The sequence below is a fragment of the Neovison vison genome, chromosome 5 (assembly GCF_020171115.1).
Source record: "Neovison vison isolate M4711 chromosome 5, ASM_NN_V1, whole genome shotgun sequence".
NCBI classification, from domain to species: Eukaryota; Metazoa; Chordata; class Mammalia; order Carnivora; family Mustelidae; genus Neogale; species Neogale vison.
This window is the reverse complement of record NC_058095.1, coordinates 79,256,398-79,328,486: the sequence shown is the minus strand read 5'-3', so window position 1 is coordinate 79,328,486 and position 72,089 is coordinate 79,256,398. Positions and strand designations below refer to the sequence as shown.

Below are 72,089 nucleotides of genomic sequence, written 5' to 3'. Positions count from 1 at the left end.
GAGGATTGGAGAATCTCACAACTCCCATTGTGGGAAAACCTCCATGGCCTTGTGATCCCCCCACCTTCATGAATGGGCCATCCAGGACAGAAACTCCAACCTGAGCGATCGTCTGATCCTCGCCCTGACTTCAGATGCACGATATCTCGATTCAGCTCTGCAGAGTGTTCCTGTTGTGCTCTCGCCCCGAAACCTATGCCTAGCTTGTGTTCTCATACTTCCATCCTCAGACACTTGGCCCACAAGCACTCAGGTTGGCAATTGCAGAGCCACAATGCAGCACTCTTCCTGTGCTCCAGAATATAAACGTTGCCCTATACGGCTACCAATAAATCCCAAATGAGGACCAACCTTCACACAACTTTACTGTACCCCAAGTATACAGTCTACCCTGAGCACTAATGCCCTGTCTGACACAGCCTGAGCCCAGACCTCCCGACCAACACCCAGACATCTGGATGCACACTGAGCACATCAGACCCGCCATAGCCTTAGGTTGTCATATCTTCCCAACCTCGTTTTTCAGGCTTCAGAACCTAGACCTTAACTCCAATCAAGGACTATGGGTGAACGTGATGCAGAAATCAGAACTACTGCTTCCCCATGGCCAGAAACCTTGTGGTTGGCATGCGGTCCAACATTCAGGGTGGTTGAAACCATTGTGGCCCATGAGCCCCGCCCAGGCTTGAGGGCCGCGTTGATCACAAACACTCACTGTGAGGGCGCCTGGGTGGCTCAGTGGGTTAAGCCGCTGCCTTCCGCTCGGGTCATGATCTCAGGGTCCTGGGATCGAGTCCCACGTCGGGCTCTCTGCTCAGCAGGGAGCCTGCTTCCCTCTATCTCTCTCTCTGCCTGCCTCTACATCTACTTGTGATTTCTCTCAGTCAAATAAATAAATAAAATCTTTAAAGAAAAAACACGCACTGTGATCCTCAGTGTGAGCTCTGTCCTCAAGTAAGGCCTCTCAGTGGCTGGACCAAGAGATGGCATATTGGGCTTGCCATGCCGCTAGGCCCCAATTTTTAACCGTAGTTCAGGTTGTCCATTCGCCCCTCCCCAGGGCTCTGCTATAAAGTCCCTCTTTTGATGGGACACCTGAGGTAACTAAACTGAAAGGACTCCTCCCATCCCACAGATTGACCCAATACAATTGGGATCAGGCCAGATCCACAGAGAGGAAGACTCGTCCATGGCCCATGAGGTTTCCCTGATATTCCACGTTCATCATTGACACAAAATCCAGAGACAAAAGCCTGAATAAGTGCCTCACACTTGCTCTTTCTTCACATCCCAAAGGGTTCTCCTCATGGTCTGTAGATTGGGCCTGTCTTACCTACATCCCCAAACCTAAGCCGAGTTTGTGTTTTCAGGCTTCTGTCCCCACAGTCCTGGCCCACACACCCTCCACACTGGGGCCCCTGGAGCCACACATCCGGTCTGTGCCTGCCCACTCCACGGCACTTCTGCCACTTCCATTGTCCATAATCCTACAAATTAGGAGAAGCCTTCATAGTTCCTGAGACCATCCCAATAGTGAAGGCCGCCCGGACAAACAGGGCAGTCTGACACCGCCGGAGCAACTACCTCCACACATACCATAGGCAGATGTCGCCAGAGAGGAAGATTGAACCTGACAGGCCCCTAGGCCCTAATTGGATCCATTGCTGTGGTTTCCAGGTATCTCTCCTCAGACGCCTGGTTTCCAATACCAGCACATGGGGGGTTCCTGAGGCATCAGTTAGAACAAATCTTGTCTCCACATGGAAAACTTGCTTTTTGGAGATGTCTCAAAATCTCAGGTTAGGAGAATCGTTCAGGGCCCGAGTGCCACCGCCCCATTCCAAGGTCTCCATGGACACAAATCCACATTAGGACCCATCCGCAGAAGATTCCATTTCAACTCAGCCCCCTTGGTTGCGCCCACAGAGACAGAAGATCAAACCTTTCTTGTCACTAGGAGACGACTGCAATGCGAGGCAGGCCGCCAAGGTATCCATCCTTAGGACTCTGCTCTGGCATCGTTCCATATGGGATGTCCTGGAGCCATCCAACAGGTCTCAAATATCCTGCAGAAGGAATCCTTGAGTTTTGGAGCATCTCACAACTCCCATTGTGGGAAAACCTCAATGGCTTTGTGATGCCCCCCCCCCTTTATGAAGATGAAATCATGGACAGGAACTCCAACCTCAGCCAAGTTCTGATCCTTGCCCTGACTTTGGATGCACGAGATCTCGATTCAGCTCTGCAGACTGTGACTGCCTTGCCCTCGCCCTAAAACCTAAGTCTTGTTGTGTTCTCAGACTTCCGTCCTCACACTCCTGGCCCCCAAGCCCTCATGTTTGGCAATTCCGGACCTACAATGCAGCACTCTGCCTACCCTCCAGAAGAAAAATGTTGCCCTATGGAGCTTCCCACTCACCTCAAATGAGGATATACCTACACGGCACTCTACTGTACCTAAATTACATAGTCTAACCTGGGCACTAATACACTGTCTGACACAGCCTGAGCCCGGACTTCTTGAACAACACCCAGACAGCTGACCACACACTGAGCACATCGGACCTGCCAAGGCCTTAGCTCATCATCTCTTCCCAACCTAGCTTTTCAGGCTTCAGAACTTAGACCTTAACTCCAAACCCTGCCAAGCGGTGAACGTGATGCAGAAAGCAGAACTCCTCCTTTCCCATGGCAAGAAACCATGTGGCTGGCATGATGTCCAACGTTCAGTGGAGGAGAAACCAGTGTTCACCATGAGGCGCCACCCATGCTTGAGTGTGGCAAGGGCATAAACACGCATTGTGACCCTCAGCGTGAGTCCTGTCCTCTAGTAAGTCCTCTCAGTGGCTGGACCATTAGACATCATAATGGGCTTGCCATGCCCCTAGGCCCCAATTTTTAATCAGATTTCTGGTTCTCCAGTCGCCCCTCCCCAGGGCTCTGCTTTGGAATACCTCTTTTGGTGGGAAACCTGAAGTAAGAAAACAAAACGGACTCCTCCCATCCCACATAATGAACCCAAACTCGTGAGATAGGGCCAAATCCCCAGAGGAAGACTCGTCCATGTCCCATGAGTTCACCCGGACATTCCACGGCCATCGGTTACACAATATCCAGAGACAAAAGCCTGAGCAAGTACCTCACACTTGCCCTTTGTTCATATCCTGAAGTGTTCTCCTCACGGTCTGTAGAGCAGTCCGGCCATACCTATGACCCGAAACCTACGTCCAGTTTGTGTTTTCAGACATCTGTCCCCACAGCCCTGGCCCACACAACCTACAGGCTCAGGCCCTTGGAGCCAAACCTGAGGACTGTACCTGCCCTCTCCAATGGAATTCTGCCCATTCCATTGGCCACAACCCTACACATAGGATAAACCTCCAAAGTCCCCGAGGCCATCCCAATAGTGGTGGCTGTCCAGGACAAATAGGGGCAATCTGAGCCCATCTGTGCACTTACCTGCACTCAGACCTGTAGACAGATGTCTCCAGAGGTAAATTGGAACAAACAGACCCCTAGGTCCTAATCCGTTTCATTGCTTTGTTTTCCAGGCCCCTCTCCTCAGAGGCCTGGATTCCAATACCAGCATATGGCTGTTTCTTGAGGCACCCATCAGGACAAATGTCGTCTCCACATGGAAAACATGCACGTTGGAGCTGTGTCAAACCCTCTGGTTAGGAGAACCCTTCAGGGTCCGAGTGCCACCGCCTCATTTCAAGGTCTCTATGGACACAAATGCACATTAGGACCCATTCGCAGGAGAGTCCATTTCAACTCAGCCCCCTTGGTTGCTCCCCCAGATCCATCAGATCTAACCTGTCTTGACACTAGGAGACAATTGGAATGAGAGGCGGGCTGCCCATTCATCCATCTTTAGAACCCTGCTCGGAATCATTCCGTATGGGAAGTCCTAGAGCCGACCAACAGATCTCAATGGTCCTGCAGAAGAATCTTTGTGGTTTGGAGCATCTCACAACTCCTATCGTGGGAACATCTCCATGGCCTCGTGATCCCACCCCCTTCATGAAGGGGCCATCAGGGACAGAAACTCCAACCTGAGTGTTCGTCTGATCCTCGCTCTGACTTCAGGTGCATGAGATCTCGATTCAGCTCTGCAGAGTGTGCCTGCCATGCCCTCGCCCAGAAACCTAAGCCTAATTTGTGTTCTCAGACTTCCGTCCTAACACTCGTGGCCCACAGGTCCTCCAGTCTGGCAATTCCAGAACTACAATGCAGCACTGTGCCTGCCCTCAAGGAGAAAAACATTGCCCTCTGCAGCTACCCAGAAACCCCAAATGAGGATCAACCTGCACGCCACTTGACTGTACGCCAATTATACAGGCTGCCTTGGGCACCAATGACCTTTCTGACACAGCCTGAGCCTGGACCTTTCGACCCACACCCAGCCAGCTGGCTGCACCCTGAGCATATCAGACCCGCCATGGCCTTAGGTCGTCATCTCTTCCCAACCTCGGTTTTCAGGCTTCAGAACCTAGACCTTATCTCCAATCACTGCTCAGGGATGGATATGATGCAGAAATCAAAACTCCTTCCCCATGGCAAGGAACCTTGTGGTTGGCATGTTGTCCAACGTTCAGTGTATTTGAAACCAGTGTTGCCCATGAGGCGCCGCCCATGCTTGAGGGCTGTGATTGTCACAAATATGCATTGTGACCCTCAGCGTAGGCCAGTCCTTAAGTAAGGCCTCTCAGTGGCTGGACCTAGAGACGGCATATTGGGCTTGTCATGCTGCTAGGCCCCAATTTTTAACCACAGTTCGGGTCGTCCATTCGCCCCTCCCCAGGGCTCTGCTTTGGAATCCCTCTTTTGCTGGGACACCTGAGGTAACAAAACTGAAATGACTCCTCCCATCCCACAGATTGACCCAAAACAATTGGCATCGGGCCAAATCCACAGAGACGAAGACTTGTCCATGGCTCATGAGGCCTCCCCGACATTCCACGGCCATCTTTGATACAAAATACAGAGACAAAAGCCTGAATAAGTGCCTCACACTCGCTCTTTCTTCATATCCCAAAGAGTTCTCATGGTCTGTAGGTCGGGCCTGCCATACCTCCGTCCCCAAACCTAAGCCAAGTTTGTGTTTTCAGACTTCTGTCCCCACAGTCCTGGCCAACACACCCTCCAGGCTGGGGCCCCTGGAGCCACACATCAGGACTGTGCCTGCCCCCTCCACGGGAATTCTGCCCATTCCATTGTCCACAATCGTACAAATTAGGAGAAAACTCCGAAGTCCCTGAGGCCATCCCAATAGTGTAGGCTGCCCGGGACAAACAGGGGCGGTCTCATACCGGCTGAGCATCTACCTCCACTCATACCGTAGATGCATGTACCAGAGAAGAAGATTGAAGCGGACAGACCCCTAGGCCCTAATTGGATCTATTGCTTTGGTTTCCAGGTATCTCCTCAGAGGCCTGGTTTCCAATATCAGCATATGGGGGTTTCCTGAGGCTTGGTTGCTTGAGTGCTGCATGGGCACAAACACTCATTGGGACCCTCAGCGTGGAACCTGTCCTCAAGTAAGGCCTTTTAGAGGCTGGACCAAGAGATGCCATATTGGTCTTGCCACCCCCTAGGCCCCAATCTTTAACCAGAAGTCGGGTGGTCCAGTCGCCCCTCACCAGGGCTGTGCTCTGGAATCCCTCTTTTGATAGGGCACCTGAGGTAACAAAACAGAAATGACTCATCCCATCCCACAGATTGACCCAAAACTCTTGTGAATGGGCAAAATATACAGAGAGGGACTCGTCCATGGCCCATGAAGCCTCCCCGATATTCCACGGCCATCGTTGACACAAAATCCAGGGACAAAAGCCTGAGCAAACGCCTCACACTCGCCATTTTTTCATATCCCGAAGAGTTCTCCTCACGGTCTGTAGATTGGGTTTGCCATATCTACATCCCCAAACCTAAGCCAAGTTTGTGTTTTCATACTTCTGTCCTGACAGCCCTGACCCACACCCCCTTCATGCTTGGGCTCTTGGAGCCACACCTCAAAACTGTGCCTTCCCTTTCCAATGGAATTCTTCTCATTCCATTGGCCACAACCTTGGAAATTAAGAGAAACCTCCAAAGTCACCCAAGAAATCCCAATAGTGTAGGCCACCCAGGACAAACAGAGGAGATATGACAACAGCTGAGCAACTACCACTACTCAGACCCGTAGACAGATGTGCAAATAGAAAAGACTGAACCGTACAGGCCCCTAAGGACATCCCACTACTGTAAGTCACCCTGGACAAACAGGAACATTCTGACACAAGCTGAGTAACTACATCCATGGAGACACACAGACAGATGTCCGCAGAGACAGAAGATTGAACTGGACAGGCGCCTAGGCTTAATCTGAACTCTTCTTTTATTTCCAGGTGTCACTCCTCAGAGTCCTGGTTTCGAAGAACAGCATATGGGGCTTTACTCAGGCACCAAACAGAACTTCTTTCATCTCCACATGGGGAGCTTTCTTATTGGAGCTGTAACATACCCTTCAGGTAGGCAAATTCTCTAGGGCCCCTGAAACACCAGCACATTCTAAGGTCTCCATGAACACAAACCCACATAACAACACATCCTCAGGAGAGAACATTTCAACTCATCACCCTGGGTAGCTTTTCTCAGAGCCAGCAGATCAAACATGTCTTGTCGCAAATAGTCAATGGGAATCCAAGGTATGCTGTACAGGCATCCATCCTTCCAACCCTGCTCTCCAGTCCTTCCATATGGGACGTCCTTTTAGCCATCCAAAAGGACTCAGCTGTCCTGCAGAAGGAAACATTGTGGTTTGGAGCAACTCACAAACTCAGAGTGGGAAAAATGCCTTGGCCTCATGAAGCCCCCGCTTTATGAAGGGGCCATCACGCACACAATCTCCAGCATCATCCAATGTCTGATCATCACCCTGAATCCAGATGCAGGAGATCCCGCTTCTGCCTCTGCAGAGTGGGCCTGCTGTGTCCTTGGCTCCAAACCTCATCCTAACTTGTGTTTTCAGACTTCTGTCCTCACAATCTAGGCCCACAAGCCCTCCCAATTGGGAATTCTGGGGCCACAACGAAGCACTCTACCTGTCCCCCAGAAGAAAAATATTGTCTATACCATTGCCCAGAAACCCCAAATGAGGATCAAACTGGTTGGCCCTCGGTAACACTCCAATTGCATAGGCTACCCCAAGCACTAATGCTCTGTCTTACATAGCCTGAGTCCAGACCTTCCAACAGACACCGAGACAGCTGGCTGCACACCCAGCACATTGGACCCGCCATGGCCTTAGGCCATTATCCCTTCCCAACCTGGGTTTTCAGGCTTCGGAATCTAGAACTTATATCCATTCCCTGCACAGGGGGAAACTGACGCACATGTCAGAACTCCTCCTTCCACATGGCAAGTAACCTTGCTGTTGGAAGTGAGTCAAACCTTCATTGTAGAAGAAACCTGCATGCCCTACGAGGCCACACCATTGCTTAAGGGTTGCCTTGGGCACAAACACGCATTGTGACCCTCAGCGTGAGTCCCTTATTCAAGTAACGCCTCTCAGTGGCTGGACCAAGAGCCCGCATATGGGGCTTGCCATGCCCATAGGTACCCAAGCTTAACCAGATGTCGGGTATTCCAGTTGTCAGTACGCACTGCTTTGCTCTAGAATCCCTCTACGGAGGGGACACCTGTGGCAGAAAACAGTACTCTTCCCTTCCCACAGAATGAACCCAAACTCTTGGGAGCTGGGTCAATCCCCAGAGAGGGAGACTCTTCGATGCCCCATGAGGCAACCCCTACATTAAATGGCCATTGTGGACACAACACCCAGAGACAAAAACCTAAGCGACCGCCTTCCACTCTCCCTCCTTTCATATCCAGAGGAGCTCCCCTCACGGACTGTAGATCACTCCTGCCATAACCTCAGTTGCAAACCTGAGCCGAGTTTGTGTTTTCGGACATCTGTCCCCACAGCCCTGGCAAACACAGCCTCCAGGCTGGAGCCTCTGGAGCCATACCAGAGGACTGTGCCTGCTCTCTCCTAGGAAACAGTGCCCATTCCATTGGCCACATCCCTACAGAATAGGAGAAACCTCAAGGTCCCCCCGGACATCCCACTATTGTAAGCCTCCCTGGACACACAGGGGCATTCTGACAAAAGCTGAGCAACTACCTCCATGCAGGCATGCAGTCAGATGTCCACAGAGACATAAGATTGAGCCAGACAGGCCCCTAGGCCCTAATCTGAACTCTTGCTTTGGTTTCCAAGTGTAACTCCTCAGAGGCCTGGGTTCGAAGACCAGCATATGGGGCTATCGTGAGGCACCGAACAGAATACCTCTCATCTCCACATGGGAAGATTCCTTGTTGGAGCTGTGTCAAACTCTTCAGGTTGGAGATTCCTGCAGAGTCCTTGAGCCACCGCCACATTACAAGGTCTCCATGGCCATCATCCAACATTATGACCCATCCTTAGGAGAGTCCATTTCAACTCAGCCCATTGGGTAGCTCGCCCAAGAGCCTGCAGATTGAGCCTGCCTTGTCCAGACCAAATAGTGGGAAGGTGAGGTGGCATTTCCAGGCATCCATGCTTAGACCGCTGCTCTCGAGTCTTTCCATATGGGGCATCCTGGAACCATCCAATAGGACTCGACTGTCCTGCAGAAGGAAACCTTGAGGTTTGGAGTAGCTCACAACTCCCATCGTAGGAAAACTTCCCTGGCCTCACGAAGCCCCCACCCCCTTCAGGAAGGGGCCATCATGGACAGAAACTCAAGACTGAGGTAATTTCTCATACTCACCATGACCTCAGATGCAGGAGATCTCGATTCAGCCTCTGCAGAGTGGGCCTGCCGTGCCCTCGGCCCCAAACCTAACGCTAGCTTCTGCTTTTTGACTTCCTTCCGCACACTCCTGGCAAACAAGCCCTCCAGACTGGGAATTCCGGAACCACAATGCAGCCCTCTGCCTGCCCACCAGAATAAAAATGTTGCCCTATGGGGCTCTCCAGAAACCCTAAATGAGGATCAACCTCCTCGGGCCTTGAATGCACCCCAATTGGATAGGCTGCCCTAAGCACTAATGCTCTGTCTGACACAGCCTGAGACCAGACGTCCCGACAGACAAGGAGACAGATGGCTGCACATCCAGCACATTGGACACGCCATGGCCTTGGACCGACATCTATTCCCAACCTGAGTTTTCAGACATCTGAACCTAGACATTATATCAAATCCCCGCACAGGTGAGTACCTGAAGCACCAATCAGAACTCCTCCTTTTCCATGGCTGTAAATCTTGCTGTTGGCATGGAGTCACACCTTCAGGGTGAGTCAAATCTTCATAGCTCCTGAACCCACATCCAACCTTGAGTGCCCACATGGGCACGAAATCGCATTGTGACCCTTAGCATGAGCCCCATGTCGAAGCAAGGCCTCTCAGGGCCTGGACCAAGAGTCCGTATATGGGACTTGCCAAGCCCCTATGTTCCCAATCCTCACCAGAGTTAGAGTTTACCAGTTACCCGTACGTGGGACTCTGCAATGGAATCCCTCTCTTGGAGAGACACCTGAGACAGACAGAAGGACTCCACCCTTCCCACAAAATGACCCCAAACACTTGGGAGCTGGGCCAAATCCCCAGAGAGGGAAACTCGTCCATAGTGCCTGAGGCCACCCCTACAATCCATGGCTATTCTGGACACAACATACAGAGACAAAAGCATGAGGGACTGCCTTTCACTCGCCCTTCTTTCATAAGTCGAGGACCTCTCCTCTTGATCTGTAGATCCAGCCTGCCATACCCTTGGCACAACACCTAAGCCGAGTTTGTGTTTTCAGACTTCTGTGCCCAAAGCTTGGACCCACACAACCTCCAGGCTAGGGCCTCTGGAGCCACACCTAAAGACTGTGCCTGTTCACTCCAAGGAAACTGTGCCCAATCCATTGACCACAACCCTACAGGACAGAAAAATCCTCCAAGGCCCCTGAGGCCATCCTGATAGTGTAGGCTGCCCTGAACTAAGAGGGGCACTCTGACACCAGCTGAGCAACTATCTCCACTTAGATACTCAGTGTCCCCAGAGACAGAAGATTGAAACAGACAGACCCTTAGGCCCTAATCTGAACACTAGATTTGTTTCCAGGTGTCCCTCCTCAGAGGACTGGTTTCGAAGACCAGCATATGGGGCTTTTCTGAGGCACCAAACTGAAACTCTCTCATCTCCACATGGGGATCTTTCTTATTGGAGCTGTATCAAACCCTTCAGGTAGGTGAATTCCGGAGGGTCCCTGAACCACCATCACATTCCAAGGTCTCCATGGACACAGACCCACATTATCACGCATCCACAGGAGAGTCCATTTCAACTCAGCCACCTGGGTAGCTTGCCCCAGAGCCAGCAGATCAAACATGTCTTGTCGCTAATGGCCAATGGGAATGCGAGGCATGCTGTACAGGGATTCATCCTTCAAACCCTGCTCTCCAGTCTTTCCATATGGGACGTCCTGGAACTATCCAATAGGACTCGACTGTCCTGCAGAAGGAAACATTGTGGTTTGGAGAAACCTCCAAACTCAGCATGGGAAAAATTCCTTAGACTCATGAGGCCCCTGCTACATGAAGGTGTCATCATGGACACAAACTCCAGCCTCAGACAATGTCTGATCTTTGCCCTGACTTCATATGCAGAAGATTTCAATTCAGCCTCTGCAGAGTGGGCCTGCCGTGTCCTTGGCTCCAAACCTCACCCTAGCTTGTGTTTTCAGATTTCCGTCCTCACACTCCTGGCCCACAAGCCCTACTGATTGGGGATTCTGGGACCACAACAAAGTACTCTGACGCCCACCCCCAAGAAGAAAAATATTGTCTATGGCATTGCCCAGAAACCCCAAATGAAAATCAACCTGCTCTGCCCTCAGCAACACCCAAATTGCATAGGCTACCCTAAGCACTAATGCTCTGTCTTACATAGCCTGAGTCCAGACATTCCGACAGCCACCGAGACAGCTGGCCACACACCCAGCACCTTGGACCCACCATGGTCTTAGCGCATTCATCCCTTCCCATTGACCTGCATGTATTCCTGGAGGTATTTCTGAGGCTATGTCAGACTGTGCATTTTTTCCAGAGTGGCCTATGAAATTGGGGTGGGCTTTGGGGCCTTGCGGCTCTCTCCTAATCTGGTGGGTTTGGGAGACTGAGACGGGCTGAGATTCCTTGGGAGAGCAGGCCCAGTGATGTGGTGTGGTCCTGGAGGCCCCATCCTGGAGGGCATATGGGTCAGGACTTTGGGTCCAAGGTCTTCAGACACAAACTCGGGTGAAAGTTTCGGGCAAGGTAATGGCAGACTCGATCTGCAGACCCTGAGGGCAGCTCCTCAGGATTTGAAATTCGGACAGCTGGGAGGCAGGAGCACAGGTTTTTCTGTCTGATTTGTTTGTCTAAGATGGCCACGAAATGGAGGGGTGGCCTTATGGGTCCATGTGAGATTCTACCTCTCTGGGAATTCTGCCAAACACCCAAGAGTTTGGTTTCTTTCTGGGGGATTGAGGGAGCGCGGTTTTCTGTGTCAGGGGTCCTGTCCAAACAGGCATTCCAGAGATGGGTTCTGGGTCCAGGAGCCTGGATCACCCCAACAAGGCTTAGGATTTGGGCCTAGGGGCATGAGAGGCCCCCTCTGTGTTCTCGGTACAGCTCCTGAGGTGGCTTGTTGGAAATGGGTCCCAGACTGAGGGTTATATTGCCTGTTTGTATCCAGATGCCCATGTTGAGTGGGCATGGTCTTATGGGCCATGCACTTGGATCCCACTCTTAACGTTGGACAGCCATCTCAAAATTCACTTTTCTTGCCCTGGAGAAGGAGGTGTACTTTTTTGTGCTTCAGTGTCCCCCATGGGCAGGAATTTGAACTAAGTTCTGGGACAGGTACCTGAACACCCAGGTTGCTTCAAGATGAGGTCCTCGGGCCAAGGCAGGACCCACTTGCAGAAAATTGGGCCCGCTGTCTGGGTGACTGACAGGAGGTCGGGCTCGAGCTGTGTCAGACAGAGAATTCGTGCAGAGTGCGGCCTATGATATTGGGGTGCTGTTCAGAGCTGTGCAACTGAATCCTCATGTGGGTTTCTGAGCAGACCCTTAGGGCACTTCTTCTTTATGGTGAGCAGGCAGATGGCTTTACTGTGGCTCCAGAATAACCAAGATGGAGGGCTTGCAGGCGAGGAGTGTGAGGACAGGAGTCTGAAAACACAAGCTATGGTTAAGCTCAATGCCGAGCACATATCCGTTCCAATGTACAGCAGTTGTTTTGAGATCTCCAGCACCTGGGTGAGTGTCAGATGTCTGCTCACGCTGGAGTTTGTATCCTTGATGGTCAACGAATTGTGGGGTAGCCTCAAGATTTCTTGGATGTTTTCCCAAGCAGGACCTTGTGAGCTGCTCCAAACAGCAAGGTGTCCTACTGCAGATTAGGGGAAGTCCGCTTAGAGGGTTCCAGGATCCTCCATATGGAAAGATTCGATAGCAGAGCTCTCTGAATGGAGGCCTCGGAAGCCTTCCTTGCATTACCATTGCACGCGAGGAACATGGAAGGCTTGATCTGCTGGCTCTGTTTCCAAGTTCCAAGTGATCTAAGTTGACCGATGTTCTCAGTCTAACGAGTCACAATGCTGCTTGGTGTCCAGGGAGACCTTAGAATGTGGTGGTGGGTCTGTGGCCATGCAGATTCTCCTACCTGAGGGTTAGACCCAGTTCCCAGGAGCCAGGTTCCTTCTTGGGACAGGAGGGGTTCTCTTGTTTGGCTTAGGGACAACATGTCGGATCACATGTTGAATTTCCAGAATAGGCCTCTGGGCACAGAGGCCTGAATACCTAGGCTAGGTTTCTGATGAGGTTGTAGGGGCATGTCAAGTTCAACCTTCGGACTCAGGGCCTTTGACCTGCGTGTCTTCCTGGAGGTACATGCTGAGGCTGTGTCAGACTGCATTTTTTCCAGAGTGGCCTATGAAATTGGGGTGGGCTCAGGGGCCTTGCAGGTTTCTCCTAATCTGGAAGGTTTAGGCAACTGTAACGGGCACAGTTTCCTTGGTGATAGCAGCACAGTCCTATAGTGTGGCTCCAGAGACCCAATCCTGTTGGGAATGTGATCCATTATTTTTGGAGAGAAATCTGCAAACACAAATTCAGGTTAGGGTTAGTGGCATAGTGGTCGCAGGCCTAATGCGTAGACCAGGAAGGCAACTCGTCAGGAGCTGTAATTGAGGTGATGGGAAGGCGGTAGCACAGACTTTTCTATCAGGATTGTGTGTCCAGGATGGCCTCGGAATGCAGGTGTGTTCTCATGGGACCATGGACACTTATCCAAGCTAAGTATCCTGGCGGATCCCCATAGTTTGATGGCATTTTCGGGGAAGGGAAGAATGCACTTTTTCATCTTAGGGCCGCCCCTATACAGGGAATCCAGAGATGGTCTCTGGGTCTGGGAGCCTGGAAAACCCACCAAGTGTTAGGATTTTTGCCTAGGGGTGTAACGGAATGGCAATGCAGGATCCTGGTGGTGTAACTGAGAGGGCTTGTTTGAAAGCATGAAGGCGGGCCTGGTGAGTCTGCTCAAGAACTTCCCATGAAGATCAATCTCCTCGGCCCTCGAGGGAACCCGGATTTATACTTTGCCCTGGCTACTAGTGCTGTGTCTGACAATGCCTGAGCCCTGACTTCGTGTCAGTGACCCAAAGTGCGGGATCCATATCCAGCATGTGAGACCAGCCATGGCCCAAGGCCGTTATCTCTACTCATCCTTGGTATTCAGGCAACTGCCCCAGACCTTTGCAGAAATCCCTACCAATGCGGGAACCTGAAGCACAATAGAGAACTCCTCGTTCCATATGGCAGGAATCCTGACTGTTGGGATAGGTGTCAAACCATCAGAAAGGGAACCAGCTGCATGGTCAAGGAGATCACACCTAATCCTGAGGGCTGCCCTGAACACAAAGAGGCATTGTGACCCTACTCGGAGAATGTTTTCAAACAGACACTCTCAGTTGCAACTCCAGGATCCGGCATTGCATGACTGGTACGCACCTTGGCCCAAATAGTAATTCTTGGTGGGATTTTTCATGCGCCCATCCCAGAGTCCGTCACTGGAATCCCTGTTTTGGGGCACCCCTAAGATGGAAAACAGCACTCTTTGCTTCCCTTAGAAAGCAACCAAACTATTGAGAGCCGCCAGGATCCTTCAGAGAAAAAATCTCCCATGGATGCATGAAACAACATCTGAATTCTGAGGCCATCACGGATACAAAATCCAGGTACAATACCCTGTGCTACTGCCTTCGAGTCACCTGATTTACCGTTCCTGACGTTGCAATACAGGTCTATGCATTGGGCCTGCGATCACCTCACCACTAACACTAACCCGAGTTTATATTTGCACACTTCTCTCCCAAAACCATGGCTCACATGCCCTTCAGGATGGGGTCTCTGGAGTCACACCACATGACTGTGCCTGTCATCCCCAAGAAAACTGTGCCCGTCACAGTTGCCCAAATCCTCCAGATTAGGATAAACCTACAAGGCCCGTGAGGCTACCCCAATATTGGAGTAGCTCTGGACACAATTGGGCAGTCTAAAACATCCGATCATCTCCATTCAGGCAGACACCAAAGTCAATGGTCCTTAGTCAGATGATTGTACCTGACATGCAGTTAGGACCTCATTGGAAGCCTAGATTAGCTTTTCAGGCATCTGTCCACAGAGGACTCTTCTGGAATACCAACTTATGATACAACATATGGTCCCTGAGCCCCACAACAGAACATCTCCTTTCCCCAGATGAAAGCCGCGCTCAGGACCTTTGTCAAACCCTCAGGGTATATGAATCCTGCACAGCCCCTTAGCCACCCAACATTCTAAGATTTCCCTGGTAACAAACCAGCATTGTGACACATCTTCATGAGACTCCATGTCAACTCATGGCCTTGGTACTTCACCCCAGAGCCACAAGAACGAACCTGCCATGTTCCTCAGATGCAATGATCAATGGATGTGTTTTTTCCAGGCATCCATGCCAAAGAGTTCTGCTATCCAGACTTTCCACATAAGGGAACCTGCAGCAAACAAATCAGACTCCACCTGTCCAGTAGAAGGACACCTTACTGTTTGGAGCATCTCACAAGCCTCATCGGGGAAAATCCTTCATGGCCTCTTGATGCCACCCCTCCATTTGTCGGTCATCATAGAAACAAAGCCCAGCATGAGCAAACATCTGACATCCGCCCTTACTCAGGTTCTGGATATCTCGAATAAGGCGCTGCACACTGGAACCGCCTTCCGCTTGGCCCTGAATTGAACCATAGCTTGTGTTTAATATGCCATCCTCACCCGACTGGTCTGCAAGCCCTCTTGATAGGGAATTCTGGAGCCAAATGCAGAGTCTGAAACACCCTGATCACCTTCTTCCAGAAAGATGCCGAGTCGATGGTCCTGAGTCAGAAGATTCAACCTGACATGTCCCTACAACCTCATTGGAACCCTATATTATGTTTTCAGGTATCTGGCCTGAAAGGCCTGTTCTGGAATACCAATATGATACAACATATGGTCCCTGAGCCCCACAATGAAACATCTCCTGACACAAACGGAATACGTGCTCTTGGGCCTGTGTCAAACCCTCAGGGTAGGGGGGACAAGATGGCGGGGTACTAGGAAGAGGCGTCTTTTCAGCTGGTACCCCAAAGTGAGATGATTACCTACCAAAGAACTCCGATCACCCATGAAATCAGCCTGAGATTAGAATTATACATGTCTGGATCTCTACAGGGGCAGAAGACGCCAGTGAGCAGGTAAAGCGGAATGGGAACGGCGGACTGATAACAGAAGATAAACAAAAGGAGGAGAGAGCCACCGGAGGCGACCGGTGGGAAAGTAATACCCCAATACGAGCGAGAGTGCCCTGCGTCTGGGGACCAGCATTAACTTGGAGACTGGTTGAAAGCACTCCAAAAGAGCAAAGGATTGCGGGGGGAAATTGTGAGAATCGGGGAGGCTAGGGTCAGGGGCTTAAGTCCCCGGTCCCAGACGGCCTCCCCGGCGCAGAGGCAGAGAGAGTGCGGCGGAGAAACTAGATCCTGGTCCCTAAGCCGCCAGCGCGCCCCAGAGCCCGTGGGTTCTGGCTCCTGTGAGGGGATGGGAGCTGCGCCGGTCTGCAGAACGCGCGCAAGCACTACCACAAAGCTGGAGATGCGCGCGCACGTCCATCGAGCTATCTTGGGTCACTAAGGCCCGGGGGCGCTTCTTGACCTGCGCCATTGTTTCAAAGTCTAAGCCCCGCGCCCGCGAAGCTCTTCCCCGGACAGAGGCGCGCAAAAGCCCAGCCTGCGGCTTACAGACCAGCGCCCCGTTCTCAGTGCCCCAGACGGGCGCCCGACCCACAGCCGCCTATGAAAAGAGGTGGGCGCAAGCCAGGCACTCCCAGCCCGGGCCGGCGGCAAAATCTCAGTGTGCGATCGCTGCTTGGAACCTCTCTGGCGGTCAGGAGCTCCCAGACAGCCGCCACTGTCTTGGCTTTGGGGACTAGCAAAAGATCCTGCGCCCCCAGGGTCTGCAAATTGGAAACTGCATTGACAGAGTCCAAGGGGGAATTTATTCAGCTTCTGCACCCAGACTGAGGCTTCTCTCTGAGACGGAGATCAGGAAGTGTTCCAGGGTGCACCTGGACTGCACCAGAGTTGATACATCCAGCTACATCTGTTCAGTCTTCTCCCACCAAAATGACTAGGAGGAGGAATGCCCAACAGAAGAAAAATACAGAGGATGGACCTTCTGCAACAGAGCTAACAGCTATCAACATAGACAATACGTCGGAAAGAGAATTCAGGTTAACAATTATCCAGGCAATAACTAGGTTGGAGAAAGCCATGGATGACCAAACAGAATTGATTAGGGCCGAACTGAAAGCAACCAGACAGGATGTTCACAATGTTAGGGCGGAGCTTAAAGCTACCAGGGAGGAGGTCCACAATGATCTCAATGAGTTCCAATCTAATCTAAACTCTCTCAAAGCTAGGGTAACTGAGATAGAAGATAGAATTAGTGATCTGGAAGACAAACAGATAGAGAGAAAGGATCAGGAGGAAGCCTGGAACAAACAGCTTAGATCCCACGAAAGCAGAATCAGGGAAATAAATGATGCCATGAAGCGTTCCAACGTCAGAATTATTGGAATTCCTGAAGGGGAGGAGAAAGAAAAAAGTCTAGAAGATATCGTGGAACAAGTCCTTCATGAAAATATTCCGAATCTCGCGAATGAAACCAGCGTTCATGTACTAGAGGCTGAACGGTCTCCACCCAAGATTATACACTCCAAAAAAAACATCACGACACCTGATAGTCAAATTGAGAAATTATTATTGAAGGTATAATCTCTTGAAAGCCGCCAGGGCAAAGAGGCTCCTTACTTACAGAGGGAATCCCATCAGAATAACGTCAGACCTGTCCACAGAGACCTGGCAAGCCAGAAGAGGCTGGCAAGATATATTCAGGGCACTAAATGAGAAGAACATGCAGCCAAGAATACTTTATCCGGCAAGACTGACATTCAAAATGGATGGAGAGATAAAGAGTTTCCAAGACCGGCAAGGCTTAAAAGACTATGCAACCACCAAGCCGACATTGCAGGAAATATTAAGGGGGGTTCTATAAAAGAGGAAAAATGCCAAGAATAGCATTGAACAGAAGTATAGAGACAGTCTACAGAAAGAAAGATTTCAAAGGTAACTCGATGTCAATAAAAACGTATCTATCAATAATCACTGTCAATGTGAATGGCCTAAATGCACCCATAAAATGGCACAGGTTGCAGATTGGATAAAACGACAGGACCCATCCATATGCTGTCTACAAGAGACCCATTTTGAACCTAAAGATACACGCAGACTGAAAGTGAAGGGGTGGAGAAGCATCTTTCATGCCAATGGGACTCAAAAGAAGGCTGGGGTAGCGATTCTCATATCAGATAAATTGGACTTCAAACTAAAGACTGTAGTCAGAGATACAGAAGGACACTACATAATCCTTAAAGGGACTATCCACCAAGATGATCTAACAATTGTAAATATCTATGCTCCCAATATGGGAGCAGCCAATTACTTAAGAAAACTGTTAATCAAGATAAAGAGTCATATTGATATGAATACACTAATCGTAGGAGATCTTAACATGCCTCTCTCAGAATTAGACAGATCATCGAAGCAGAAAATCAATAAAGAAACAAGAGCATTGAATGACACATTGGAAAAGATGGACCTCATAGATATATACAGACCATTCCACCCTAAAACAGCAGAATACTCATTCTTCTCAAGTGCACACGGAACCTTCTCCAGAATAGACCACATACTGGGTCACAAATCAGGACTCAACCGATACCAAAAGACTGAGATGATTCCCTGCATTTTCTCAGATCACAATGCTTTGAAACTGGAGCTCAATCACAAGGAAAAGTTCAGAAGGAACTCTAACACCTGGAAGCTAAAGACCACCTTGCTTAAGAATGCTTGGATCAACCAGGAGATCAAAGAAGAACTGAAACAATTCATGGAAACCAATGAGAATGAAGACACTTCGGTCCAAAACCTATGGGATACAGCAAAGGCGGTCCAAAGGGGAAAATATATAGCCATCCAAGCCTTGCTCAAAAAAATTGAAAAATCCAGAACACACCAGCTGTCTCTACACCTTAAAGAACTGGAGGATCAACAACAAATCAAACCAACTCCACACATAAGAAGGGAAATCATCAAGATTAGAGCTGAGATCAATGAGGGAGAAACCAGAGATACAGTAGAACGTATCAATGAAACTAGAAGCTGGTTTTTTGAAAGAATCAGTAAGATCGATAAGCCACTGGCTACACTAATCCGAAAGAAAAGAGAGAAAGCCCAGATTCATAAAATTATGAATGAAAAGGGAGAGATCACAACTAACGCCAAGGAAGTAGAAACAATCATCAGACGTTATTAGGAACAGTTATATTCCAATAAGCTTAGCAACCTAGATGAAATGGATGCATTCCTGGAAAAATATAAACTACCAAAATTGAACCAGGAAGAAATCAACAACCTGAATAGACCGATATCTAATAACGAGATTGAATCAGTGATCAAAAACCTCCCAAAAAACAAGAGCCCATGACTTGATGGATTCCCTGGGAAATTCTAAAAAACCTTCAAAGAAGAAATAACACCTATTCTCCTGAAGCTGTTTCAAAAAATTGAAGCAGAAGGAAAACTTCCAGACTCTTTCTATGAAGCCAGCATTACCCTGATCCCCAAACCATTCAAGGACCCTACCAAAAAGGAGAATTTCAGACCAATATCACTGATGAATATGGATGCTAAGATTCTCAACATGATCCTAGCCAACAGGATCCAACAGCACATTAAAAAGATTATCCACCATGATCAGGTGGGATTCATCCCTGGGCTACAAGGATGGTTCAACATTCGCAAATCAATCAATGTGATACAACAAATGAATATGAGAAGAGAGAAGAACCACATGGTCCTCTCAATTGTTCCAGAAAAAGCATTTGACACAATCCAACATCCGTTCCTGATTAAAACGCTTCAAAGTATAGGGATAGAGGGAACATTCCTGAACCTCATCAAATCTATCTATGAAAGACCCACAGCAAATATCATCCTCAATGGGAAAAAGCTTGCAGCCTTCCCATTGAGATCAGGAACAAGACAAGGATGCCCACTTTCACCACTCTTGTTCAACATAGTATTAGAAGTCCTAGCAACAGCAATCAGACAACAGAGAGAAATAAAAGGTATCCAAATTGGTAATGAAGAAGTCAAACTCTCTCTCTTCGCAGATGACATGATTCTTTATATGGAAAACCCAAAAGACTCCACCCCCAAACTACTAGAACTCATACAGCAATTGAGCAACGTGGCAGGATACAAAGTCAATGTGCAGAAATCAGTGGCTTTCTTATACACTAACAATGAAAATACAGAAAGGGAAGTTAGAGAATCGATTCCATATACTATAGCACCAAGAACCATAAGATACCTTGGAATAAACCTAACTAAAGAGGTAAAGGATCTGTACTTGAGGAACTATAGAACACTCATTAAAGAAATTGAAGAAGACACAAAAAGATGGAAGACCATTCCATGCTCTTGGATCGGAAGAATAAACATTGTTAAAATGTCTATACTGCCTAGAGCAATCTATACTTTTAATGCCATTCTGATCAAAATTCCACCAGCATTCCTCAAAGAGCTGGAGCAAATAATCCTAAAATTTGTATGGAATCAGAAGAGACCCCGAATCGCTAAGGAAATGTTGAAAAACAAAAATAAAGCTGGCGGCATCACCTTACCTGATTTCAAGCTTTATTACAAAGCTGTGATCACCAAGACAGCATGGTACTGGCATAAAAACAGACACATAGACCAGTGGAACAGAGTAGAGAGCCCTGATATGGACCCTCAACTCTATGGTCAATTAATCTTTGACAAAACAGGAAAAAATATACAGTGGAAAAAAGACAGTCTCTTCAATAAATGGTGCTGGGAAAACTGGACAGCTATATGTAGAAGAATGAAACTCGACCATTCTCTTACACCGTACACAAAGATCAACTCAAAATGGATAAAAGACCTCAACGTGAGACAGGAATCCATCAGAATCTTAGAGGAGAACATAGGCAGTAATCTCTTTGATATCAGCCACAGCAACTTCTTTCAAGATACGTCTCCAAAGGCAAAGGAAACAAAAGCGAAAATAAACTTCTGGGACTTCATCAAAATCAAAAGCTTCTGCACAGCAAATGAAACAGTCAACAAAACAAAGAGGCAACCCACGGAATGGGAGAAGATATTTTCAAATGACAGTAGAGACAAAAGGTTGATATTCAGGATCTATAATGAACTCCTCAAACTCAACCCACACGAAACAGACAAACACATCAAAAAATGGGCAGAAGATATGAACAGACACTTCTCCAATCAAGACATACAAATGGCTATCAAACACATGAAAAAATGCTCATCATCATTAGCCCTCAGGGAGATTCAAATTAAAACCACATTGAAATATCACCTTACACCAGTTAGAATGGCCAAAATTAACAAAACAGGAAACAACATGTGTTGGAGAGGATGTGGAGAAAGGGGAACCCTCTTACACTGTTGGTGGGAATGCAGGTTGGTGCAGCCTCTTTGGAGAACAGTGTGGAGATTCCTCAAGAAATTAAAAATAGAGCTTCCCTACGACCCTGCAATTGCACTCCTGGGTATTTACCACAAAGATAGAGATGTCGTGAAAAGAAGGGCCATCTGTACCCCAATGTTTATAGCAGCAATAGCCACAGTCGCCAAACTATGGAAAGAACCAAGATGCCCTTCAACAGATGAATGGATAAGGAAGATGTGGTCCATATACACTATGGAGTATTATGCCTCCATCAGAAAGGATGAATACCCAACTTTTGTAGCAACATGGACGGGACTGGAAGAGATTATGCTGAGTGAAATAAGTCAAGCAGAGAGAGTCAATTATCATATGGTTTCACTTATTTGTGGAGCATAACAAATAGCATGGAGGACAAGGGGCGTTAGAGAGGAGTAGGGAATTTGGGTAAATTGGAAGGGGAGGTGAACCATGAGAGACTATGGACTCTGCAAAACAGTCTGAGGGGTTTGACGTGGCGGGGGGGTGGGAGGTTGGGGTACCAGGTGGTGGGTATTATAGAGGGCACGGCTTGCATGGAGCACTGGGTGTGGTGAAAAAATATTGAATACTGTTTTTCTGAAAATAAATAAATTGGAAAAAAAAACCCTCAGGGCAGATGAATCCTGCACGCCCACTTAGCCACCAGCATTTCTAAGATCTCCCTGGAACAAACCAGCATTGTTACCCATGTTCATGAGATTCCATGTCAAAATAAGACCTTGGTCCTTCGCCCCATAGCCACCAGAATGAACCTGCCATGTTCCTAAGCTGCAATGGTCAGTGGACGTGTGGTATCCAGGCATCCATATGGGAGTGCTCTGCTACACAAACTTTCCACATGGGGGACCCTGGAGACAACAAACCAGAATGCCCCTGTCCGGTAGAAGGAAACCTTGCTGTTTGGAGCATCTCACATCCCCAGCATGGGAAATCCTCCATGGGTTCTTGACACCCCTCCATTTGTCAGTCAACATAGACACAAACTCCAGCATGAGCAAAAATCTGACATCCGCCCTTACTTACGTGCTGAATTTTCGATTCAGTCACTATAGACAAGAACTGCCTTTCAGTTGACTGAGTTTAACCATAGCTTGGGTTTAAAATTCCATCCTCAACCTCCTGGTCAGCAAACCCTCTTGAGAGGGAATTCTGGAGCTACAACACAACATTCTGTCTTCCCCAGAGAAAGAAGAAGGGCCTGGTGAGACTGCCCAGACTCCACATGAGGATGGATGTGCTCAGCGCTCGAGGGAACCCCGATTTATAGGCTGCCCTGTACACTAGTGCTGTTTTTGACAGAGCCTGAGCCAAGACCTACTGGCAGCCACCCAGAGATCGGGGCCCATATCCAGCATGAGAGACCAGCTATGGCCCAAGTCTGTCATCTCTTCCTATCCTTGGTATTCAGGCATCTGTCCCCAGACTTTGCTGGTTTCCCTGCCAATGGGGAAACCTGAAGTACAAAGGAGAACTCCTTCCCCACGGCATGAATCCTGGCTGTTGGGATGGGTTTTCAACCCTCAGCATTGGAACCAGCTGCATGGCCATGGAGACCACACCCACTCATAAGGGCTGCCATGGGCACAAGCAGGCATTGTGACCTTCAGCCTGAGCATGCTTTCAAACAAACGCTCTCATTTGCACCACCAGGATCCTGCATTGCAGTCCTGGTACACACCTAGGTCCAAATCCTAACCCTTGGTGGGATTTTCCAGGGGCCCAGACACAGAGCCCGTCTCTGGAATCCCTAATTTGGGGCACACTTAAGATGGAAAACAGCACTCTTCCCTTCTCCGACACAGCCACCAAACTATTGGGAGCTACCAGGATTCTTGAGAGGAAAAATCTGCCATGGACCCATGAGACCACACCTGCATTCCGAGGCCATCTTGGACATACAATCCAGATACGAATTGTGTGCTTCCACCTTCGACTCATCTGATTTACAATTCCTGATGAGCTGCCTTCCAGGTTTGCATTTGGCCTGCAATCACCTCGCCATTAACCCTAATCTGAGTTTGTGTTTGCAGACTTCCCTCCTAAAACCATGGCTCACATGACCTCCAGGATCTGGTATCTGAAGGCACAACACAGGACTGTGCCTTCGATTCTCAAGGAAACTGTGCCCATTACTTTTGTCCATTACCTCTAGATTAGGAGAAACCTGCAAGGCCCCTGAGCAAAGCCCAATAATGGAGGCCACTCTGGACGCAAATGCACAGTCTGAAACACCCTGATCAGCTCCATCCAGGTAGACACCCAGGTCAATGGTCCTGAGTCAGTAGATTGAACCTGACATGCCCCGAGGACTTCATTGGCACACTAGATTAGTTTTTCAGGTATCTGTCCTCAGAGGCCTGTTCTGGAATACCAACTTATGATACAACATACAGTCCCTGAGCCACAGAACAGAACATCTCCTCCCCGAGAAGGAAACCGTGCTCTTGGACCTGTGCCAAACCCTCAGGGTAGTTGAACCCTGCATGATCCCTTAGCAACCAGCACATTCTATGATCTCCCTGGTAACAAACCAGCATTGTGACCCATCTTCATGAGACTCCATGTCAACTCAAGGCCTCAATACAATGCCCCAGAGCCACCAGAACGAACCTTCCATGTTCCTCAGCTGCAAAGGTCAATGGAGGGGTGTTTTGAGGCAACCATACGGGGTGCTCTGCTACCAAACTTTCCACATGGAGAAACCAGAGAAAACAAACCAGACTCCCCCTGTCCAGTAGAAAGAAACTTGGCTATTTGGAGCATCTCTCAAGCCCCAGCGTGGTAAATCTTCCATGGTTTCTTGACACCACACCTCCATTTGTGGCTGATCATAGACACAAACTCCAGCGTGAGCAAGCATCTGACATCCGCCCTTACTCAGGTGGTGGATATTTGAAACAGCAGCTGCACACTGGAACTGCCTTTCGTTCGCAATGAATTTAATCATAGCTTTGTATTACTATTCCATCCTCACCTACTGGTCTGCAATATCTATTGAAAGGGAATTCTGGAGCCACAACGCAGTATTCTGCCTTCCACATAGAAGCAAGAAGGACCTGTTATGTCTTCCCAGAAACTGCACATGAGGATCAATCTACTCAGCCCATGAGGCAACACCGATTAATAGTTTTCCATGGCCACTAGTGCTGTGTCTCATGCTGTATATGGTCCCTAGAGGACGAGGCCCATATACAGCATGAGAGATCAGCCATGGCCCTGGGCCATCATCTCTACCCATCCTTGGTATTCAATCATCTGTCCCCAGAACTTTGCTGGAATCCCTGTTAATGCTGGAACCTGAATCACAGTAGAAAACACCTCTTTCCCCATGGAGGGTTTTGGCTGTTGAAATGGGTGTCCAACCCTCAAGGAGGGAGCCAGCTGCATGGACAAGGAGACCACACCCACTCATGAGGGTCACCCTGGGCACAAGCAGGCTTTGCGACCCTCAGCCTGAGCATGCTTTCAAACAAAGCTCTCAGTTGTACCTCCAGGACTGGCATTGGATGCCTGGTAAGCCCCTAGGCCCAAATAATAACCCTTGGTCGGATTTTCCAGGTGCCAAGACCCAGAGCCTGTCTCTGGAATCGCTGTTTTGGGGCACCCCTAAGATGGAAAACAGCACTCTTCCCTTTCCCGAAAAAGCCACAAAACCAGGGGGAGCCACCAGGATCCATAGAGAGGAAAAGTCCCCCATGGACCGATGAGAACACACCTGCATTCCGAAGCCATCCTGGACACACAAGCCAGAGAGAAAAGCCTGTGCTACCGCCTTTGAGTCACCTGATTAACAGTTCCTGACGAACTGCCCTCCATGTCTATACATTGGACCTGCGATCACCTTGCCACTAACCCTAACCCGAGTTTGTATTTGCAGACTTCCCTCCCAAAATCATGGCTCACATGCCCTCCAGGTTGTGGTATCTAGAGCCACACCACGGGAGCGTACCTGTCTTCCCCAAGGATACTGTGCCTGTCACTATTGCACAAATCCTCTAGATTAGGAAATACCTGCAAGGCCCCAGAGCCCACCCCAATACTGGAGTCCGCTCTGGAAGCAAATGCGCAGTCTGAAACACCCTATCACCTACATCTAGGCTAATAGCCAAGTCAATGGTCCTGAGACAGAAGATTGAACCTGACATGCCCCTAGGATTCATAGGAACACTAGATTATATTTTCAGGTATCTGGACTCAGAGGGCTGTTGTAAATATCAACTTATGATACAACATGATCCCTGAGCCACAAAACAGAACATATCCTGACCCCAGAATGAAGCCTTGTTCTTGGACCTGTGTCAAACACTTTGGGTAGATGAATCCTGCAAGGCCCCCTGGAAACCATCACATTCTATGATCTCCCTGACAACAAACCAGCATTGTGACCCATCTTCATGAGACTCCATGACAACTCAAGGCCTTGGTACTTTGCCCCAGAGCCACCAAAACGAAACTTCCATGTTCCTCAGCTGCCATGGTCGATGTAGGTATACTTTCCAGGCATCCAGCAGGAGAGCTCTGATACCAACTGTCTACATGGGGAACCCTGGAGAAAACAAACCAGACTCCCCTGAATGTTAAAAGGAAACATTGCTGTATGGAGTATCTCACAAGCCCGAGAGTGGGTAATCTTCCATGGCCTTTTGAGGCCACCCATCCATTTGTTGGTTATCATAGACACAAACTCCAGCATGAGCAATCAACTGACATTCACACTTACTCAAGTGCTGGGTATTTGAATCAGCTGCTACACACTGGAATTGCCTTTTGCTTGGCACTGAATTTAAAAGTAGCTTGGGTTCACAATTCCGTCCTCACCCTACTGTTCAGTAAGCCCTCTTGATAGGGAATTCTGAAGCCACAACACAACATTATGCCTTCCCCATAGTAATAAATAGGGCCTGGTGAGTCTGTTCAGAAACCCTACATGAGGATAAATCTACTAGACCCTCGAGGGAACCCCGATTTTTAGGTTGCCCTGGCCACTATTGCTGTGTCTGACAGAACCTCATCTCCGACCTCATGTCAGGACACAGAGGTAGGGTCCCATGTCCACAATGTGAGACTGGCCATGGCCCAGGGCTGTCATCTCTACACATTCTTGGGTCAGGCATCTGACCCCAGACTTTTGCTGGAATCCATACCAATGGGGGAACCTGCACAATAGAGAAATCCTCCTTCCCCATGGCAGGAATCCTGGCTGGTGGGATCGGTGTCCAAACCTCAGTGTGGTAGAAAGATGAATGGCCAAGGAGACCCCACCCACTCATGAGGCCCGCCCTGGACACAAGCAGGCATTGTGTCCCCCAACCTGAGCATGCTTTCAAACAAACGCTCTCAGTTGCATCTCCAGGATCCAGCATTGCAGGCCTGGTATGCTCCTAAGCCCAAATCCTAACACCTGGTGGGACTTTTCAGGTGCACAGAACCACAGGGCGTCTCTGGAAACCCTGTTTTGGGCACCCCTAAGATGGAAAATAGCACTCTTCCCTTCACCAAGAAAGCCACAATAGTATAGGAAGCCACTAGGATTCTTGAGAGGAAAAATCTCCCATGCATCCATGAGACCACACCTGCATTCCGTGGCCATCCTGGACACACAAGCCAGATAAAAAAGTCTGTGCTACTGCCTTCAAGGCAACTGATTTACAGGTCCTGACGAGCTGCCCTCCAGGTCTATACATTGTTCCTGCGATCATCGCACTGTTAACTTTAACCCGAGTTTGTGTTTGCAGACTTCTCTCCCAAAACCATGGATCATATGTCCTCCAGGATGGGGGTCTCTGGAACCAAACCATAGGACTGTGCCTGCCATCCCCAATTAAAATGTGTCCATCACAGCTGCCCAAACCCTTGAGATAAGGAGAAACCTGCAAGGCCCCTGAGTCGACCCCAATATTGGAGGCCGCTCTGGACACAAATGTGAAGTCTGAAACATCCTGATCACCTGAACCCAGGCAGACACCCAAGTCAATGGTCCTGAGTCAGAAGAAGAACCTGACATACCCCTATGACCTCATTGGAACCCTAGATTAGGTTTTCAGGCATCTGTCCTCAGAGTCCTGTTCTGGATTACCAACTTATGATACAACATATGGTCCCTTAGCCCCACAAAAGAACATCTCCTGGCCCCAGATGGAAGCCATGCTTTTGGACCTGTGTCAAACCCTCAGGGTAGATGAATCCTACTCGGCCCGTAGCCACCAGCAGATTCTAAGATCTCACCGGTAACAAGCCAGCATTGTGACCCATCATGAGTTTCCATGTCACCTCAAGGCCTTGGTAGTTTGCCCCAGATCCTCCAGAACGAACCTGCCATGTTCCTCAGCTGCAATGGTCAATGGAGGTGTACTTTCCAGGCATCCATGTGGGAGTGCTCTGCTACCCCATCTTTCCACATGGGGGACTCTTGAGCAAAGAAACCAGACTGCCCCTGTCCGGTTGAAGGAAACCATGCTGTTTGGAGCATCTCACAAGCCCAAGTGTGGGAAATCCTCCATGGCAGCTTGTCATCTCCCCTACATTTGTCAGTCATCATAGACACAAACCACCATGAGCAAACATCTGATGTCTGCCCTTACTCTGGAGCTGGATATTCAAATCAGCCGCTGCACACTAGAAATGCCATTTACTTGCCACTGAATTTATCCATAGCTTGGGTTTACAATTCCATCCTCACCCTACTGGTCCGCAAGCCCTCATGATAGGGAATTCTGCAGACACAACGCAGCATTCTGCCTTCCCCATAGAAAGAAGAAGAGCCTGGTGAGTTTGCCCAAAAAACCCACATGAGGATCTATCTACTCGGACCTCAAGGGAACCCCGAATTATAGACAGCCCTGGCCCCTCCTGCTGTGTCTGACAGAGTCTAAGCCCTGCCCTCGTGTCAGCCACCCAGAGATCGGGGCCCATATCCAGCATGTGAGACAGACCAAGGACCAGGCCCGTCATCTCTACCCATCCTTGGTACTCAGGGAACTGTCCCCAGACCTTTCTTGGAATCCCTACCAATGGGGGAACCTGAATCACAATAGAGAAATCCTCCTTCCCCATGGCAGGATTCCTGGAAGTTGGGAAGGGTGTCCAACATTCAGAATGGTGGACTACTGCATGGCCATTGAGACCACGCCCACAATTGAGGGCCACCCTGAGCAAAATCTGGCATAGTGACCCTCACCTGAGCATGCTTTCAAACAAAGCTCTCAGTTGTACCTCCAGGACTGGCATTGGATGCCTGGTAAGCCCCTAGGCCCAAATAATAACCCTTGGTCGGATTTTCCAGGTGCCAAGACCCAGAGCCTGTCTCTGGAATCGCTGTTTTGGGGCACCCCTAAGAAAACAGCACCCTTCCCTTTCCCGAAAAAGCCACAAAACCAGGGGGAGCCACCAGGATCCATAGAGAGGAAAAGTCCCCCACGGACCGATGAGAACACACCTGCATTCCGAGGCCATCCTGGACACTCACTCCAGAGAGAAAAGCCTGTTCTACTGCCTTCCAGTCACCCTAATTACAGTTCCAAACGAGCTGCCCTCCAGGTCTATGCATTGGGCCTTAGATCACCTCACTACTCACTCTAATCCGAATTTGTGTTTGCAGCCTTCTCTAACAAAAATATGGCACACAAGGCCTCCAGGATGGGGTCTCTGGATCCACACCACAGGACTGTCCCTGCCATAACCAAGGAAACTGCCAGTCACAGTTGCCCAAAAACTCTAGATTAGGAGAAACCTGCAAGGGCCCTGAGCCCACTCCTTATTGCTGGCCACTCTGGACGCAAATGCGCAGTCTGAAACACCCTGATCACCTACATCCAGGGAGATAGCCCAGTCAAAGATTGTGAGATAGAAGATTGAACCTGAAATGCCCCTAGGCCCTCAATGGAATCCCATTAGATTTTCAGGTATCTGTCCTCAGGGACCTGTTCTGGAATACCAATTTATGACACATCATGTGGTCCCTGAGCCACATGACAAAACATCTCCTGTCCCCAGGAGGATAGCGTGCTCTTCGACCTGTGCCAAACCCTCAGGGTAGGAGAATCCTGCATGGCACCTTAGCAACCAGCACATTCTAAGTCTCCTTGATTACAAACCAGCATTGTGGCCCATCTGCATGAGATTCCATGTCAACTCAAGGCCTTGGTACTTCGCCCCAGAGCCACCAGAATGAACCTGCCATGTTCCTCAGTTTCAATGGTCAATGGAGGTGTGCTTTCCCGCATCCATGCCAGAGAGCTCTTCTTCACAATCTTTCCACATGGCGGAACCTAGAGCAAACAAACCAGATTTCACCTGCCCAGTAAAAGGAAATGTTACTTTTTGCGGCAGTTCTCAGGTCTCAGTATGTGAACTCCTCCATGGCCTCTGGACTCCACCCCTCTATTGGTTAGTTATCATACACATGAACTCTAGTGTGAGCAAACATGTGACTTCCACCCTTATTCCAGTGCTGGATGTATTGAATAAGTCGCTGCACATTGGAACTGCCTTCTGCTTGGCAATGAATTGAACCATAGCTTGTGTTTACAATTCCATCCTCAACCAACTGGTCCCCAAGCCCTCTTGATAGGGAAATCTGGAGCCACAACACAGCATTCTGCCTTCCCCATTGAATGAACAAATGCCTGGGAGTCTGGCCAGAAACCCAATATGAGGATCAATCTATTTATTCATCTGCAACTTGCCTTTTCCCAGTGTTACTTTGGGGGTTTGCCCTTGATGTGTGTGTAGAGCTAAATTAACCCTATGAGACGCTTCTCTCGTGTGCTCCCTGCATGACCCTCACATCTCACAGCATCCCCCACCCCATGTGACGGTCATGTCCCGCAGAGTGCCCCCATGTGTGACCGTCACGTTCGTGGATCACACCTGCCCGTGTGACTGTCACGTTTGGTAGATCGCCCCTATGTGACTGTCACCATTGTGTGCAGGCCTGTGGCAGTCTTACTAGTGTACAGTTAGGGTTAGAGTTAGATTTTTAACAGTTTTATCTTTTCAAAGAACTGGTTTTGCCTTTGACTTTATTTGTTCATCTGATTTCTGTTTAATTGATTTCTGCTTTTATCTTTATTTCTTTCACCCTTTGGGTTTAATTTTCTCTTCTTATTGTCAGGGTGTCCGGGACCCCACAAGGCAGGCCGGACGGGATGGCGGCTGGCGGTGAGCCAGTGCGGTCGGGCTTTAGAATGAACAAGCTTCATCCGAATGAGGAAGCAATCCTCATTTGACCAGGCGCCTGCATGCTCTCTGAGTGATCTCTGCATGCCCTATATGCTTTAGTGCAGTGTCCATGTGCCTAACTCATGTAACCTGTTGTGATTGGCTGACCATGATTATATAACTGGGAGGGGCCGGGAGGACCGGTGTGAGTGAGCAGCGGCCGCAGCTGCAGCAGGACGTCCGGCCGGCGGATTGGGGCCTCGTGCCGGGAACCTCACGGGGCGGGCAGGCGCAGCACCCACTGCCTGGCCACCTGCGCCTGGGGGGAAGGCAGCCCACATGCGACAGGACCAGTAGCATGAGCAGCGACTACAGCAGCCTGGAGAAAGAAAAGCGCGAGGAGCCGCCGCCGCCACCACCGCCAGCGCCGCCAGCGCCGCCAGCGCCGCCACCACCGCCAGCGCCGCCAGCGCCGCCGTGCCGGAGCCGAGGGGACCCAGGCCGCCGCCCTGCCATGCCTCCTGCTCGCCGCCGGCTCCGTGTCGTCGGAGAGCGCCCTAGGGCAAGCCCCGCGCTGGCCAGCAGGGAAGAAGCATCCTCCAGAGTATAAGAAGCTAGCATGCAAGAATAAAAGAGCTCTCTTTAACTACGTGTCGTGTCTCTCTGCAGGCGGAGTGAACGCGATAAGTGGTGCCGAAACCCAGGAACCTGAAACTACATTAAGGTAAGCAAATCGTAAGGTAAGCAAATAAATCTAACAAAAGGCAGCCTTGACGTTCATGGTATTGTGACTATCTGAACACGCGAAACGCGGTTCAGTTACTTTAAAATTAGGCACGCGAAAAGCGGCCATTAAAACTGAAACTAAACTAGGCATGCGAAAAGCGGCCACTAAAACAGAAGCGATACATAAGTGAAGAGAAATTATGGGCTCAGAGATATCCAGAGCCCGTATGGAAGGGCCCCTAAAGATTCGGTTAAAGGCTAAGGGGACACCCCTAAAAACCTCCTCAGCAAGGAGATTTTTACAAACAGTAGAGGATATCGCCCCTTGGTTTTTAGATGAGGGACTATTAAATATCGCACAATGGGAACATTTGGGGGAAGACTTACAAAAGGCTAACAAAAAAAACTCCTCTGCCTTTTGGTACCATGGCTATATGGACTCTAGTAAAAGGTTGTTTAACTTCACCCAAAGTACCCTTTGATCCTACTACTGCCACTAACAACTTTTCAAAAATCCTTTTACCTGGCCCCCTAGCTGGACAGGTTGCCAAAGCAAACTCACTCCACACTGTGTCTTCACAAATTGTGATTTCACCTTCTCCCCCAAAATTCCTAATTTCACTAATTCTTCTTTCTCTGGATATAACTTCTCCTTTGGGAACCCCACACAGGGTGTTCCCGCCAATCCTTTTGACTCCTGGTTGCTCTGCTCCAAGAAGGGTGCTTGCACTCAACTCAATGGTTTGGCGTTCCTAAACAGAGGCAGTTTTAAAAATTGTAGTTATGTATATAACATGTATATAATACTAGTAACCCTTTTGAAACTGATGTAAATGTCAACTGCTCTAAGGGCCCAACCATTCCGTTTGCTCCTACCCCAGTATGTGTTTGGGCTCCGTTTGTCTTCATTTTATCCAATTATTCTCATGTCAGTAATAATAGCTTGGATTGTACCCAGAATAATGATTCTTGTGTTATATCTAGTTGCTGGAATGGTTCCGTATATGATTTGGCTATACTTGCTCGCATTCCAACCTGTATCCCTTTTCCAGTAAAAGTACAGAACAAGGACTTAACAGTAATGCTACGAGTAAAAAGGGACTTTGGAATTACTGCTGCTGTCATTACGGCAATAGTTGTAATGGCCACCTCAGCAGCAGCTTCCGGAACAGCTCTGGCACTGTCTGTGCCCACTGCTTAAGCGCTCAACAATCTTACCAGCTCCACGGCAGTGGCCCTCTCTACACAAAGTGCCATTAATGAACAACTCCATAGGGGCATCATGCTACTGAACCAAAGGGTGGACCTCCTACAAGAACGAATGAACATCATTTCAGAGGTCCTGACTTCTACATATGTGACCTCTATGACAGGAATTTGTATCACCAGCACACAATATACCAACCTATCTCGGGCAGCCAATATTTCCAAACATCTAGGAACTTTGCTCAACAGCACATGGACCTTTGAGTTTGATAACCTTACTCAATCCTTACGGCAGGAGATATCCTCCCTCAATGACTCGAGGGTTGATATAGCCAAAGCCATGGACTTCATATCATGGGTGAACAATGGGCAGGCGTTGGGGCCTTGTTTATATTATTTGGCCTGGGTTTTCTCCTCTTAATCCGTTTCCTTATGTGCATACGAGTGTCGGCTCAGTGAGACCGCCTAATATCCCAACAAGCCATGGTTGCCTTAGAAACAGGCGGCTCCCCTCAAGTCTGGCTTAGTATGCTAGACCGGTAGTCAAAGACGGGTAATGTAGGAGGTGGCCGCATACCAACCTAAGACCGAAGCTGTAGCATGCTCTACAGTCTTTGAGGACGGGTAAGGATACAAGCCAACCCCTCAACCTAAGACAGGCATGGTCTCTTGCCAGCCCTTTAAACAAAAATAAAAAGGGGGAGCTGTCGGGGTGTCCGGGACCCCACAAGGCAGGCCGGATGGGATGGCGGCTGGCGATGAGCCAATGCGATCGGGCTTTAAAATGAACAAGCTTCATCCGAATGAGGAAGCAATCCTCATTGGACCTGGCGCCTGCATGCTGTCTGTGGATCTCTGCATGCCCTATATGCTTTAGTGCAGTGTCCATGCGCCTAACTCATGTAACCTGTTGTGATTGGCTGACCATGATTATATAACTGGGAGGGGCTGGGAGGACCGGTGTGAGTGAGCAGCGGCCGCAGCTGCAGCAGAACGGCCGGCTGGCGGATTGGGGCCTCGGGCGGGGAACCTCATGGGGCGGGCAGGCGCAGCACCCCCTGGCTGGCCACCTGCGCCTGGGGGGAAGGCAGCGCACATGCGACAGGATCAGCAGCATGAGCAGCGGCTACAGCAGCCTGGAGAAAGAAAAGCGCGAGGAACCGCCGCCGCCACCACCGCCAGCGCCGCTGTGCCGGAGCTGCGAACACCCAGGCTGCCGCCCCACCATGTCTCCTGCTCGCCGCCGGCTCTGTGTCCTTGGAGAGAGCCCCAGGACAAGCCCCGCGCCGGCTAGCAGGGAAGAAGCACCCTCTGGAGTGTAAGAAGCTAGAATGCAAGAATAAAAGAGCTCTCCTTAACTACGTGTCGTGTCTCTCTGGGAGCGGAGTGAATGCGATATCTTGTAGCATCTTTGATGGAAATTTGCAACACTGACTTGAACATTTCTTCTCTAGTACATGTGTTCAAAGCTATGACTTTTCCTCTTGCCCTCAGTTTTCTTGCCTTACACACTTAACTATGTTGTATTTTTATTTTTGATCAGTTAAAATACTTGGTAATATGTCACAGTGGAAATCGGATAGTTTCTGGGCTATTCAGAAGTGCTATTTCAGGAGATCTAGGGATTTTTATTTATCTCTTTGTTATTTAATTTTGGTTTGCTTATGTTTGTTCAGAAAATATGCTCTGTACAATTTCAGTCTTTGGAAATTTATTCAGGCGTGCTTTGTGGCCTAGTCAGGTGGGCTGTTTTGAGCGCCCCAGAGGCACCCACAAAGAATCTGTTTTCTGCAGTTGGTGGCTTTCTATAAATGTCATTAAGGTCAAATGTGTTACTAGTATTGTTCAAACATTTGTGTCCTTTCTGCTTTATTGCCCACTTGTTGTGTAGTTATCGAGTGGGATGAGCTTCAGAAATTCCCACTATGGCTGTGCCGGGTCACTCATGAGTTACGTGTCTGACTCACAGTTTTGGCTCTGGTCATGATCTCAGGGTCGTAGGGTCAAGTGCCCCCCTCCCCTTCTGGGTTCTGTTTCTCTCCCTCTGCCGCTCCCTGCACTTGCTTAGACACCTGCTCTCTCTCTCTCTAAAATAAATAAATACAACTTTAAAGAAATTTCCACTATGATTGTGGGTTTGTCTTTTTTTTTTAACTTCCTTTTGTCTCTGTCACTTTTTACTTCACGTATTTTGAATCTGTTATTTGACATATACATTCAGGATAGTTTTTACTTTCTAAACTAATTGACTTTTTTATTTTTATGAAATCTCTTTTTACCTAGTACTTTTTTGGTCTTATGTCTAGTTTATCTTATATTAATATTGGTGTACCAGCTTACATGGTGCACATACACCTATATTTTGAATCGAAAACCTTATATTTAAAATGTTTCTGTTGTAAAATGCTGTAGAAATGTCCGTTTCTTTCCTGTCGGTAATCTCTGCCCTTTAATTAGAGTATTTAGTCCATTAACATTGAACATGTTGACTGATGTGGTTGAGTTGGCCATCTTGCTGTTTTCCCTTACTTTTTGGTACCTTTCTCCTCTGTTACCTCTGTTTGTATTAAAGAATTATTGCTAATAATGCCACATTGTCTCCTCTGTAGGTTTTGCACCTGTATCTTTTACTAATATTTTAGTGGTTACCAAGAAACTGTGATGCGCATCTTTAACCCACCCCAGTGCTGTTTGTATTCGACCGCTTCACAGCATAAGACACCTCCACGTTAACTCTACTTACTTGCCCCTAGTTTTATGCCATTTGTGATCTTGTAACATCTGTCATAAACCCCACAATAAATAATTAGTGTCTCCTTATACTATTAAAAGTCTTTCTTACGGAGTATAAGAAATAGTCTTGTTTCCCCACATGTTTGCTTTTTTTGGCGTCTCTACACCTGTCGCTCCGGCAAAAATTAAAGACCATGATGGCGCCCATTGCCGTGAGTAGTCGCTGAAGGGTGCTGTCTGCTTCGCTGGAGAAGTGTGGGCGCCAAACCCTGTACGGAAGAGTCTTGAAATGTGTGAATAAAAAGCTTGTGGTCCAGCCTCGGTCATCTGTCTCCTAGAAATAAAATGTCACACGAGAGTAAATGTGTATGAATGTTGTGGCCACACCGTGGTAGAGAGCTGGACAACAGGAGAATGTCCATTAGTCAAGGATGACTGAGGAATCAGGAATAATTCTTATTGCAGAATATTGTACAGTTGTTGAAATTTGTAATTTAGGATTCTAAGAATTGGGAAGTTTCTCACAAGGTATTATGTTAGTAAAAAAGGCAAAAAAGTGTCACATCCTTCTCAAATAACTTTGTCAAAAGAACAACTGTGCGTGTGTATGAGTGTGTGCATGCGTGTAAATACATGGCATCTTAATCTGTCATTTCCCACTCCGAAGTTTATCTTGAGAAAATTATCATGACAGACAAAATGATATTTTTTAGAAAGTTCGTCTTAGGGGCGCCTGGTTGTCTCAGTGGTTTAAGCCTCTGTCTTTGGCTCAGGTCATGATCTCAGGGTCCTGGGATCGAGTCCAGCATTGGGATCTCTGCTCAGTGCGGAGGGTGCTTCCCTCTCTCTCTCTGCTTGCCTCTCTGCCTACTTGTGATCTCCCTCTGTCAAATAAGTAAATAAAAATCTTTAAAAAAATATTCATCCTAACACAATTTGTAAAAGTATAAACTGGACATAGTTTAAGGGTACCAAACTAGGAAATCAGTTAAATTAGTTATGATAATTCACAGACTATTACCAAATGTTAGGAAGAGGTATTTAGAAATAATTTAACAAGGAGGAAAAATGTTAGGAATATAATAAGTGAGTGTTACATCCAACTAATGAATCATTGGATGCTACATAGAAAACTAATGATGAACAGCATGTTGGCAAATAGAATTTAATAAAAAAAATTTAATAAGTGAGACACATATCACAAGGCAGAATTTCATGATCCCAGTAAACACTCTGTATGCACATGCTATGTGTACACTTAAAAGGGGGCCTGGGGTGCCTTGGTGGCTCAGTCAGTTGAACATCCAACTCTTGGTTTTGGCTCAGGTGATGACCTCAGGGTCATGAGGTCGAGCCCTCTGTCAGGCTTGTGCTCAGCAGGGCATTGGCTTGAAATTCTCTCGCTCCCTCTCCGGCCACTCTCCCACCCAGGAGTGCTCTTTCTCACTCTCAAAGTAAATAAATCTTAAAAATAAAGCCCGAGGGATGCCTGGGTGACTCCATTAAGTGTGTGCCTTCGGCTCAGGTCATGATTCTTGGTTCCTGGGACTGAGTCCTGTTTTGGGCTCCTTGCTCGATGGGGAGGCTGCTTCCTCTCTGTATGCTCTGCCTGCCCCTCCTCCTGATTGTACTCTCTCTCTCTGACAGTAAATAAAGAAAATCTTGGGGAAAAAAAAAGCCTGAAAAAAATATAAATGTTAACTTGTTAAGCATCATTATTTCTGACTAGTGGGTGAGAATAAAGATGATTTTAATTTTCCTCTGTGTACACTTGTGCTTCACATATTTTCCAAAGAACATGAATTATGTATATGTTTAGGAAACTTCTTTAAAAATGCACATATTGGGACGGAGTTGCTGCATTGAACTGGAACACGGGCTTGGAGGTTCTGCCACCTCCAGTGGACTTCTTCCAGACAAGCCTCTTCTGACAGAAAGTAGAGACTGGGCAGTGTGTGGTCTCAGGCTCCCCTTTTGGGTCCTGAGCAGTCTATATGAGCAGACTTGCTGTCCAAGTCAGACCATGAGGGTTGGGCCTGGCCCCTGGCACCTTCTGGAAGTCTGTCCAGTTCTGTCCTCCAGTCTGTAGAGGTCCAGAGAGCATGAGGCCTCGAAGCAGGTCTTCTTTCTCTTGGGGCCAGTCACCACTTTCAGAAGGAGTTGCTGGTGATCAGCATCAGTCACCAAGTAGACACTAAAAGTGCCTTTTTCTTACTTATTTCATGTACTTCTTAGGATGCAAGTAATTTTGTACTAGAGACGAAAAGGAGAAGTGGAATAAGGGTGAGATCCCCTGATCCTGCTGGTGAAGATGACCCAAATTTTGTGATTAACCATGGTCATGGGGCTCTTCATTTGAAACCTTCCTGATAACCAAAGGTTACAGGTTGTTAGGATGGACACGGAGAGAAGCCCCACAGTCATCCTCTGTTCTTTCCTTGGTTTTGAGCGGAAGGGAGAAGTGTGGTTGAGTGTGGTGACCGGGAGCAGCTCCAGGAGGGTGTGCAGCCAGAAGAGTTCATGGCCATTGCAGACTATTCTGTGATGACCAGACGCAGGTAACCCTACACACTTGCTTACAGGCAGAGGCCTCCGACCCTGGGTTCATGTTTTATGGATTTGGCTAAATGGCATTCTAGATGACAGAATCAGATAAGAATTTTGAATAAGTCATACCAAAGTTAAGTAAAGAAGTATTCAGATGTTTAGAGCCAATTGAGACCTGTGAGTGATCCTTCTTTTCCCAGACTAACAGATTCTGATGCCAAGCCTTAGGTGAAAGATATCTGGGTGAGGAATGGGGGAAGGAAGCACCTGTTGAAGTTTCTTTTTAGAAACCTTGATTTAGAACCTATTCTAGTTAATAAACATTAAGGCTATAAAATAAAAATACCGACTTGAAGATGGTGGCTCAGATGGTTAAGCATCTGCCTCTTGATTTCAGCACAGGTCATGATCTCAGGGTTGTGAGGTCAAGTTCAGCACTGGGCTCCATGCTCAGTGCTCAGTAGGGAGTCTGCTGTAGGTCCTCTCTCCCACTCCCTCTGGTCTTCCTCCCACTCCCACTCCCTCTCTCAAATAAATAAAACTTTAAAAAAGATACTGACTTGAATGTAGTTTTTTCTACTCCAGGAAGTGAATCAGCTGCCACATAGCAGAGTCATAGCAAAGAGGCGATAGAGAAATTCTGTCTTAAGTTGATCAAAAAATTTTAATCTTTCCTTTAAAAAATATCAGTTATGCTGTGCTTTCTTTCATGTAGATGTTCCACAAAAGTCTCTCAATGTTGGTATCATTTTCAGAAATTGTGAGTTTGTGTAATTACCCATTGAGTCTTTTAAAATAGCTGATTTGGGCCCCAATGATAGTTGAAATACCAACTACAGGTTTTTCTTGAATTTTGACTTCTTTATATGTTTTTATCCAGCTCAGCTTTTTGAGAGGAGAAAAAATTCTCATCCTGAGGCAGACAACTGCTGATTGGTGGTGGGGCGAGCACAGGGGCTGCTGTGGGTATGTACTTGCAAACTACCTCAGGAAGCACCTGGAGGATTGTGACCCTGAGGATACGTGGCAGGACGAGGAGTACTTTGGCAGCTATGGAACCCTGGTACGGCTGGGGCTATGGAGGTGGCGGTTTCCTGCCTCAGCTTTCAAGTTAGCTTCAGCTGGGCTGCTCCTCTTCATGGCTTAGCACAGGGTGCACAGAAGTTTTCTTTGGCTCAGCAGGGCGTGTGGCTCCTCGGCTCTGCCATCGTGGTGCATGAGTGGCTGTAAGACCATGAGGAAATGAGAAAACCCTTACCCTAACCAATTAAAAAATGTGAAAGCCATTCTTAGCTGGCAGACCCTACAAAAGCATGTGGTGGGCTGGAGTGTCCCATGGTGGTTTAGAGATGTTATCTGAACAATGAGATGATGAACTTTTCTCAATATTTAAAATAAAGTAACACATTTTATTTTAAAAATAAAATACAAAAATGTTACATAAACCAACAATAATAACTCTAAATAAATAAATAGCTTATTAGTTTTTTTAAAGTTTTTCCCCATTTAGGACAAAGACCCATAACTGTATGGTCTAGGTAGACCCTGTTTACATCTTAAAGCTAGACAAAAACTGATGCGTGCTGAATAAACATCACAGACAGGATGTTGGGTGAAAGAAGCAAGACATGAAAGAATAACTTTTGATTCAGTTACGTAAAGTTAAAAAGCAGTGTTGGAAGAAGTTTATGAAGGGAAGCGACCAGGGAGCTGGTTCTCTGGGAGTCAGGATGGTGGTTCCTGTTGCCAGGGCGTCTGGTGGCAGCAGCCTTAAAATAACGGCCGTACCAACAAAGTGGGCTTCTTCGGGAGAAGCGGAGGAACCGCAGGGCAGGACAAGCGCCCCGTGGGAAACTGCAGGCTGGTCTGGAGAACCAAGGCCAGGAAGATTTTTGTTAGGAAGGGGGAGTGGGTGGGGCTGTGTGGAAGGAACGCCCTCTGAAGGGCGGCGGCAGCTTTTCATTGGCCAAATGGGGCAGTTTCTAATTGGCTGGACTGTTGCTAGGCCAAGAGAAGATCTTCCTCCTGCGGGGGTAGTAAACCTGCTTTCTTTCACAGTCCGCCATGGTGGACTGGTAGTGGGTAGCACTGAGCCGGCCCAGCCCTTGTGGCGTCCCTCTCCACGCTCAGTGAGGTTGGCTTTCCTGACTGCAGGGCCGGGCTGGGAAGGTGTGGGGTGCCGGCAGGCATCTGCTGTCATTGCACGAGTGTTTGCTGTGTAACCCACAAGCTGCAGGGCCCTTTCTCATGTACGTTTTTGGTAGGTGTGTCCTATTTCATGGTTCAACGTGTTACAGTAAAGGAAAACCCCTTGATGTATGTATATGATTAGAGCTTTCAGACTTATTTTTCTGAAAGATTTTATTTACTTTCAGATTTGTCAGGAAGAGAGAGCGGGCACAAGCAGGGGGAGCAGCGGGTAGAGGAAGAAGCAGACTCCCGCGGGGCAGGGAGCCCGATGTGGGACTCGATCCCAGGAACCTGGGATCATGATCCGAGCTGAAGTCAGATGCCTAACTGAGGCACTCAGGCATCTGTAGAGCTTTCAGACTATCAAGAGTATCTTATTGATTTTAAAAAGGCCCTATTGGTGGTTTGCTTGATTAACAGCTTTGCCCCACGACAAGCAGTGCTCTAATGGGTTTTCTCTTATAGAAATCTTGCTAAACTTCTGCTAGAATTTCTCTTGGGTAAATTTGTAGGGTGTATGTGTTTTTTCACTTTGGTGGGTTTTGCCAGTTTCCCCTCCAGAAAGATTGGCAATTGTATACCACCAGTGTACATGAATCCTCGTTTCCCAACCACACATCGCTAAAGTAAATACAGATCTCTCATCTGTTTTTTTTTTTAAAGATTTTATTTATTTATTTGACAGAGAGAAATCACAAGTAGACGGAGAGGCAGGCAGAGAGAGAGAGAGAGGGAAGCAGGCTCCCCGCCAAGCAGAGAGCCCGATGCGGGACTCGATCCCAGGACCCTGAGATCATGACCTGAGCTGAAGGCAGCGGCTTAACCCACTGAGCCACCCAGGCGCCCCCAGATCTCTCATCTTAAAGGTGAAACATGGTATTTCTTGATTTTGATTTCAAGTCAGATTGGTCATCTTCTATATTTTGTTGGCCTTTTCTATTTCTTCTTTTTTTTTGGTAAACTTTCATATAATTTGCTCATTTTTCTTTTTATTTTTGTCAGGTTATATGTACACCTTAGCAACCTAGTTCTGACTTTCTGTCAAGGTGGACTATTCAGATGGGATGGCTGAATATTGATTGTGTCTCCTCTGACCCTCAGTCTTTTGTTTCTCAGTGCTGAGTGTCTTTGTGACACTCATGGGCTCATGAAGGCCCTGTGCAGACTTCCTATCTGTGCTGACGAGGTCCGGGTAGCTTCAGTGTCTGCCTTGCAGCCAAACTATATCTACACTGGGTGTTCTGCAGCTCGAGACCTGAAAAGTTGGGCGTGGGGGCCAGTGTTGTGGGTGCAGCCATTCTGGGCTCTGACTTCCACCCATGGTTTCATGAACCATTTGGAGGATCCTTTCTTTTTTTCTCTGGGGATTGGCGTGATTCCCATGGGGTTTTATGTTATCTTGGGTTTCATGTGTTTTCCTCCCTCTGGACATGGCTGGAGACCTTGAGCTCACCCTTGTGGGTTCGTCAGCTCCCTCCAGAGCTGTAGTTTCATGAGGGGCCAGTGTGCCTCCTCTGGCATCTCTCTTGGTGGATACTTGGCCACGTGGTAACTGGTGGGGAATTTGGTGGTTCCTCCTGTCTCCAGTGGGAACAGTGGTCAGGAGGGCAGTGTCTGCTCCACTTCCTGAGTGGTCTACCCGCCTGTGTGCTCATCCGGCTCTTGGGGAGGTATAGGGTGAAGCCGTAGGTAGCATCACACTGAACTGAAAGGATTCCAGAAATTCCATTTCATTTCTTCACTGTTGTGTTTTTATATGCCAGCATATTTAGGTCTTTGGGATTTGTGTTTTTTTTTTCTTTGTTGCTTGTATTTTTAGGCATGTGTGGTGGGCTCAAGGGGCTTATTAGCTCAGACTCTGATCTCCCTTCTTAAACCAGAGCTCAGCACAGTTCATATTACAGGCAGTGATTCCTAATGTGTATTTCCTCTAGAAACTTCACTTGGAAATGTTGGCAGACCAGCCGCAGACAACTAAATACCACAATTTATCATGCAAAATAAAGAATCCCTGAACGATAAAGTGATTCTAGATGTCGGCTGCAGAATGGGGATCATCAGCCTCTTTTGTGCCCACTATGTGCAGCCTAAAGCCGTGAGTAAGAAACAGCTCTCCTTCAGTAGCCTCAAGCTGAGTCTGGGGACGTGTCGTTCGCATGCAAAGGCATCATGTTGGTGAAATGGGCAATGTGTTCTTGTGGACTGAGCCTGTCGGCAGTCATGACCTCGGCCTGCTGAGTCACCAGCAGCACCGAGTAGAGTAGAATAGAGCAGAGAATATCGGAGTTGCGTGCGGTCAGATGTTTTTTGTAACTTGCTTATCAGCTAGAGGAACACGTGTCTGTGTGCTGGGGCTGGGCCGCTTGTGTAGGTCACAAGCGTTATCCCTGTGTTATCCCTGTCCATGTGTTATCCATGTGTTATCCCTGCACCAAGCAAGGACCACCTGGCAGGGATAGGACAAACCTCTCTCCATGATGCACGCTGGGGTCCTTTCTCCTCTTCCCTGCAGAGCATGTGTGAGGCTCCAGAGTTGAAGCCTCTGAAATGCCCCTGACACAGGTGGGTGAAATTCTAGTTTATACGGGAAACTGCAGGACAGTAATCACTGGAATTAAGATTCTCTTGGAACAAAGACGTAACATTCAGGACCTTCCAGTGACAACCTGGGCTTGAAGCTGTCTCAGCCGCTGGTACCCTTAAAGTCCGACCGTTCTCAGGGTGGAGTGGGAAACTCTGGAGTATGTGGCTGTGTGTATGGGAGCTGGGTCACAGTGTCTGGCCCACAGGGCCTCTGCTACGGGTACCCGATGTGCATGCAGACTCTTCTGTCCTCCGGCAGTCTCCATCTGTCTTAGGCAGAAGGTGGAGTTAAGATGGAAGGTAGCTCCCTTGTCAGGGCTCGTCTGTTGGAGATCTGTCCCTGCTATCCAGCACACCTCTTTCCTTCTGTTGCTGTTTTCTTTGAGGCTGCCTCTGGCTTGGCTGGAGCCTTGGGCCCAGGGAGAGTGGATGCCAGCCTGCTCTGTTGGTGGGACTCTTGCTGATGGTCCTTCTGTGACATGCAGATGTATGCAGTAGAGGCCAGTGAGATGGCCCAGCACACAGGGCAGCTGGCCATGCAGAATGGCTTTGCCGACATCATCACTGTGTTCAAGCAGAAGGTGGAGGATGTGGTGCTGCCAGAGAGGGTGGACATGCTGCTGTCCGAGTGGATGGGGACCTGCCTGCTAGTAAGGGGCACCGGGCCACGGGGGATGGCTGTGGATGGCCGCTGGGTCATGCAGGATGGCCATGGATGGGCGCTGGGCCATGTGGGATGGCCGTGGATTGTGCCAGGGAAGTGCAGATTCCATGGAGGGGTGTGGACTGGATCTGGAGGTGCTGTTGTGAGAAGAACATCTTGGGGAGAGCCATGGCTGTCATGCTGAATGAAGCCACCTGGTGGTTGTCAGGGTACTGTCTTCTGTTCTGTGCCGGATGGCCATGAGCCCCGACGCCCTGCCATCCGTGATGTGGACGGACCTTGAAGGAATTATGCTAAGTGAAGTAAGTCAGACAGAGACATATTTGATGGTCTCATTTATACGTGGAATCTAAAACCAGCAGCACAAAACTCGCCCACCAGACTCCTAGTAAAAGAGATCAAATTTGTGGTTAGTGGAGGGAGGCAGGTTGAGGGGAGAAAGAATTGGAGGGCTGTGGTTGAAAGGTACAGACTTTCAGGTACCACACAGGTGAGCACTGAGGCCATCACATACAGTGTGGCAACCCCAGTGACACTGCTGTGAGATGCACGAGACATTCTTACCAGAGGACCATCGAAACTGGAACAACATGGGTTTGAACTGTGTGGGCTCTGTTATACACGGGATTTTTTTTTTTTTTTATAAATATAGGACAGTGCTTTATGATTTTAACATTTTCTTTTCTCTAGCTTACTTTGTCAGAACGCAGTACACAATACAAATAACGTAAAATGCCTGTTGACTGTTTATGCTCCTGTTAAGGCTTCAGGTCAGTGTCGCCTATTAGGAATCTAGTTTTAGGGAGTCAAAGGTTCTGTGTGGATTTTTGACTGTGTGGGATGTCAGTGTCTTAATCCTTGCTTGTCCCAAGGTCGGCTATAGATCTAAGGTTTTTTTTTTTTTTGACTATTTTTTAAGATTTTATTTATTTATTTGACAGAGATCACAAGTAGGCAGAGAGAGAGAGGCAGAGAGAGAGGGGGAAGCAGGCTCCCCACTGAGCAGAGAGCCTGATGCAGGGCTCGATCCCAGGAGATCTAAGAGTTTTTATCACACGGTGAAGTTTTTCTATCTTTTCAATGTGTCAGTAGGAGGTGATAGATAACCCTGTTGTAATCGTTTAACGATGTATGTAAACCAAATCACCAGTCTGTACACCTTCAACTTTTAATAATCTTAGAGAAAAGCCATAGGTTGGTGGAAAAAAAAAAAAGCACAACAAAGCACCTACAACATGAATCCAGTTTTGTTTTTAAAAAATCATACATACTGGTGCCCTCGGTTAAGTGTCTGACTCGGTTTGGGATCGTGTTGTGATCTCAGGGTTCTGAGACCGAGCCCTGCACTGGCCTCCCTGCTGAGTGTGGAGTCTGCCTGAGACTCTTTCCTCCTCTTCCCCTGTTCCTTGTGCACTGAGGCTCTCTGTCTCTCCAATGCATAAATTAAAAAGAAAATTATATGTAGCCATGACGTTGCTTTAGTTCCTGGTAAGACGGAGGAAAGCACACCCCATCCTGTCTGTCCCATGTAATGCAGCTTTCAGTCCAAGACAGGGTTCAGGGAGACGCTGTTGAAGGACTTGGAACAACATATAGGAGCAGGAAGACTGTGAAGGAAGACCAGGGTTTGAAGTACACTGAGCTGGTTTTGAGTTCATTGTTATTCTTCCTCTGGCTCTCTCCCCCCAGACACAGCTTCAGAAATTTAGATGAAAACATCCATTCTTCTGAAAACTGCAACCTTCCATACTAACCCACAATGAAGTAGTTAACCTGAATAATGAAATAACTAGTAAAGATATTGAACTTACAGTTGAAGACCTTCTGAAGAGAAATCTGTAGCCATAAATTATTTCACTGGTGAAATGTATGAACACATTCTAGGAAAGAATAACACCAGATCTGAAGAATGTCTTTCAGAAAATGGAAGAGGACAGACTTCCCAGCTCTCTTGGTGAGACCTGCATGACCTGAAAGCCAAACCCTAACCAAAAACCCAACCCAGTAACTCTTGTTCATAAATGCAGAAGTCCTCAGGAGTACTAGCAAGAGTAACCCCCCAGTACACAAAAGGAATAACATTCTAACAGAGAAGAGGTTATCCTTGGAATTGAAGGCTGGTTCAGTATTTAAAGATGAATCTGTGGGGGATGCCTGGGTAGTGGCTCAGGTGTTGGGCATCTGGCTTCAACTCGGGTCATGATCCTAGGGTCCTGGGATGGGGCTCCCTGCCCAGTGGGAGGCCTGCTTCTCTCTCTCCCACTCCCCTGCTTGTGTCCCCCCCCTCTCTGTCTCTCTATCTCTGTCATATTAAAAAATAATCTGTGTAATCTACATTAACATATGAACAGTTTACAAGATAAAACATGACTCTATCAGTTAATGCACAAAGGGTTTGGCGACATTCAAAATATTTTTAAAATTTCTACTGATATTTCTTCTTTGATCCTGTATTTGTTTTTTTTTTTTTAGAAATACGTTTTCATTTATCCACTGTTATTTGATTATCCAGCTATCTTTCTGTTCTTGATTTCAAGTTTAACTCTGTTAAAACTGTGGTCTGAGAGCAGACATTTTATGATTTCTCTTCTTTTACATTTGTGAAGATGTGTTTTATGGCCCAGAAGGTGTGTCTCTTGGAGAGCACTCCGTGGGGACCCAAGAAGGAGAGAACGTGTCTTTTGGAGATGTTCCATTCGTGCCCGGGAAGGAGAGAACATGTCTCTTGGAGAGCGCTCTGTGGGAGCCTGAGAAGGAGAGAACGTGTCTCTCTTGCTGAGTGCTCTGTGGGAGCCTGAGAATGACAGAACGTGTCTCTCTTTCTGAGTGCTCTGTGGGAGCCTGAGAAGGACAGAATGTGTCTTACAGAGAGTGCTCCTGGAGGCTGGGAAGGTGGTGTATTCTGCCCTTGGATGAAGCGGTTTGTAGATGTGCAACACATACCAGGGTAGATGGTGGTGGTGAGTTCACCGTGTCCTTGTAGAATTTCTGCCTGTTGGATCTGTTCTCTGGGACAGGGCCGCCGGCTTCTTCTCTCCCCTTGCAGCTCTCTTTGTTTTCCCCTCACACATGGTGCTCTGCTGTTAGGGTGTATAAAGTCTTGTTGGAGAATTGACCCCTTCGTCATTAGGTTATGCCCTTTTTATCTCTGATAACTTCCTTCCTCTGAAGTCTGCTCTGTCTGAAATTAACAAGTTACTCCTGCTTTTTTTGGATCAGTGTTAGCATCGTATGTCTGTATCTGTCCATTTAATTTTAAATTCTAAATATCAGTATATCTATTTGTTCATTTTATTATTAGCTTAAAAAATATTTCAGTAATCTGTATACCCCATGTGGGGCTCGAACTCATGACCCTGAGATCTAGAGTTGCACACTCTTCTGACTGAGCCAGGCGGGTGCCCCGTCAGTGTATTTGGAGTTTCTTAGAGACAGCACCTAGTTCAGTCTTAGATTTTTTTTTAATTTTTAATTTTTTATTGTTTTATAAACATATGAATATTTATCCCCAGGAGTACAGGCCTGTGAATCACAAGGTTTACACACTTCACAGCACTCAGCAGAGCACATACACTCCCAATGTCCTCGGTCTTTGTTTTTGAACCACTCTGATAATTTCTGCCTTTTAATTGGTATATTTAAACCATGGGCATTCAAAATGTTTGTTAATATAGTCGATTAATTTATACACCATATTGTTACTGTGTTCTATTTGTTGTTCTTTATTCCTGTTTTTTTCTTACACTCTTTTTCTTTTTATGTTTTTTAAGCAAATAAATAAAGGGGATAATGAGCATAAATTAAGGGTGAGTGAATTTAATGCCCAGAAGTGTGTTAGTTTAGAACCTGACATGAACATGCCTTGATAATGTAAGCAAGATTCGTATTTTCATAAATTGATGTTATATTCACTTTGTAGACCATTTAAAGAGTTTAAAAAATATTTCTCAGTTGTAATGTCTCTTGAAGCTCACTTTTTTTTTAATTTTTAATTTTTAAAATTATTTTCAGTGTACCAGAATTCACTGTTTATGCACCACCCAGTGCTCCATGAATGATGTGCCCTCCTTAATCCCCACCACCAGGCTCACTCAAGCCCACACCCACCTCCCCTCCAAAACCCTCAGATTGTTACTCAGAGTCCACAGTCTCTCATGGTTCGTCTCCCCCTCCAATTTTCCTCAACTCCCTTCTCTCCATCTCCCCATGTCCTCTGTGTTGTTCCTTATGCTCCACAGTAAGTGAAACCATATGGTAATTGACTCTCTCTGTCTGATTGATTTTACTCAGCATAATCTCTTCCAGTCCTGTCCATGTCACTACAAAAGTTGGGTATTCATCCTTTCTGATGGAGGCGTAATACTCCATAGTGTATATGGACCACATCTTCCTTAACCATTCGTCCATTGAAGGGCATCTTGGCTCTTTCCACAGTGTGGTGACCATGGCCATTGCTACTATGGACATTGGGGTACAGATGGCCCTTCTTTTTGCTATTTCTGTATCTTTGGGGTAAATACCCAGGAGTGCAATTGCAGGGTCAGAGGGAAACTCTATTTTTAATTTCTTAAGGAATCTCCACACTGTTTTCCAAAAAGTCTACACCAACTTGCTTTCCCACCAATAGTGTAAGAGGTTTCCCCTTTCTCCATATCCTCTCCAACACACAGTTTCCTGTCTTGCTAATTTTGGCCATTCTAACTGGTGCAAGGTGGTATCTCAGTGTGGTTTTGATTTGAATCTCCCTGATGGCTAATGATGATGAACATTTTTTCATGTATCTGTTAGTCATTTGTAGGTCTTCATTGGAGAAGTGTCTGTTCATGTCTTCTGCCCCTTTTCTGACATGATTATCTGTTTTGTGTGTGTTGAGTTTGAGGAGTCCTTTATAGATCCTGGATATCAACCTTTTTCTGTACTGTCATTTGCAAATATCTTCTCCCATTCCGTGGGTGGCCTCTTTGTTTTCATGACTGTTTCCTTTGTTGTGCAGAAGCTTTTGATATTGATGAAGTCCCAAAAGTTTATTTTCGCTTTTGTTTCCTTTGCCTTTGGAGACATAACTTGAAAGAACTTGCTGTGGCTGATATTGAAGAGATTACTGCCTATGTTCTCCTCTAGGATTCTGATGGATTCCTGTCTCACATTGAGGTCTTTTATCCATTTTGAGTTTATCTTTGTGAACTGTGTAAGAGAATGGTCGAAGAGAATGGACATATAGCTGTCCAGTTTTCCCAGCACAATTTATTGAAGAGACTATCTTTTTTACACTGTATACTTTTTCCTGTTTTGTCGACGATTATTTGACCATAGAGTTGAGGGTCCATATCTGGGCTCTTTACTCTGTTCCACTGGTCTATGTGTCTGTTTTTATGCCAGTCCCATGCTGTCTTGGTGATCACAGCTTTGTAGTAAAGCTTGAAATCAGGTAACGTGATGGCCCCAGTTTTATTTTTGTTTTTCAACATTTTTTTTTAGCAATTCAGGGTCTCTTCTGATTCCATACAAATTTTAGGATTATTTGCTCCAGCTCTTTGAAGAATACCGGTGGAATTTAGATCAGAATGGCATTAAAAGTATAGATTGTTCTGGGCAGTATAGAAGTTTTAACAATGTTTATTCTTCCGACTCAAGATCATGGAATGGTCTCCCATCTTTTTGTGTCTTCTTCGATTTCTTTCATGAGTGTTCTGTAGTACCTCGAGTACTTTACCTCTTTGCCTCTTTGGTTAGGTTTATCTATTTGGTTAGGTTTATTGCCAGGTATCTTATGGTTCTTGGTGCTATAGTAAATGGAATTGATTCTCTAATTTACCTTTGAAGCTCACTTCTTTTTCTGTAATCTGTTTATCTGTTGTCTATCTTCTCTTGCATTGAGGTATAATTAGGAAATCGTAAGATAGCAAAGTGTGCAGTTTGATGACTTGGTGTTTGTGTACATTACTGACAGCTTCCCCATTGCCCCCCTACCCCATTGAGTTAACACATCTGTCACTTCCCCGTGATGGTGTTGTCATCTGTAGTCACCAGTGTATATAATAGATACTCAGACCTCACTCATTTTATAATTGATAGGTTTTTGCCAGTGCCTTCCTATTTTCCTCACCCCTGAGCTCCTGGTAACCACTTTTTTACTTTCTGTTTCTATGGGTTCATTTAAAAAAATTATTTTTAGAATATCATGTGTAAGTGATAGGATGCAGTGTCAGTCTCTGTGTGGCTTACTTCAGTAGCTGAAGGCCCTCTAGCATCATCCGTGTTCCTGCAAACAGCAGGCTTTCCTCCATCCCAGGGCTGAGGGGTTCCCTGCCGTGTTTGTCTGGGACTAGAGTGTGTGTCACATGGTCTCAGGTATGTATCTCCCACTTTTTCTTTGATCCGTTCGTCTGTCAGTGCATCCCCAGACTGGTGTCCTGTCTTGCTTATTGTGAACACAGGAGTACAGACACCTCTCTGAGAGAGTGGTTTTGTTTCCTCTGGATATAATCTGGAAGTGGGATTGCTGGGTCTCATGGTGTTTCTAGTTTTGATTTCCTGAGGGTCCTCCACACTGGTTCCCACAGTGGCTGTGCCAGTTTACGTTCCCACCAGTGGTTCAAGAGCCTGCCCTTTTCTGCATATTCTTGCCAGCATCTTCTATATGTTGTATTATTTTAAAGATTTATTTATTTATTTTAGAACAAGGGAGAGAGAGCACAGGGGGGAGAGGCAGGGGGAGAGAGAGAGATTCAGACTCCCCGCTGGGCACGGAGCCTGACATGGGACTCAGGCCCACGACCCTGACATCATGATCTGAACCAAAACTAGGAGTCAGATGCTCAACTGACTTTACCACCCGGTCGTTCCTCCTGTTATCTTTTTGATAATTGATGTAAGGGGTATGATGTCACACCTCAGTGTGGTTTTGATTTGCATTTCCTGATGCTCAGTGACACTGAGCACCTTTTCATGTGTCCGTTGCCCTTTATATGACTTTGGAAAACAAGTCCCATTGTCCAATTAAAATAGTTTTTTTTTTTTTTTTCTCTTGGGTTGTATGAGTTCCTTGTATGTTTTGGGTTTTCACCCCTTGTTGTGCGAAACTCTATCTCTTTGCTGTTGATGATTTCCTTTGCTGTGCAGAAGCTTTTCAGTTTGATATAGCCCCACTTGTTTATTTTTGCTTTTGTTGTCTTTGCTTTTAGTGTCTCATCCAAAAAGCGACTGGCACGGTCAGTGTCAGGGAGCTTATTCCCTGTGTTTGCTTCTAAGAATTTTTTGGTTTTAAATTTTATAATCAAGTCTCTAATCCATTTGGAGTTGATTTTTGTGTGTGTTGTAAGACAGTGCTCCTGTTCACTCTTGGGAGAGCAGCAACCGGTTTTCGCAGCACCATCTTGAAGACTTTCTACTCTCCACATTGTCTGTTCTCGGCTTCTTTGTTGAAAATTAATTGATCACATATGCATGGGGTAATTTCCGGACTCTCTGTTCTGTTCCATTGACTTATGTGTCTGTTTTTATGGCAGTACCATATTGTTTTGATTACAACAGCTTTATAATAGTTTGAACCCAGGAAATATGATGTCTCTGGCTTCAGTCTTCTTTCTCAAGATTGCTGTGTTCAGTTGGAGTCTTTGGACTGCTTTTCCTATTTCTGTGAGAAATGCCATTAGGATTTCGATAGAGATTGAATTGAATCTGTAGATTGAGGAGTGTAGAAAGGTAAACAATTCTGATTCTTCCTGTCCATGAGCAGGGGATGTCTTTCTGTTTGTTTGTGTCTTCTTTAATTTCTTTCTTCATTGTCATTTTTACTCCCCTTGGTTAAATTTATTTTGAGGTATTTTGAAATTATTATTATTATTATTATTTTAAAAGATATTATTTATTCATTTGACAGAGAGAGATCACAAGTAGGCAGAGAGGTAGGCAGAGAGAGAGAGAGGGAAGCAGGCCCCCTGCTGAGCAGAGAGCCCGATGCTCGGGACTCAAAGCCTGATCCAAGGACCCTGGGATCATGACTTGAGAGGAAGGCAGAGGCTTTAACCCATTGAGCCACCCGGGCAGCCCAAGGTATTTTATTATTTTTGATGGAACTGTACATGCGATTATTTTCTTAATTTCTCTTTCTCATAGTTTATTGTTAGTGTATAGAAGCACAACTGATTTTTGCATATTAATGTCATATTCTGCAGCTTTATTGAATTTGTTATTCTAACGGTTTTTCTGGTAGAGTCTTTAGAATTTTCTATATATAATACGTCATCTGCAAATAGAGACAGTTTTACTTCTTCCCTTCTGCTTTGGATGCTTATTAAATTTCTTTTCTTTGCCTTACTGCTGTGGCTAGGACTTTCAGGACTATGTTGAATGAAAATGGTGAGAGAGGACATGCCTGACTTTCATGTGATCTTATAGGAAAGCTTTCTGCTTTTCACTGTCGAGTATGGTGCTAGCTCTATGCTTGGCATATGTGGCTTTTATTATGTTGTGGGATATTCTCCTAATTTGTAAATTTTTGGATTTTGATCATGGAATATAGTTGGATTTTATTAAATGCTTTTTCTGCACGTATTGAAATGACTATATGATTTTTATCCTTCATTTTGGTAATGTGGTATATCACATCTACTGATTTGCTGTATGTTGAACTGTGTTTGCATCCCAGAAGTAAATTCCACCTGATCGAGGATCAGGATCCTTCTAATGTACTGATGGATTCAGGCAGCTAATTTTTGTTTGAGGGTTTTTATACACTAACAGTGTACAGTAGCTGTTGCAGTAGCCCCAGATGTGAAATACTTCTAAAGGCAAGACATGTACAAATTTTATAGGCCAAAAACTATAAGGTGCTGATGAAAGAGGTCACAGAAAACCCAAATAAATGGAGAGATACAGTGTTCATGGACTGGAAGTCAAATTAGTAATGATGTTCATACACTGGTCTGTAGACAGAACGCAGTTCCAGTCAGGGTCAGACCAGCGTTGTTTGGTGTGTGTAGACGAGCTCATTGTAAACTTTATTTGGAAAGTACAGAAACTAGAATAGTTGGTACTTTTTTTTAATTTAAATTTTTAAATTTTTTAATAAACATATAATGTATTTTTATCCCTAGGTGTACAGGTCTGTGACTCACCAGGTTTACACATTTCACAGAACTCATCATAGTACATACCCTCCCCACTGTCCATATCCCCACCACACTCTGCTGTCCCCACTCCCCCCAGCAACCCTCAGTCTGTTTTTTGAGATTGAGTCTTTTATTGTTTGTCTCCCTCCCCGTCCCATCTTCTTTCATTTTTTCTTTTCCTACCCCCTAAACCCCACATGTTGCATCTCCACTTCCTCATATCACGGAGATCATATGATACTTGTCTTTCTCTGATTGACTTATTTCGCTAAGCATAATACCCTCTAGTTCCATTCACGTCATCACAAATGGCAAGATTTCATTTCTTTTGATGGCTGCATAGTATTACATTGTGTATACCACATCTTCTTTATCCATTCATCTGATGATGGACATCTAGGTTCTTTCCATAGTTTGGCTATCGTGGACATTGCTGCTATAAACATTCAGGTGCATGTGCCCCTTTGGAGCACCACGTTTGTATCTTTAGGGTAAATACCCAATAGTGCAATCTTTGGGTCATAGGGTAGCTCTGTTTTCAACGTTTTGAGGAACCTCCATGCTGTTTTCCAGAGTGGCTGCACCAGCTTGCATTCCCACCAACAGTGCAGGAGGCTCCCCTTTCTCTGCATCCTTGCCAACATCTGTCATTTCCTGACTTGTTAATTTTAGCCATTCTGACTGGTGTGAGGTGGGATTTCATTGTGGTTTTGATTTGTATTTCCCTGATGCCAAGTGATGTGGAGCACTTTTTCATGTGTCTGTTGGCTGTGTGCATCTCTTCTTTGCAGAAATGTCTGTTCATGTCCTCTGCCCATTTCTTGATTGGATTATTTGTTCTTTGAGTTTGCTAAGCTCTTTATGGATTTTGGATACTAGCCCTTTATTAGACATGTCGTTTGCAAATATCTTCTCCCATTCTGTCAGTTGTCTTTTGGTTTTGTTAAAATTGTATTTATTGAAGAGAGAGCGAATGAGCCCAAGCAGGGGGAGGGGCAGGTTGAGCGAGTTGCAGGAGGAGGGAGAGAGGGATAAGCAGGCAATGGGGGACTCGATCCCAGGACCCCAAGATCATGACCTGAGCCAAAGGCAGATGCTCAACCCACTGAGCCCCCCAGGGACCCCAGTGGATACAATTTTTAAAAGAAGAATAAAATTTGAATAATTACTGATTTTAAAACTGACTTTCAAACTTAGTGTAATGTTGTGTGGTAAAAACAGTGTGGTATTGGTGACAGGACAGACACATAGGTCGATGGCTAAAGTAGAGACATTGATCCCTAAAAACATGGTTAACTGATCTTTTAACAGGGGAGCAAGATCATTTTAATGGAGAAAAGATAATCTTTTCATTGGAAGATATTGGCACAGTTATTTGGCCATCCACATGTGATAAAGAAAAGAAACGAGAAAAAGAACTTCATTTTTAAGCCTCATATGTTCTTCCAAAAAATTAAAAATTGATTCTAGATCTAATAGCATAGACTGTAAAATTATAAAACTCTAAAAGAAATCTTGGGAGAAAATTGTCATGGGTTAGGCAAAGAGTTTTTGGTTGATTCTTAAATATGATCCATTAAAGGAAAAGAGCATAGGCCAGACTTTATCAGAATTAAAAATGTCTGCTCTGTAAAAGAAAATGAAAAAAAAAACATGGTAATAGTGGGAGAAAGTATTTGCAAATCACATATTTAATATGTGTCCTCAATATACAAACAGCTCTCAAAATTCAGCAGGAAGAAAGTAAACAACCTAAGTGAAAAATGTGCAAAAGACTTGAACAGAGAGTTTGCCAGAGTATACAGATGGCTGAGAAGGGAGCGTGACAGGAAGCACAGCAGTCACCAGGGGAACACAGACTGAGGCTGTAAGCGGTGCCACCACAAGCCTGCCGTGATGGCTGGACTTTCTGTGATTCTGAGTGCTGTGGACTGCCGAGGCTCCCCACACTGATGCAGCTGCTCTGGGGCCACTGGGCAGTGTCCTCTGGAGGTACCAGTGCACTTGTTGTGTGACCCGGTGATTCCAGTTCTGGGTACTGACACAGAAACGCTGGCTGTGCGCACACAGAAACCTGTACGTGCTTACACTGCTCCAGTTAAAATTGCCAAAAAGCTGCAAACAACCCAAATGTCTGCCAGCAGGTGACTGGATGCGTGTCTGGGGTACATCCGCACCAGGGCTACTGCTGGGCGATAAAGGATGAGCGGCTGGTACTTGGATGCCAGGGACAGACCCCAGAAAGCTGGGTGGCATCAGTAAGGGTAATGGAATCAGTGTGATACTGTAACAAGGAAAGACATAGAACAGGATGGAAAGCACAGGACAGAACCTATTAGTGTAGAAAAAGGTTGTTATTATGATGGAAAGAAGCCAGTCTCAAAAGTACGTACTGTGTGATTCCGTTTGTGTGACATTCTCCAGAAGAGCTGCGGGGAGGCCGCTGAGTGGTTTCCAGAGGTTGGGGGTGGTGGGAGGAGGGTTTTGGGGTCATGCGGATGTTCTGTGTCCCGATTGTGGATACACAGATCCATACAAGGGTTAAAATCAGTAGACTGAGGGACGCCTGGGTGGCGCAGTTGGTTAAACGACTGCCTCCGGCTCAGGGCGTGATCCTGGAGTCCCGGGATCGAGTCCCACATCAGGCTCCCAGCTCCATGGGGAGTCTGCTTCTCCCTCTGACCTTCTCCTCGCTCGTGCTCTCTCTCACTGTCTCCCTCTCTCAAATAAATAAAATAAAATCTTAAAAAAAAAATCAGTAGACTGACTGATTTACCATAGATAGTTTAATAAAATAGAATTAAAAATTGTCTGTATATGGTTTTCACCTGCGTGCATGTCTGTGTACGTGAAGAAAAGTCCTTGGGATAAAGTGCCAAGTGAGCAGTGGTTCCTTTGGTGCTGGCTTTACTCATGACTTTAGTTTAGGTTTGTGCTTTTCTGACTTTTCTGAATGTTTCCATACTGAACATCCACTACTTCTGAAATGAAAACTGCCTGAAATTATTTGAGAAAAATCCCTTAGTGGCTTCCCTTCGGCTACAGAATGAAGTGCCTCTAGCCTTCCCTGCATGCTCCGCACATGCTCCCTACATATTGGCAGCACACTCCTGGCACAGTCCCCACTCGCTCCCCGCACTCTCCCTGCACACTCTTCACACTCCCTGGTTCTGACACAAAGGCTGGCTTCCTGCCGCTGCTGTCTCAGGCTGAGGCATCGCTCCCGCTTGTCGGGGGAGCTCTGAGGGTGACGGGAACTGTTAGGCTGCTCTTAACGAATTAAGTACCATGTGAACCTCCATGGTGTGCCTGCTTTTAATGTCTTGTGTTTTTACGAGGCGATTTCAGTGAACTTACAGGATTGTGAAAATTCTGAGAGTACCCCAGGCCGTTTACACAGTCTGACAGTGAAAACTCCGTGACCCTTTGGGGCTGTTAGAAACAGGGTAGCAGCTGATGTGGGGACAGGGTGAAGCTGTCTCCCAAATGGCGGCTGCCTGGCTGTAGACTCAGTCTCATGGGAGCTGGTGGGACTCTGGCCAAAGCCGTGGTAAGGGTCAGCACCACTGCTGCTGTGGGTACAGGTCAGCCCCCCAGACAACTGGTCACAGACGTGGCCTCTGCCACCGTGTCCCCTCTGTGTCTCCCTCCTGTGCAGTTTGAGTTCATGATCCAGTCGATCCTGTATGCCTGGGACGCGTGGCTGAAGGAGGGCAGGGTCATCTGGCCGACCACAGCCGCACTGCACCTGGTGCCCTGCAGCACCGATTGGGACTACCACAGCAAGGTGCTCTTCTGGGACAATGCCTACGAGTTCAACCTCAGTGCCCTCAAGTGAGTGCAGTGGGCTGTGTGCCAGCGTGTTCTGCGGCGCGGGCTGGGGAGACCCCGAGTGTGGAGCCCACCACGGCACTGAAGGGGATTCAAGCCAGGCCTGAGAACTTTGCAGGTCGACCCTCAAGTCTTTATGCTGGTAGCAGGTGTGACGGGAGTTAGCAAGGCTCAAATATAGTGGGAAAATATGGTCACGGTTACAGATGAGGCCTTTATCGGTACATGGTCTGTTAACACACAAATATGTGCTCCTACTAAGAGTTATTCAGTTTTAAAGGATCAGAAAATGTTATTTGTGAAGTCATCCCTGGCAGTTTACAAAGGAAGCGACGTCCCACAGTGCTCGCTTTCCTCGTTGTAGACACGGATGCACTTGCACTGCTGAACTAGGTTGTAATCTAAATGATTGGCTGATGAGGCCTTCATGTTCTCACTGTTGCTGCTTGTAAGAAGATGATGACAGAAGCTGGTGTGCCTTGGTTTTCTGGGGATGCCAGCGTCAGCCCTGGGAAGTAGGGGGTCCCACGGCTCAGTACTGCAGGACGTCTCACGTATGCCGTGAGGGCCCGGTGAACATGAATGTCTGCTGGGTACAGAAGAAGGGAGTCTCTGGGCTCTTTTGGTCTTTATTAAGCAACTCAGGAAAAGATACGATAAAGCCACGGGAAGATGCCTTCCGCAGTTAACATGTTGGACCACTGCACTCTCAACCCAAACCATAAAGAGGATGGGGAGGAGAGGTCCCTGACAGAGCTGGCCCATCGTTCATCTAGGGCCAGGTGTGAGTTCTAAGCTTGGGGACCAGTGATGAAGGCAGAGTGGTCCTGAGAAAGGAAAGGACAGAGCAGCGGCACAGGATGGGCCCACGCAGTGTGTGTGGGAGATGTGGGGCATGAGGGGCACAGGCGGCAGAGTGTTCTGGGCCACGGATGAGCCCCTTGAAACTACTTTCCTTCTCTCATACTGTGCACTGAAATTTAATTTCACATGGATTTAAGAGTTTTGTGTTAAAGCATCTGCATTAACTCTCGGAAACGGTGGGGGACCATGTGTCAGGTTTTGGATGGAAAGAAAGTGAACAGAAAGAAGAAAAGCACTGCTGGACTTGAGTCTGTACAAACGGACAGCCTCTGTGTGTCGGCAGCTGAACATGGTTTAAAAGGCAGCCGTGGCTTGGAGGGAGGTGCCAGCTGGCAGACCCTAGAGTCAGTTAGGAAAAGCTGAGTGTCCAGTGAAATTATAACCTTATTCCTTGCTTATAGGAATAATCAAGTCACAAAAACTAAAGTCACCAATAAATATTTGAAAGAAATCCCAGCATTATTAGCGATTGAAATGCAAATTAAATGCCATTTTTGCCAATTGGATGGACGAAGATCACATTAAAATGGCAGTTCACCAACTGAGCTATAGGTGAGGTGGAGGAGCCCGTGTGCCCAGAGCTGTGGGTGCGGGGGACATCCACCCCCTTCCCCATTGGTGCTGCCACAGCCTGCTCCCAAACACACAGCACGGGGAACAGCTGGTCCCGTAGAGCATGGCTGGATGGCTCTACACCCGTCCAATGGATTACGAGATGGTGACACCGGGGGGACACGGACCACATACGCAAAATGGCTTCTGCTTGCATAAAAACACACAAATAGAACTCCAGGGGAGAAAATGACTGTAACAGAGTGCCAAGGCAAGGGCATGGGAGACTCAAGGTTTTTCTTTGGACTTTTCTATATTTTCCAAATTCTTTATATGTGCATAATTATTATTATCAGAAAAATATTTTTAAAAATGTGGCCATATCGTGGCATCATTAAAATGTTGACTTTCAATTGTTATTTTAGAAGTTAGTGCTGTGCTCAGTTTTTGAACAATTTCCCGTGGTACGTTGCAACTGGGCAAACACCACGTTCCGCAGTGGGGTCAGGCACAGTGATGAGGAGGCATGGTGCGGGAGCTCAGCCCCTGTGTGTGGGGAACCCCTCCTGAGAGTCGGGCTGATGCGGGTCAGAGAGAGTCACCTAGAACAGGAGTGTCTTATTTACTGTGAATACCTTACTGTCCTGTACTCGCCCTTCTTGTGCTGTAAGAGGACGTGTCCACGGGATGAGTTTGGGTCAGGCGAGGGAGCCCCACTGGGCTCCCATGCTCTCTGTCAACGTGACAGGAGGAGGGCGGTGGGATGGGTCTGGGCGCTGCCTGCAGAATGGTTGGTTTCCAGGAGCTTAGGCCCTACGCAGAGGGTGGAGGTGGGAGGCGCTTGCACTGTGGTCTCCCCAGGCCGCCTGTGGGGACCTCTAGCCCATCTTGGTGTCCTTGTGCCGCAGGCCATGGCTTGGAACTCCTTCGAAGGCTGGAGAGATGCCGAGAGTGCTGTGGTCGTGCGTGCGTGCATGTGTCAGAGCCCGAGATGTCGGTGTGACGCCTCTGAGCAATGTCTTTGACTTTTTCCCTAGATCTTTAGCCATTAAGGAGTTTTTTTCGAAGCCCAAGTATAACCACATTTTGAAATCAGAAGACTGTCTCTCGGAGCCATGCACCATATTACAGCAGGACATGAGGACTGTGCAGATCACCGACCGGGAGGTGAGACCAGATGCGCACTTCCCTCTCATGTTGTCAGCGGCGCTCGCGCACCGAGACTTCTCTGCGGATATCATGAACCTTGCTTTGATTTTCCCAGAGTCTTTGCTTCTTTATGTTTGGTTTTGCATTTTATATTTTTAAGTTATTTTCTTTACCGCTGGCTTCTTCAACATCATCCGTTCTTTTCAGATTTATGTTTAATATTTTCAGCATCTTTGGATTCTAATACATCATATCCAGTTTCTTCAAGGACTGAATTAAAATTGTTTTCACTACCGTTGATGACAGAATTCTTAATTCTTACTTTTACTTCCCCCTGTTGCCACGAGGTGGTGCGTGTGGCCACGGGATCTCATTTGGTGGTGTGTGGGGAGGTGCAGGAGCAGCGAGTGAGTGTGGGGGTCCTGGGCAGCCCCCATGGGGTTCCGACGGGCAGAACAACGTGGAGACTGAACTCTTGACTCTGCATGTAGTTTTGCAGAATAGAGATCGGGCCTGGAACTTCATTTATGTAAAGAATTGAGAGGAAATTCGGTTCCACTCATGCCTGGGCAGATGAGGCCCAGATTGCTTGAAACCTTTTGTCATTATCTGCAGCATTTGGATTTATGATGCCAGTTTTAGTAGTTTCAGGAGGAGGAAATTTTACGTGGTGTTGGAGGTGTTCAGCTAAACCAGCAAGTCCTGTTCACCATTGCTGAACTAGATGGTTCTGAGGGCAGTGCAGGGCGGTGGGATTTTTGGGGCAGGCCCAGGCTGAGAATTGCTAGTTCTTGCTCGGGGGGACCCTCGTGGCCCAGTCCTGTGCTTACAAAACCTTGTCCCCTTCTTACCATCCGCTTGATCAGTTGATCAGACGCTGAAAGGTGAGCTGCACTTCGAGATCAGGAAAGCCTGCGTGCTGCACTGGTTCACGGCCTGGTTCAGCGTGCGGTTCCAGAGTCTGGAGGAGGACAAGCCCCAGCTGGTGTTGTGCACAGACCCCTTCCACCCATGAGTGTGTGTCTCCCGCGGGGGCCCCACAGGAAGCCCCGGGAGGAGCTGACGTGGCTGGCCTGCCTTCAGGTGGTCAGCCCTCTGGCCGAGACCCAGCAGTCCTGGGCCGTGGAGCATGGTGTGCGGGCCGTGGAGCATGGTGTGCGGGCCGTGGATGGGCAAGTCAGGGCTGGGCCCCACCCGTCCCCGTGCTGGGCTCCCCTGAGCTGCCCTCTGACCCCTGCATGACTAGGAGGAACAGACTTGGTCTTGGCCTTGGAAGCTGCTTTAGCGTCCCATGGTCTCATAGAGCTCTAGAGGCTTTCCACTCTGACTGTCCAGGGGAAAGTCAGTGCTTCTTGAGACAAATTTCTTAAAAAGAGATTTTATTTATTTATTTGTCAGAGAAAGCACAAGCAGGGGGAGCGACAGCCAGAGGGATGAAGCAGGCTCCCCACTGGGCCAGGGAGCCCGATGTGGGACTCGATCCCAGGTCCGTGGGACCATGACCTGAGCCGAAGGCAGAGGCTTCACATACTGAGCCCCCCAGGTGCCCCTTGAGATAACTTTTCACACAGTAACGTGATGCCACTCACTTGCTCGACACACTGGGAAGCTTGCTTCAGTGGTCGACAGTAGCCCCCGTGGGGATGCTGCTTCCCTCTGGTGCTTTTCTTGTCCTGTTCGGTAACTTGTCTGGACCAGGGAGGGTTGCAGCAACACCTGGTTAGATGCCAGCTATGGCAGTGAGCCCAGAAGGATCCCAGATGCCCTTCTGGAAAGTGGGGGCAGAGGCGAGGGGCTGTGCACCCTGAGTGTCCTATGGAGGAAGCAGGGCTGGGGCTCTGGCCAGCTTTCCATCCAGGTCCCACGAGCACAGATGCGTGGTGAGGGTAGGACCATGGCAGACAAGCAGGGGACGGTCGTGTGCCCAGGTGGTCTTCCCCCAGTGCGTCCACACACAGTTGGTGTAGGCTTGCAGGGTGCAGACACAGGACGAGCGCTCTGTGAGGGTGGAGAGAGACCCTTCCAGTGGTTGAGGCAGGAGGGAGGGTGGGCTGGTAAGTGGGACCGTAGGCTGCATGCCAGGTGTGGGGCTAAGGCGGCAGTGGGTGGTCGAGCATAGCTGTCTGAGCCGGTAAGACCTGAGGAGCTTGGGAGTGTGACTGTGTCTCTCTGATGTTACGGATGTCCCGCTCACCTTCCACTGGGCTTGCATGGCAATGACGACTTGTTGAGCTGCAGAAACAGGGACTCCAGCACTGGCGGCTCAGTGACCAAGCAGGGGACTTTGGGGATGTGTGGGGCTGTCACAAGGAGTGAGGGGCCTGGGCCTGGCTGTGTGTGATCTGAGCCACCAGTGCCAGCTGCCCTCCCCTGCCCGGAATCTGTGCCATGTTCAGGAGCTGCTGCCACCCTGGGTCGTAACTCAGTCCCTGTCCCCACAGAGGCCATCAGGGATGTCAGGCTGGGGTGTGTCTGTCCTGCGGGGAAGCCTAGAGGGTCCGGCTCCAGAGCAGTGACCCCTGCCCCATGCCTTGCAGGGAGGGGCACAGCTCTGTTTTCAGCTGGTTTACCAGAGAGCTGGCCATGGCAACATGGAATCAGGAGTCCCTCTCTCACCACCTGACCCTCCCCACATCCGGCACCTAAATGGAGAGCAATGGGTCCGAAGTGCTGGGGAAACTTGGAAACAGTGTCTCTCTCGCTGGTCCCATGACTCAAGGTTCTCGATCTCACTAAAGATGCTAGAGCAGGGGCAGTGCTCACCAGAAGCCTTGCTCCCATGGGCACAGAGTATGCAGGCTCTGTGCCAGGCAGAAGCCCAGGCTTGATGCAAGGGGGCTTTGTAAGCCTGGATCTCCCTTCTCATCCTGGGGCTCACCCTCTGTGGTACATCTGGAGTCCAGCCAGGGGCTCACTCTCTCTCCAGCACATCTGGAGTCCAGCCTGGGGCTCTCTATCTGTAGCACATCTTCAGTCCAGAAGGGACTCCCTCTCTGAAGCCCATCTGGAGTCCAGCCAGGGGTTTTCTCTGTAGCACATCTGGAGTCCAGCCAGGACTCACTCATTCTGCAGCACATCTGGAATCCAACCAGGGCTCTCTCTCTCTCTCTGCAGCACATCTAGAGTTCAGCTTGGGGCTTACTTTCTCTGCAGCACATCTGAAGTCCAGCTGGGGCTCACTCTCTGTAGCACATCTGCTGTCCAGAAGGGGAACCCTCTCTCTGCAGCACATATGGAGTCCAGCCAGGACTCACTCACTCTGCAGCACATCTGGAGTCCAGCTGGGGCTCTCTCTCTCTCTCTCTGCAGCACATCGGGAATCCAGCCGGGGTCTCTCTGCAGTGCATCTGGGAGTGATGAGGAAAACCTGTGGAGCTCTCCTCACATGCCTTGGAAAAGTAGCCAAATGAAACACACCTCCTTCTTTGGTTAAAAATGTTACTGCTTATCTAGATTTAAAATGACCTTTTTGTCTTAAATGAGAATGTGTATGAATATTTATGAGCCTAAAAATGAGGATGGAACACATGTCTGGGTCCAATAAGTTTTAATTAGACAATAATAGATGAAATATTTGATTTCTAAATATTTGATTTCTAAAAATGAAATTTAAAAAAGACTTAGAAGAGATACTCATTTTATACAAAGTTAGATTTTCAAATGTGTCTAGAATCATGGTAGCCCACACCAAACACGTTTCTGTGTCCTTCTGTCACAGTTAGGCTGGGACCCCTCAGGGGTGTCCAAAGCCTCAGAGCATGGTGGTCACCTTGCCCACCTTTCCTCCCCGAAGCCCCTACTCTCATCAGATGACTGTGCTTTCCATATCTACTGAGAAAATAAAGAAACTGTAAGAGGACTTCTGCACTCTGGGAGAAGAAAATCAACAAACTCGGAAGGTTGGGTCATGGTAGAGCTGTGAAAATAATGTTCTGGATGCTTATATCAAGAGCAACATCTCCTGTTCTGTGGGTTGCCTCTTTATTTTGTGGAATGTTTCCTTTGCTGTGCAGAAGCTTTTATCTTGATGAAGTCCCAAAAGTTCATTTTCACTTTTGTTTCCGTTCCCTTTGGAGACATGTCTTGAAAGAAGATGCTGTGGCTGATGTGAAGAGGTTACTGCCTCTGTTCTCCTCTAGGACTCTGATGGATTCCTGCCTCACATTGAGGTCTTTCAACCATTTTGAGCTTATCTTTGCATATAGTGTAAGCAAATGGTCGAATTTATTCTTCTACATATAGCTGACCAATTTTCCCAGCACCATTTATTGAAGAGACTGTTTTGTTTCCCACTGTATATTTTTTCCTATTTTGTAGAAGATTAATTGACCATAGAGTTAAGGGTCCATATCTGGGCTCTCTACTCTGTTCCACTGGTCTATATGTCTGTTTTTATGCCAGTGCCATGGTGTCTTGGTGATCACAGCTTTGTAGTAAAGCTTGACATCAGGTAGCGTGATGCCCCCAGCTTTGTTGTTATTTTTTTTCCCCAACATTTTCTAGTAATTCAGGGTCTTTTATAGTTCCAAAGAAATCTTAGGATTGTTTGTTCCAGCAATTTGAAAAATGCTGGTGGAATTTTAATCAAGATGGCATTGAAAGTGGAGATTGCTCTGGGAAGTATAGACATTTTAACAATGTTTATTCTTCTTATCCATGAGCTTGGAATACTTTCTCACCTTTTTGTGTCTTCTTAAATTTCTGTCATGAGTGTTCCATGAGTACGGATCCTTTACCTCTTTGATTAGGCAAATGACACTACAGACAAAGGGCTGATATCCATAATCTATAAAGAACTCAAACTCAACACCCAAAAAAACAGGTAATCATGTCAAAAAATGGGCAGAAGACATTTACAGGCACTTCTCTAATGAAGGCCTACAAATGGGTAACAGACACATGAAAAAGAGTTCATCATCACTGGTCATTAGGGAGATTAAAATCAAAACCACATGGAGATACCATCTTATACTAGTTAGAATGGCCAAAATTAACATGGCAGGAGACAACATGTGTTGGGTAGGATGTGGAGAAAGGGGAATCTTCTTACATGGTTGGTGGGAATGCACATTGGTGCAGCCACTTTTAAGAAACTAAAAATAGAGCTTCCCTATGACCCTTCAGTTCCACTACTGGGTATTTGCCCCAAAGATACAGATGCAGTGAAAAGAAGGGCCATCTGTACCCCAGTGTTCATAGCAGCAATGGCCACAGTTCCCAAACTGTGGAAAGAACCAAGATGTCCTTCAATTGATGAATAGATAAGGAAGATGTGGTCCATATACACTATGGAGTAGTATGCCTCCATCAGAAAGGATGAATACCCAACATTTGTAGCAACGTGGATGGGACTGGAAGAGTTTATGCTGAGTGAATTAAATCAAGCAGAGAAAGTCAGTTATATGGTTTCATGTATTTGTGGAGCATAAGGAATAACATGGAGAACATTAGGAGAAGGAAAGGAAAAGTGAGTTGTGGGAAATTGGAGGGGGAGACAAACCATAAAAAACTGGGGACTCTGAGAAGCAAATAGGGTTTTGGAGGGGACAGGTGAGCCTGGTAGTGGGTATTAAGGAGGACGTGGATTGCATGGAACACTGGGTGTAGTGCATCAACAATGATTGCTGGGATACTGGAAAAAATAAAATTAAGATGTTAAAAAAAAGGAAAAAAAGGCAAATACACACACACAAGAGCAACAGAAGCTGTCAGTCTGGGTGTAGTTCACAGAGGGTGTTAGAAGAGGTGTTTTGAGGAGGTGGCCTGAGGAAAGAGAGCTCTTCAGGCAAAGGGTAGCAGCAAAGGCCCTGGGGTGGAGGCATCTGGCAGCCTCTGGGCACCCATCCTCCTGGTGCCTTTCCCACCTCAGCCCCTTGGAGTCTCCAGCTACAGACGAAAAGTTAAAATCTCCATCCTTTGTTGGTCAGAGTGTGAATAGCTTTCCAATGCTCTGAATCCCATCCCTCCTCTGGAGTCCCTTCTGGCTCTGAAGCTAAGCAGACAAGCAGCTGGCCTTTGCTTGAGGCAGGGTTGTGTGTAGGAATACTTGTCTGCCTACTGGTCCTGGTTCCCTACCTCCCCGAATCCTCTGCATCCTCGAGCTCACTCTGTGAGCATCAGACCCTTGAGGCTGCAGAGCTGTCTCAGTGCTGTGACAGGAGGAGCTCTTGCGAGATGCATTTGGCTGGTTCTTTACAAAACTGTTCTGTGCACCTGCAGATGGCGCCCCAGGGGTTTAGACCGTGCGTGTGGGCTTCTTGCTCTGGAACTCAGCTGCCAACTGCGCAGGCAGCCTATCATCCAGCAGGGAGCTGGCTAATGCGTGTGCAGCCGCGTGAGTGCAGACGAGACCCCAGGCTGCAGGACCACCAGCCAGTAGGTGCTCTCTGCACGGCCGTGAAGGTTCTCGGCTCTGCCTTGCCTTGGGCCGACCATGTCTGGGGGGTCACAAGTCCTGTCTTGGGCCTGGGCTGCAGCCCTCTGAGGGTTTGCCTCATTCTGGCCGATCCGTGCACCACAGGTTCTCTGGGTGTGGACAGTCCTGCTCAGCATGGGGCAGGAGAGGCCCCATGTCTCACTGGGGTTTTCAGCTCTGAGGGGCTGAGTCATCCACAAGAGTCGCCCCCCACCCCCAGCCAGCACCAGGGGCAGGAACTCCCTCCCCACTAAGCAGCTGAGGTGGGTCCAGGGGCAGCACAGGCGTCACCTGAGTGTGGAAGATGGTTGGTTCCAAAGCAGGGGGACCTGAGGACCAACCTCTAGAGGACCCAGAGCCTCTGTTTATCAGCAGAGGACAGGGACCATAGACAACCTCATTCTGGTACATTGTGTGGCTCTCTTGCCACCTGGTAGAGCCGGTGGGTTGTCCGCCCGTGGAAGTACCTGGTGCAGTTTTTCTTTAAGTAGGAGGCTCCTGGAGATTCCTTCAATGTGTAGAACCTGGAAGGAGACTTAGAGGTCACTTGCGTCAAGTCCAACTTTGTGTCACTCTCCCACTCTCAACTGTGCCTCAAATGCTGTTGGCCTTATTGCCTGGAATTCCATGGCCCTCGGATGCTCTTCGTGTCTCAGGGCAACTGCTGTGCTCCCTGGCCTACAGGTCTCTGTGTCCATCAGCTGTGCCCAGTCTCTTTGGAGCAGTTTAAGTAGGAAGAGCAGATAAAATGGTGACTGACCCTCCCATGCAAACTCAGGCCCTTCTTTTACTCACACTGACCCTGTGTGGACCTCCTCTTTCATGGGCTTTTTGGGGGGAGTGGAATTTGTGGCCTTCAGCCCAGTATCCCCACCTGAGCGGGATAACCCTGGGCTGTGGACGGCAGGGACTGGAACAGGGAGCCATGGCTGAGGGGCTCTAGCCCTGCGTGCCACCAGGATGGGCATGCACCCCTATCTGGTGGGCCCAGAGGTGCTTCCTCAGCTCCCCCCTTTGGTACCCTGCTTCAAGTGCTCCTCAGTCAGGCTTCATCTGGCTGGGCCCCTGAGGGTTTATATTCCTCCCCGAAAGTGAGGAAAGCCAGTGAACTCTGGCCTTCCTCCCTGCCAAGGCTGACACTCGCGCCAGAAGCTGGTGAGAGGAGAGGAGGGCGTCTGGGCCGTGGGTTCCCTGGACTGTGACCCAAGCAAACACTGTGGTCTTTACAAAGAGGGTCCTGTGGAGAGTCCATGAGGAAACCTACAAGCAGCTGTGGGGCCACGCAGGAGAGAAAAACAGAGGGGGGGTGTCCAGACACTCGAAGCTGAGGACAAGGGACTACTGGTGCCATCCCCACATGTCAGCCTGCAGTGGGAGAGGACAAGTGCAAAGCGCCTTGCTGGTTGAAGCTGGCCCAGCCAGAGGAACTCAGCAGCCCTTTCTGGTGAGGCTCAGCTCTTTCCCCACACCTGCATCCCAACAGGCACAGGCAGGTCCTCGGTGGGAGCCCCCAGCGGGCATGGCATGGCCGATGCCCTGAGGAGGGCCTGTGTGCACCCTTTGCCTGGCTGCGTGGGAGGAGGAGACTTAAGGAAGCACCCCCCCAGGAGTGAGAAGGGGCAGGTGGGAGGACAGTTGTAGGGGAGGAAAGTCAGAGGGTGGCCACAGGGCTCTGCCCTCATGAGGGCTGGGCTGGGCCAGGGTGGCTCTTGGGTTAGACACTACCTGCACCTGTCCGTAGCTCTCTCCTGGGAAGTTGAGATCACGACATCGTCTTTGTGATGACCCAGCACATTGAAAGAAGCCCGTCTGGGACAGACGCCATGTCCTGGCATCCAGCCTGTGACTGTGGCCACTCCACTTTTGCAGGAAGTGAGAACACACAGAGTGGAGCCCCTACAAAGGCCTGGTAGTCCTGGCCAGGTCCTGAGCAAGGAGGGAAGGACCTCGGAGCTGAACAGCTCATCTCCGGAACCCTCCCCTGCAGCTCGAGGCAGCCCGGAGGCCCAGGGACTGCATGTCACTGGTATTCAACATGCTTGTGTTCCGAGTTAGTATCGGCAAAACTTTAAGTTACATGATAAAGATAATTTAGGTTGACATAGTGAGATAGAAGTTTTTTTCTTTAGAAATTGCCCATACATTATCCATGCAAGAAATACTGACCTGACACAAGACACATGTCCTCAGCTTGGCGACATGGTGAGAGGTAAGCAGGATACAGTCCACTTTACTGTGAAAACCATCAGCCCCTTCCACTCCTTCCAGAGGCTGGGGATGGTTGTCTTACTTTCAAGGGGACTTCATGTTCCCTGCCCATGTCACGAGGGTGTGCCGAGGGTCAGGTATATGGAAATGCAAGGGAATCTGCAGGGCAAGGGAAACACTCCATCCAGCCATTCATCTGTCCTCTTGTCCACCCATCCCTCTGTCTTGCCCATGCATCCGTCTTTCTATTCATCTGCCTTTGTCAAGCTTTCTTCGTTGGAGTCAGCCGCATTCACACTCGGGAACTCGGGTGCTCATAGAGCCGTGAGAGCCTCACTAACCCTCTTCTACAGAATAATAGACGGGACTTGAGGAGGTTAAGAGGTTTTCCCAAGGTCACCCAGCTGCCAGGCAGGCACTGGACGGACCATTGTTGTGACAGGCACTGGCGTGACAGATGGTGATTTCGGGTGTGTGAAGGGAAGGCCCCTTGTAGGCTGGGAAGGGCTGGGGATGGGCTGCCTTCTTCATTGCTCTGCAGCCCTTGCTTTCTCCCTAATGCATGGATCTTGTTGGAGCTGTTCTGCTCCACTGTACCCAGCCCAGAGGGCCGTGAGTAATGCAGGAGGAGCTGCGACCTCTGGGGAAAGCAAAGGATTGGCTCTTGGGAAGACTGGCCACATCAGCTGAGGGTACTGTTAAGTGTGGCCTGGGCAATGAGTCCCGTTCTAAAAACTCATTATGAAATGGTAGTTCATAAACTCACTTGGGAAGTGAAAGTGTTTTCTGCCGAGCAAGGAGCTCCGCAGGTACTCAGAGTGAATCGGTTGTGGTGATGCTGGTGATAACGATGACCATGGACATTTATGGGGGTTATGACTTATGCAGCATCTTGAAGGAGGTAAGACAGCCAAGTTTACAAAACGGAAATGGGCTACATGTTCAAAAACACATAAAAGTAGAGTTTGAGTGAAGCCTTAACCGGAATAAGAGTGTTTGTTTTTTTAATGTGCTAGAACATAATTAATATTAAATGATTTCCAAAATAAATAACTCCCTGGGAAAACACACCAGAGCCTTCAGCACTCTACTCTGTTTTCCATTGAAGGACAATCACTCGCCTCCAAAATTCATCAAAGTTCAGTCTGAACACAGAAGAAACAAATTAGAGGCAAGCATAACCTCAATATTTTCCACCTTATTTCTTATTAATTTGATGTTTCATGTTTCCCTTTTCATATTTTGGAGATCTATATTTGTTGAAATATTCTCCCTTAAAAAGTACTGTATTTTTCAGGATTCTCCCAAGAAGCAAAACCAATAGGATTTCTGTGCCTGTACGTCTATCATCTCTCTATTTCTACACCAACCTACATCTCCTGTACCTTTATTCTGGCCATCAAGATCTGCATACGTGGATTGGTGTCCTCTTTCCTGCAGGCTGGAGACCCAGGAGACTCATGCCAGAGTTTGAGACTGAAGGCCATCTTCTCTCAGAAATCTTTCTTTCCCAGGAAGGTCAGGCTCATCTCCACAAAGACCTTCATCACCCTAGAGAGTGTCACCTGCTTTACTCAAAGTCTAACGATTTAAATGTTAATCACATCTCACATGTGCCTTCAAAGAAAGGCCTAGTGAAGTTGGTGCAAAATTCACCATCAGAAGTACCATTCTTTTTGTTTATTTTTAAAAATATTTAGTTATTTAAATATTTTTTTAAAAAATGGATCCTGCCTCTAGTCAAACACTTAGAGCTAACTTCTACTGTGCAGGAAACAAATGGCGGAAGGATGAATGGAACAGCAGTCCACGGGGCTGGAGGCCCAGTCTGAACTCACCAATTGCGGAGGAACGGCTCAGCCACCAGACGTGGCAGGGACAGGATGGATCCGTCACTTAGGCAGAGGGTGGGCGGAGAGAGAGGGCTGTGGTAAAGAAGAGGGATAGCAGACACAGGAACAAAATACAGTGCGTACTCCATGTCTGAGTCCCGATGGGAATAAAATCAACCATGAAAGAACATTTTTCTTTTTCAGACAATATGGCAAGTTTAGTTTTGAAATAGGCACAAACTGATACAAAGAAACTGTGGTGAATTTTCATAGGTGTGAAAATGCCATCACGGCCAAATAAGAAAACGTCTCTCTCTCTAAGATTTTATTTATTTATTTGAGAAAGAGAGAACAAGGGAGAGAGAGAGAGCAGGGGTGAGGGGTAGGGAGAGGGACAAGCAGACTCTCCTCTGAGTGTGCAGCTCAACTTTGACCCCAAGACCCCGAGGTCAGGACCTGAGCTGAAATCAAGTCAGACACTGAATCAGCTGAGTCCCCCAGGAGCCCCAGAAAATGTCATTTTTATTTGAGATGAGGCTGACGGTTTTGCAGATGAAATGTCATGATGTTTGGGGTTTTCTGTGAAATTATTCCAGCAAAAAGAAAGATGAAGATTAGTGAAACAAATATGGCAAAATGCTGATAATTGCCAAAGGTGGGTGACGTGCATGAGAGGCCCACTGTTTTATTTCAGTGTATATCTAGACATTTTCACCAATAGAAGTATAAAATAAGTAAACTTGTTAAATATTATAATTTTGCATGTTTACATATACATATAAATAGGTATTAATAGGTCTATTAAATTTTATATTAATTTTTATATAAAAATCTTATGTAACAATTTGAATTTATGTTGGTAAAATTGTATTTGTTGACATTCTTTTCAGCATCTTCCAATGCACCTTGTATCCAAGATAAAAGTCACATGCTTCCTAGTCTGTTACAGTCGTAAAACCCCGCTGTTCCTGCCTCATTCCCATCTCTGCACTAGGACATAAATCTCATTAGGGAAAATGTTTGTTCACCGATATGCCCTAGCACCTGCAAACTAATATTTGTTGGATGGATAACTATTTTTTTTACAGAAAATACTTTAAATTGTGAATAATCATTTTGTAAATTTGAGCAATGTTTCTATTCCACATAGTCTGAAGAGGAGCCAATACAACTTTCCAGTAATGAATGAACAAGTATAGTGTCAGCTCTTATCTTCTTTTCAGAGTTTCTTTTTATAATCTATATATTCTACAAACTTGGTAATATAGTACGGTCACTGGCAGATGACCAAAAAGATTCACATTGAGTTGTACTAGCAGCGCATTTATGAATCTTAGCAGAACACACATAAGAACATCTCACACTTTTCTCAAATGCAACCTGACACATTTGGGTGGAAGGGAAGTCAGTTTGCCTGACCAGGTGGGTTTACTCCTGGGTTATCCTAACAACACTTTTATCTATAAAATGGTGTGCTGTCAGGAAACCCAGGAAGTAGGTCCGAGTCTGCAAAGCCCAAAGCAACATCAGATGAAAATTTGATTCATAACAAATAAGAATTTTTTTAAGATTTTATTTATTTATTTGAGAGAGAGAGCACAAGCAGGGGGAGGGGCAGAGGGAGAGGCAGATTCCCCTCTGAGTAGGGATTCTGATGAGGGTCTCAATTCCACTATTCTGGGATCATGACCTGAGCCAAAGGTGGACAACTTTCTGACTGAGAAACTCAGATGCCCCAAGAAATGTTTTCCGAAGGATAAAATTCTTTGTTGGTTGCCACAGAGACCACAGAGCCAGCAAAAACAGACTTTAGTGATTTAAGACAGTGTTACACTGTTAACTGCTTATTCGGGCAAGGCCACCAAATAAACAGCTAAGAAAGATAAAATTGTTTTTCTCTTCAAAATTCTTCAAGCTTTTTGAAGCTCTTCTTTTTCAAGCTTTTCCATGCTCTTCCACTTTTCAAGAAGAGCTGGATGACTCACAGCCAGGAAAGTATTGACCTTAAAAGACAAAAAAAAAAAAAATTACTTTAACCAACAAAATGGGTTTATTCAGGAACCAGAGGAACTGCGATCAGCACCTGTTTGGAACCACAGGCCAGTGTGGAGAACCAAGGTGAGGAGGCTTTGTTCTAGAGAAGAGGGGGGTGGGCGGGGCTGTGTGGAGCCCTAATCCTCTGCCCCAGGCTTTGCTTCTCCTTGCAGCGGGGATGGCAGCTGCTGTGCGGGGCTCAGAGGAAACCTTCCCTCTTCCTGGGAGCTATGAGGGAAGTGGTAAGGCTTGTGCTTCCCCTTCAGGGCCTCCCGACTTTACTTTATTTAAAAAAAAATAATTAATTAACTTATTTCTTTGAGAGAGACAGGGGAATGCACACAACCAGGGAGGAGGGCAGAGGGAGAGGCAGGCTCCCCTCTGAGCAGGGAGCCCGCTGGGACTTGACCTGAGCAGAAGGCAGACCCTTAAGAACTAGCCCCCAGGCGCCCCGTCCTCCTGACTTTATATGAAGTGAGGTCCCCTTTACTCACTTCTGGAAAAGAGTAGGGGGAGGGGAGGGGTGGTCTCTCTGGGCGGTGTCAGGGGCCCACGGACTAGCTAATGGGACCGACCTCGGGCTGACCCCGGAACGGCTCCGTGTATTCGCTCCACGAACGCTGAGCTTCTGGGCCTGGCATCGGGGCACAGGGGACGCGATGGGAAGGTCGGTCCTCCTGCAGCCTAGGGTCCGCGGCACAGAGGCGCGGGGCAGCGCGGCATGGCCGAGGCCGCCCAGACGGTGCGAGGTGCAGGGCCTGGGGCGCACCAGGGGAGCATCTCCAGGGGCCTCGCGTGCAGCGATGAGGAGAGACCAAGACCGAACCCGGGGAGGCCCCGCGGGTTCGGAGAGCGGCGGTCCCGCGCCCCGGAGCTCCCGAGCAGGCGCGCGGACTGCAGGGCCGGGATCCGACTCGGCGGCGAGCGGGGCCGCGTCCAGCTATGCGCGCACCACCCAGTCTATGCAGCTTTGTTCCAGCCATGCATGGACGAGACAAAAACTGGAGTACAGAAGTGGGTGTCGCCGTGACGGACACCTGGAAAATGCGG

At 47.7% G+C, this 72,089-nt stretch overlaps 1 protein-coding gene across 1 annotated transcript; it reads left to right on the top strand.

Moving 5' to 3' along the window:
• The first annotated feature begins 33,439 nt into the window (after positions 1-33,439).
• LOC122907401 (protein arginine N-methyltransferase 2-like) lies at positions 33,440-59,565 on the top strand. Its single transcript, XM_044250281.1, is given in 10 exon segments — positions 33,440-33,575; positions 37,507-37,599; positions 37,602-37,615; positions 38,485-38,667; positions 41,729-41,780; positions 41,783-41,889; positions 42,863-43,027; positions 55,813-55,988; positions 58,439-58,568; positions 59,425-59,565. Coding segments are annotated over 10 exon segments (1,197 nt in total).
• The last annotated feature ends 12,524 nt before the right edge of the window (positions 59,566-72,089 follow it).